Source organism: Rattus rattus, chromosome 14 (genome assembly GCF_011064425.1).
Source record: "Rattus rattus isolate New Zealand chromosome 14, Rrattus_CSIRO_v1, whole genome shotgun sequence".
NCBI lineage: Eukaryota > Metazoa > Chordata > Mammalia > Rodentia > Muridae > Rattus > Rattus rattus.
In genome coordinates this window covers 49,358,827-49,430,915 of record NC_046167.1, presented here as the reverse complement: position 1 = coordinate 49,430,915, position 72,089 = coordinate 49,358,827, and the positions used below count along the sequence as shown (strand labels likewise).

At 42.7% G+C, this 72,089-nt stretch overlaps 1 protein-coding gene across 2 annotated transcripts; it reads right to left on the bottom strand.

Moving 5' to 3' along the window:
- Positions 1 to 13,700: 13,700 nt before the first annotated feature.
- On the bottom strand, positions 13,701 to 59,788 carry LOC116883483 (type-1A angiotensin II receptor). Of its 2 annotated transcripts, XM_032884638.1 has the most exons (3): positions 59,646 to 59,788; positions 50,981 to 51,064; positions 13,701 to 15,675 (listed from the first exon to the last, which is right to left on the bottom strand). In XM_032884638.1, the coding sequence occupies exon 3, from the start codon at positions 15,621 to 15,623 to the stop codon at positions 14,544 to 14,546; it is 1,080 nt and encodes a 359-aa protein (XP_032740529.1). In that variant the 5' UTR covers positions 15,624 to 15,675; positions 50,981 to 51,064; positions 59,646 to 59,788; the 3' UTR covers positions 13,701 to 14,543. The 2 variants fall into 2 exon arrangements, with proteins under 2 accessions (XP_032740529.1, XP_032740530.1); XM_032884639.1 differs by lacking the exon at positions 50,981 to 51,064 and having other exon boundaries at positions 13,959 to 15,675.
- Positions 59,789 to 72,089: the final 12,301 nt, after the last annotated feature.

Here is a 72,089-nt window from a genome sequence, read left to right as displayed (position 1 = left end):
CTGTATGTACAGCTGCATGCTGAAAGAGGGCATCAGAGCTCCTTATAGATGGTTGTGAGCCACCATGTGGTTGCTGGGAATTGAACTCAGGACCTCTGGAAGATCAGACAGTGCTCTTAACCGCTGAGCCATCTCTCCAGTGTGAGAGGTTCTTTTACCCTTGTACTTTTATGTGAGGTGTGTGAATGGATGTGCAAGTAGGGAGGTCAGAGGAAGACTTGGGTGTCCAGCCGTCATTCATCACCCATTCTTATGAGACCGGATCTCTCGCTGTACCTGGTCCTAGGCTGGCAGCCATCTAGCCCCCTCCTATCTCTATCCTTCCTTCCCTGTACTGGGCTGGAATGCAATAAAAAGATAACTGGAAGAAAACTGGTTGGGGAAAGGGATAACAGAGTACTTGGCAAGGAAAGAATGAGGGTGGATTTGATTCAAACACATTAAATGCATGTTTGAATAGTAAATTAAATATTATTGAGCCCAACATGGCAGAGTACTCTGGAGGAAGAGGCAGGTCAGTCTTTGACTTTAAGGTCAGCCTGGTCTACAAAGCGAGTTCTGGGACAGCCAGGGCTACACAGAGAAACCCCGACTTGAAAAAAAATGTAAAAATTAAAATCTTTTACTTTGACATATTAAAAGAAGAATAGTTAGACAACAGCTGTCACATTTATCAGTGATTTAATGATCATATCGTTCTCTGAACAGCCATGGGCTTGGACTGAGGGGATATTCGTGGCCCAGCCAGTGTGGTGTTGTATTTGTTTGCTTGCTGTGCATGCACAAGCACTTCAGAGAAGGTGGAGCAATGGAAGAACAATGGTGCTCTCTCTGCCCATGTGGCATGTCTGAGTTTGGACATGGCTGAAACTATAGACTCTTAGAATTGATGCCGTTTGCATTCTTTTTAACAGTGAAGACATTGCAACTCGTTCCTTAAAGCGCGGCCAGCTTCTGTGGCATGGGCAGAACCATGGATGCTTAGTGACTCAGAAGTCACCTAGATACCCCAACTCAGAGCTGCAGGAACCCTGGACTGCGGTTTGGAAGTGCCTTCTCTGGATGCTTTCAGGGCTCTGAACTTCTGTTATCATTCTCAAGCCGCTTAAATAATATTTTAAAAATTTTAAAAATAGTTATTGTGCCAAAAGTAACAAACTTCCTCCGAGAGGAAGCTCCCCCAGTTGTATATGAGTACAACTCTCTCATAAGCAAATGTGAGAGATTGTCCTCTTCTATGCAGAGAGTGGGAGATTTGAGTCTCCAGCTTTGGCTGAACTCTCATCTGGATCCTCACTACCCAGAGTGTGACCCACCCAGGAGGGCAAAGGCTTCCCTGGGAGATGTTAAGCCACACAGACGCTTAGACCCTCATGCAGCCCCACAGTATTAGAAACCACAGCCTACCATGGCTTCCAGGCCAGGTGATGGACCGCTGTGAAGCTTTGGGGGACCCACCTCTAGCCATGGGTCTCTGAGGCAGGCGCCAGCATTTGAAGGGGTCTCCTAGACCCCTCCCTGCCACAGGTGCTTTGCTGTACGGGGTCTGATCAGTGAGAGGGTGTGAGCCTGGGAAGGAATGACAGACGAGCTGCTCCTGATGAAGACGGGCTTTTTTTTTTTTTTTTTTAAACAGTTTATACATGAACCAAAATTCCAGTCTTCTCTTTCCTAATCCCCGGAAAAGCTGCCAGCCTTTCTTTTCTCCTCTTTTCCAGATCCCCGGGGGCCGATCCTTCATCCCTTCTCATTTCCTTTTCCGGATCTTAGGGCTGACATTTAGTGTGACTTTAAGAAGCCCTGAAACCTCTGTTCCTAAGCTGCATTCCCTCTGGGACTGCACTTCCAACATTTCGTTCCTGTGAGGTTTTGTCCTGTGCTGAAGCACAGAGCCCTCTGTGAAATCAGAATCTGAGAAGTCAGAGTCCAAGAACTTTTCCTTTCCCAAACGCTATAATATAGGAAACTGGTGTGTCAGGGGGAGGGGTGTATGTGTTATAGCATGCTGGCACATGGGCGGGCATTCCTGTGCACATGTGTGTAGAGGCCAGAGAAGGATATCAGGGGCCTTGCTTTGTCGTTCCCCTTTTTATCCTTCGAGACAGACTCTCTTATCGATCTTGGAACTCACTGAGCTCTTGTAAGATTTTTTTGTTTGTTTGGTGCTTTGCTACGCTGACAGACTACTCTGTAATCCCTGGGTCTCTGCTCTCCAGAGCTGGATTACAGGTGTGGGTTGCCTTATCCAGCTTTTATGAGAGATCCCAAGGCAGGCCTTGATGCCGGAAACCCAAGTGCCCATACCTACTACTGAGTCGTGCCCCCAATCCACACAGGACGTTTTATTACTGCCTTTCTGGCAGAAGTGAGGGATGGTTGGATAAAGGAAAGGAAAAAGAGTCATACAAGTAAGTTACATAGAAGATGAGGGATTAGCCAAGGGCTACAATTTTGTTTTGGTGGGTGAAGAGGGTTGGGAATGTCGGCCAGGGGCTGCAGGGAGGAATCTCAGAGAATCCTGCATGTAGACCTGACCGTGACCACACCACCCGCAGCTATAGTGATTTCCCCATTGGATCTGGAGTGGGCTCTGCTCCCAGCATTCTCTCCTTGTCCTTTGCTTCTCTGTATTTTTTTAAGAGTTCATTTGTCATTTTTCTGGCTTCCCAGCAACTGAACTTACATAGATTTTTTTTTTTGCAAACTTGCCAGCGGGTGGGGAGAGGTGGAATTCTTTCTGGGGTTCTCATCCATTCCCCCACCTCCTAGTCTCCACGATGGCAGCAGGGCCAGAGACTGGAGTAGAGACGGAAATACATGTACAGGCACAGGGTTTTTGCAGAGCCGGTGCGTGAGTCCCCGATGATGACAGCAGCGGTGTCCTTAGCACACTCCAATGACGGGGCAGTGTCCTCAAACACTGTTTACTGGGGAGTGGGGAGTCCTCGTTCTCATATCTCTTCTTGTCTGTTTTCAAGGCTGTGTTTGGAGTTGAGCATAAGAGGACATACGCATCTCCAGATTAAAATGTGTGCCCTGCAGGCAGTTAGAATATATAGAATGAAATGATGTTATTTAAATTTAGCAAATAACTGTGAAGCGTGAGCAGTTTTAATAAGCCATGTGATCGATGCACATGAGGGACCTGATAACAAAGTGAAATAAATGTAAGAAAGCAGCCTGTCTTCCACATCTGCCTCCTAAGCCCCTTGAGTGGATGCTCACGCACAACAGAGGATCTTGGACCTATCCAAAGCACTGGGTAGGCTCAGGCAAGAAGGACATAGCTGATTGTTAGGAAGGCGAGAGAATTGGCGGAGAAGACGTTCTGAATAAATCAAACCATGTAGACGCCATTTTCATAAAATGTTTTCGGCTTATCAGTCCTGGGGTCTGCTTTTTAATAGGTGCTGGATTGTCAGCAATGATGTGACTGGTGACTCCAACCCAGTGTGGGACGAATTTCTCTAAGAACAGATCCTGGACAGACTTGTTGGGAACGACAAATTCCTGAAGGAAGGCATGGCTGACATTGAATAAGTAGCTAACGAGATAAACATCTAAATTGTTTTCCTGTGAGAAACTAGATATGGGCTTTGCCTTCCCGAGGGAGATGGTGGGAAAAAGAGAAAGAAAGAAGAAAAGAAAGGGGGGGTGGGAGACAGAAGAGGGAGTGGACAGAAGTCTAAAATTTGGCCCTGGATCTATAGAAGAGAGATACCCTAGTGACCAGAGGGCTTTTTAAACCAAGGGCGTCGTCCTAATGATACTTGATGTTAATGTGGTATGTCTTCTGAGGTCCTCTCCTTAGGCTGGAACTTTTCCATGCCACACCACATGTAGTGAAGCATCTCAAAGCACGTCCGGAATAGTAAAGTGATTGGTAAGTTGGGGTCAGGGAGGAGATACATAATTCAAGTTCAAGAGACCACGGAAATGGTAAACTCCTTAGGATTCTGCGGAAGTTTCCGGAGGTCTCAGACTCTCTCTGGGAAATCTGCTCTGATTTCATCCAAGGTTTTGATGGCCTCAGGGTTGCCCACTGACACCGGAAGGCCCTCATTAGTCTATGCAGCACACCATTAGCTGCGTCCAGGTCATAATTCTCTGTCATCAACACTCATTAAATTGGTATCATGCTCTTGGGATTTTGTTTTGAAGAAATCTTGCTCTCCAGCCCCGGCTGGCCTAGAATGTACTGTGTAGATCAAGCTGGCCCTGAGCTTGCCTCCTGGGTGCTAGAATTGCAAGAATTTATCACTACACCTAGCCCTTGCTCTTGTCCTTCAGAGAAGAACATTATAAAAGAGCCACACTTGAACCAAACAATAAAAATGGAAACATTTCTTTTAACTTTTCCACTGGGCCAGCGAAGAGGATGAATGGGTAAAGACACTTGCAGTCTGACGTAGATAACCTGACCCCACAAGGAAGGGAAGTGCTGATTCCTACAAACTGTCCTCTGGCCTCTGCATGTGCAGCCTGGATGTGGGCATGCACACACACACACACACACACACACACACACACACACACACACACACATGCACAAAAATAAAAAAATAAAGACATGCTTTATATGACTGTCTCATCCACTCATTATCCCCTGTGAATAGTTGCAGTAGGAATTCAATATCAAGGAAATTGCCCCATTTAGGGGCATCATCTACACTTGCATTGAGGAAGGGAGACAGGGATCTAGTGATGCCAAGAAGCTCTGAGCCCAGTGTTTTTCTCAGATAACACCGTCAGTGTTTTTGCTTCTGTCTTTGTGTGGTTCTTTTCTCTGATTTGTTATTATCGTCTTGCTTTAATGTGCTCTTCAGTGGGAACTACTCGATTCCTCTATGAAAGTATTTAGAGTAAAGTAAAATATATTTTGGTTTTGTTCAATGAAAGTTTTCATCAGAATTGCTTCAAATCCTGATGCCAGTGAGTCCCTCAGAGCCACCAGCAACATCTCATGTCATCATTTCTCCACTTAGTGTCTTCTCTGAGGATTAGCTGCTTGGTGGGAAACACATCTCTTATCTCCATGGAAGCAGGAGTTTAACTGTTAGATCCTAGGGAGAAAACATTTTCACAACTGTCTGGTTAAAGCAAGCTGTATTTAGAAGTGCACAGGGGACTGGTCTGGCGACTGCCTCCCCCTAAAGTCAGGGTTTCAGAGAGTAGCCCATCACTGGCCTTTGAGGTCCCTTTTATGTGGAAGGGTTAGGGTTAGCAGAAAACAGCTGTCATGATAATTGGAGGTTAGCACCTGGACAGAAGAGTAGGGGGACTCAGGGCTCAAAGCTGCCTGTGGGGTAGCAACTGTGATCATAGCACCTGGAAAAAAGAGTGGGAATTTCAGGGCTTCAAACCGCTGTGGGATAGATAAGTGCAAGAATACATCATGTGGAAGGGGAGTCATCAAGGTTTCTGGGGAAACACATTTTCATTAGGCAAAAGGACAGTCACATATCCAGGTTCTGGAGTTTTGCCAGGCAAAGGGGTCTGTTACATCATAGCTGCAAGTTCAGCATAGGTTGAAAAATGGTTTGCAGGATGTATTAGGCTTAGGAAACAGCATCTTGTTCTTGTAGGGTACGGATTAGGGTACGGATACTTAGTAACAACGCATTAGCAATGTGCTCTCTTAATAGCAACACGGCTGCTGTTTTGGTTTCACACAGCAATTTAAGTTCACATCACCCCACCCACTGCACCTGCTTTTGCTTCTGGAATGCCTCGGTGACTTTAAAACACATAGATCTAGGTACAATCTTAGCAGATTTGTTCATTTAACTCAAGAAATGGCATTGCTCTTTTCACGCAATTTTTTCCACAAAATTGGTTTTTGTAGCTGAAGTTTACATGCAATGCAATTTGAGACATCGCGTGGGAGAACAGGAAATACAGAGCAAAGAAACCCATTATAACTTGTCAAAATCAGGATAACCACACATTGAAGTGGAAACTTCTACTTTTTCGGAAAGTTAGTAATGTCAAATGATGTTTGCTGGGGCGCACAGGTGAAAGGATGCCTTGCTAAAGCAGACATGGGAAAGAATGTTGTCCTGAAGCAGGCACAGGTGAAAGGAGGTTTCGATAATAGCAAACACGTGAGAGAACACATGATATAAATATGACCCCGCAGACAGTGGGGGATGAGTTTGGTTTGCTCTGCCTCACGATCCTTCACTAACGACACACACGAGTTGGTTCACCTTACATAGCGTTGTTGAACTCCACTAGTGGTGACACCAGAGAGAAACTCATCTAAGAACTGCTCGTGAGGTTCCAGCCTTGGGGTTCTTTCAGGATTGGAACTGCAGCTGCCAGCTCATGGTTATAGTCTCTCCTCAGTATTTCCCAATGAGCATCGTTTTATTGAGTTGTAAAAAGGTACGACTTTGCCATCAAAACTGATCTGAGATTTTGCTCTCCTGCCTCTTTCTTAGCTACAGAAGGGACCAGAGCGTTTTACTGCTGAGGCAGCTAACGGCTGTAGCCTGCTCGTTTGCTGGATGCAAGACAAGCTCAGGCCAGATCAAATTAAAATAAACAAGACGCGACACCTTCCTGTCTAATAGGCCAGTCCTTCCTATTAGTGAGCCCGTTTTTCCAGGGCAAATTCTAAATGAAATGCAGTAAATGTGCTAAGATTAAAAACAAAGTAGTATATTGATTGTGAATAAGTAGTCATGGAAAACTATTTTATTTTATTTTTATTTCATCTTTTTTTACAGTCCAGATTAGATTCAGTGTGTCTGGTTTTATGTTGAGGTCCTTGATCCACTTGGACTTGAGCTTTGTGCAAGGTGACGAATATGAGTCTAGTTTCATTGTTCTACAAACAGACATCCAGTTAGACCAGCACCATTTATTGAAGATGCTTTCTTTTTTCCATTGTATATTTCTGGCTTCTTTGTCAAAGATCAAGTGTGCATAAGTGTGTGGTTTTATTTCTGGGTCTTCAATTCTATTCCATTCATCTACCTGCCTGTCTCTGTACCAATACCGTACAGGTCAGGGATGGTGATTTCCCCAATCGTTCTTTTATTGTTAAAAATTGGGTTTTTTGCTTTTCTAGATGAATTTGAGAATTACTCTTTCCATGTGTTTGAAGAATTGTGTTGGGATTTTGATGGAGACTGCATTGAATCTGTAGATTGCCTTTGGTAAGATCGGCATTTTTACTATGTTAATTCTGCCAATTCATGAGCATGGGAGCTTGCTCCATTTTCTGAGATCTTCTTCAATTTCTTTCTTGATAGACTTGAAGTTATTGCATGGAGAACTATTTTAACAAGTAGCTACATTATTCAGAATCTATGATGCCCCTGGAGGGGTGTGGCATGGGGACAAAGCAGCCTTCGGGAATATTGTTCCATTGTCAGCAGCATCAGCACCATTGCCAGCATCAGCACCATAACCAGCATCAGCATCAGCATTAGCACCATTACCAGCATCAGCACCATTACCATCATCAGTACCAATTTCAGCATCAGTATCATCACTATTGCCAGCATCAGTATCAGCATCAGCACCATGACCAGCATCAGTATCAGCATCAGCACCATTGTCAGCAACAGCACCCATTACCAGTGTCAGCATTGACAAGGAATGCTATAACACTGATTATGTAGACCTCTAAGCTTCTTTGTATCTCATTGTATAATAAGGGAACTGACATGAGGGCTCTGAAGACTGGATAATACTGTGCATATGAGCCGAGCATTTTATATCAGACTCCAGCAAGAACTTCATGATGGTTACATAGAGACTTACGTTTTAGTGTATAATTTTCTCCATCCAGAACCTGTTGGAGAAAAACAAATGAACAAAAACAGATATCTGAAGGGCGGTACTAACTCCTGGAAATTCTCAAATGATGTCCTAAAGATTTTTGTTGGGCCTTTCATTATGTTGCTAATATTCTGATTCTCTCTGTAAAAGTTCCTAGAAATTCCCACGCATCTCTTGATAGGAAAAGCTCTTTGTGTTCATTTAGATTTTATGTAATGGGGAGGAAAAACATTTCTCCTTTGTAGCTTGTTCTGGTAAAATCCTGCAATTTGCTCTGGTTGGGCCCACTGAGATCTAGCAGAGGGCTCTAGCCAGTCTACACTCTATGGGAGATCTAACCGAAAGTCACAGGATATTTCTGGAAGAAGATGGTGTCTTTGGGAGTTCAAGACTATAAAAGTGATATCAGTAGAAGGAAGGGTCTTTTTTTCCCCATCATCCACTTGCTACCTGAGAGCTTGTTTGGAGAGCTGATTATGCATCTTCAGAATAGCCCACTGCTTTGAGAGCAGTGAACACAGCTTGGAGCTGTCCCTGTAGCCTCCATTCAAGAGACGGCCACTGTAAGAAAGGGTCCACACTGGGGCTTCTTGGTCACATACGGTGGGCTGGCTAATGCACAGCACATCTGCCCAGGTATCTCTGTCCTCTCTGATGAATCTTAGAGACTTTCTTGCTTCAGGCAGACACCAGCCTGATTTTAAATCTGCTGCTTTGGAAGTTCGAAGCCTATTTGTTTATTTCTAGAAAACCATTATTTGGTAACTGTGTGTACCCATATGACGTAAGAACACTTCGTTGTACTTGGAAAAGTATTTCTGTGAGCTCTAACCCAATTCACAAGCAGGCTCAGTCAGAATCTCTATTTCCTCATCCTGTTTCGTTGCTTGAAAGGAACTTTATCGACACAGAAAGAATCAAGAACTAGGCCCAGAGGCATATATGAGTCAATGCCATTGGGACTCTTGAAACTAAGTAACTGTAATAAAAAAATAACTTGCTTTAAGTAGTCTCAAAATTCATATAATTTATTGTTTAAATGTACATCTCACCTAATACATAAATAATTTCTTATAAGACTGATAAAGGGTAAGTCTTGGAGATTTTCGACACATAGGAATTTTTCTATCCAAAGCTTTCTTGTGTGTGAATGACAAAATTAAATATTACTGAAGCTACACGAACTCATTCCAAGTTACTAATTCTGGTTCTTTCCGGTCATGGAAATTCACTTCTTAACCTCACTATATGATTTCTTAAGCAGGATGAATTGGTTTGACATTTTCTATTGACTTGGACATGGAGGAATATTGTGTTTGCTTTTTCTGAGACCAAAGGGACTAATAGGCTGCTGGGTCTAGTGGGGATGGCTGGCTGTGTATTTGGACTGTCAGATGGTGTGGGCACTCATTTCCTCCCTTATGACTCCACGCTTCAAATTAGATTTATTATAGTCAATATTTTGCCACTATGCTACCTCAGGGGATATAGATCTCAGCTACAATAATTTAAAATAGCTGGTATTGTCAGACTCCCAGTTTCATTTGGTAGCAGGCCCTTCTATAGCTCTTCCCCTTTGGGACACACACTCTCATGAATATCTAGGTGCTTGTTGGCTCACAAGGCAGCACAGAAAAGAGGTCAGTCCCCATCGCCTTCCTTCATCTGGACCTAAACCAAAGGGCTGCAGAGTTTGATGAGAGGACTCTTATTAGATGGCAATGAATGATGTGCTAGACAATAAGAAGGGTAATTCTTATCAATCACAGTTCCACCTGTAGATCTTAGTCACAGATCTTAGAACCCTAGTCCCTTGGGTATTGGGCTGTTGAGATAGTGCAGTGGGTAAAGGTGTTTGCCAGCAAGCCTAAGGATCTGAGTTCAAAACCCGGAACCTACATAATGGAAGGAGATAACTTATTCTTGCAAGTTATCCTCTGACCTCCACATACACACTGTGGCAAATACATGCATGGATATCCACAGATATTAACACAATAAGTAAATAATGTAATATTGTTTAAAACCATGAATATTGGTTTTATCATTTGCCATACATAAAGACACAGGTGGGTTTCAGACCTAGGTAGATTCAAGGACTCAGGTGTGACCTTAGCTCTCTTGTCATCTCTGTTAATATCATTCTAATGCATGGGAGACGTTGCAGCTAGTAGGTTCCAAAGTTGCATCTCACAAATTCTACATTTTCCTAATGTACAACCTATTCCATTTGGCAATTTGTAAGTTACTTGGAGAGAGAAAAACTTATCTACAAGGAAGTCACACAAAGCAAATGAGTCTTAAATGATCTAATTCCCAGAGTTCTTATAGACACACACACACACACACACACATACATATATACATACATACACACATATATATACATATATACATTCAAACACATACATATATATATATGTATATGTGTGTGTGTGTGTGTGTGTGTGTGTAAGACTCAGACTTCTGTAAGAAACTGATAAAGAGCCAGATTTGAGCTGCTATTCATCCTCAAATATACTTTCATAACTTTAAGCATTTATTAGGAAAGAAATAAAGAAAATATAGCACTTGTGTGGAAACCTTAGTTTGACTGCCTTGCTTAAGGATAAACTTCTTCAGGATCCATAATCTATCATAATTAGCATTAAATGTATATTACATATAATAGATATAGAGAGATTATAGATATAAATAGATAGATAGATAGATAGATAGATAGATAGATAGATATTAACTCCAGTTAACATATTCATGTCCCTAGGAACTATCTGGGAAGCTCACCATATTTACTCTGTAAGCATGGATGTTTACTACAGAACACTTCCTTGGATACCCGTGCAGGTTGCAGAAGGATGCGCTCCCTGTAGTAGCTTTGTCCTCCACTCCCTTCACACCTGTTTTGATTGTCCTTATAAATCTACCAATGGATCACACCAAGCCTGTACCCATTTTGCAGCCTAGGGATAGAGTTGGTAGAAAAATGGCTCATTCTAAAGCAGTCCTGCCTTTAGATGGCATGAAAAAAATGTTCATTCAAGGAAGAAGTGGACAGTGCAAAAGTCTACTGCACAAATAGAAAAAAGTGGATGCACTTCTACATTCTGGTTTTTGCAATCATAAAGGAAGTAGGAGCTCTACGCCTACTAAATAACATCCTACCACTGAGCCAGACCCCAACCAGCAAGTGCATAATGGACATGAAAAAAGTAGAAAAATTAAAAATTTGAAAATCTAACTCTGATCAGTTGGAATATTATTTCCTCATTCATTTACACTTAGACTTCTAATCTCCTTCGTGCCTCTTGAATTAAAGGGATGTTTTCCTATTATACCACCTGTAATATTTAAAATTTGTACAGCTGTGCCATGACCGTACCATTGTTTACACCGTATAGCTCTCCCTGATATTTTGGCTTCCTCTTCTTCCTGTTGGTCTAGGCCTAAATCCAGCATGGCCCTGGGTTCCCAGACATCTGTGTGGTCCTCCTATGAGGTCTGCATCGTGGTCTGAGGCAGTGACTGGCTGTCTCCATCCTCCTATCTCCTCCTCTGACTCTCTTCTCATTTTGTTCTTTGCCTCCAGGATCTTCTCCTCCATGCACATCTGGAATTCCCTAGGCACATTTCTTCCACTTCTCTTGTCGCCTGCTTGATCCTGCTTTCTCTTCTCTTGAGCCTCAGCTTGGTGTTTTATTGGGGGAAATGCAGCAGTATATAAAGTTATGAAACTGAAAATACGTTGTGCAAAAACTCTGAGCTCTTTCACAGCTCGTCAATCAAACTACTCTTACCTTACAAACCATAGAAAGGCCTGTTACACACTAGAAGCTGTGTGTTACACAACTCTCGAGTCCCAACACAGACTAGGTACACATTAGTAATTTACTGGATTGATCAATAAGTGAATTATTAACCAAAAAGATGGATTTGTTCATGGAGAAGTAAGACTTGGGATCTGTAGCTCCTACATTTCATGGAGCATCTTTATGGGGCATCTTTGGGTTTTGTACACTTAGAAGATATTCCAAAGACAAGTAGTGTACTTACTTTAAATACTTCACGAAAGATAAATCATGGCCTCTCATCTAAGATGAAGTAGAATTTAATGTTTGGAGAAACCCGTCTCAGTGACTTTTCTGTTGCTGTGATAAGACACCAGGGCCAAGGCAGCTTACAGAAGAAAAGGCTTATTTGAGGGTTTGGAGTTCTAAAGCGTAAGAGTCCATAACCAACGAGGGACGTGGGGGCAGACAGGAAGGCATGGTTTTGGAGCAGAAGCCGAGAGCTCACATCTCTGTCTATAACTAGGAGGTAGACAGGGCGACTTGAAGTGGCTTGAGTCTACTGAAACCTCAAAGCCCACTCCCATTGGCATAGAGCTTCAGCAAGGCCGCACCTCCTAATCCCTTCCCCCTCCACCCCCAGACAGCCGCCAACTGGGAGCCAAGTATTTCAGTGCCTGAGACCTGTGAGAGATGCCTCTTTCAAAGTACCATACAATCCTTTCAGGGAAAAAAAGAAATAAGTGCCTGCATTGTGTTAATGAAATTTAAAATAAAATAAGAAAAAATTAATATGAAGCACATATAACCACATTTCTTTCCAAGAACACGACTTAAGCTGGTGGAGGTTCTGCTCTGTCCACGATGTCTCTGAATGACCTCTTTGCCCACAGCATCTATTGGCTACTTTACATATGACCCCCGTGCCCACAGCATCTATCAGCTGGTCTCCACACTGCTCGGTCCTTTGCACACAGTTTATTGCAACAGAATGGACGCCTCAGCATCCCTGGGGTGAGACAGTGAAAGCTTTCTGGTGACTAGGCAGCCGCCCCATGGCAATATTCTGGTCTAGTTTGTTTCCTGCTCTAGCCTATGGCACCTGTGTTCTGAGAGGAAGTGAACTCCTCTCCACTGAGCTTGCCATGAACTATAGCTAAACATAGCTGGTAGCATATAGGTTGTGTTACGCTTTCTGGAAAACGTGCTCACACACATTGGGAATATGAAAAACGTTTATAACCATATTCTCAGTCCTGCTTCTTCTTGGAGTTTATCAGATTTGTGTGCTTGAATGATCAGCTCAGGGTGACTTCTGATGCCAAAAGTATTTTTAGAAGAATGGTAAATGCTCCAATTTGGTGATTCCCTAATGTTATCAGGTGTGCTTGTGTTTTTTAACAGTATTGGAATGTTTGTGGAAATACATTGAATGGTATACTAAGTACTTTGCAACGACACTGAGGGACAAGCCTGTATACAGAATCGTATATACATTATGACTCCAACACCATAATTTATGTATGTATGTATGTATTTATGTATGTATGTATGTATAGTGAGTATGAAAACTTGATCCCCAATTGGTGGCTGGGCAGGACTGGGGGATTAGTAAGTCTGACATACCTGGTGAAGCACATGTATCTGTCACTGGGTGGGCTTTGAGGTTGCAGAAGACATGAGGCCTTACAAGTCACCCTCTGCTTCCTACTTATGGGCTAGAATTCTAAAGTGAATGGAATGTTTTTGCACTGAAATATGACTATTGTTTTGTGTTTTCCAGAGCTTCTATATTTCCTGCAATGACCATGCATGTAACTAGATGTAACCAAAACTTATGAGTAAAAAATGTATTAATGTTATAAGCAATGAAAATGTTTTTGCTGTTATATGAATGACTCAAAAAATTAAAAATGTTGTATCTTCCCTACATTGTGGGGTACGAGCTGGTCTTCGTGATTTTTTTCAACAGTGTGATATAAAACCTATATCTAACCATATCAAACTATCAACTGGATTAAACTTGAAGTAAAAATGCATTTTTGTAATTTTGTATTTTTACTTCTATCCATGTCATTGTAAAAATATATAGGCTTCTATTTTAAATAATGAAGATTAGATACATTACAATAAAATTACTTTATTTAGAGGTAAACATACATTGCCAAAATTTCATCAAATGACAGTTTAGAGATATAGATGTTCACGTATGTGGAGAATATATATTTTTAGAGAGCAAGGCAGACTGTATGATATATAGTGTATTCACCACCGACTGTCTACATTTCTCAGATGTGAAATAAAGCGGATGTACCTAGCACGTCACGGTTATTACAAGCAGTGTGACTTTGATGTGTGGACTTGGGTAACACTGCTACACAAATACACCACTGGATAACATTGTTTGGGGACAGTGCATGTTTCTAAGACACTGGCTGAATTTTACAAAGGAGTCCTGAAACTTGAAGACTACAGATTAGCAAATCTTTGCACAATAGGTGTAGTAACAGGGACAAGTGGGTCTCCATTGCTAATGACTAAAGGGACAACAAAGGTTCCTTGCCCTTTGGGAGTAGAGCAGAACAAGTGACCTTGATTTCCATCTCTTGTTTCTTGTCTAAATATTTAGCATGTGCCACATACCTACGTGTGGAAATCAAAAGGAACATAGCAAAGGGAGACTGATGAGACTGCATTTCTGCCAGCGAACTGTTTTCCAGACCCACAAGTCCATCCAGCTCCTGACTCTTCCTTTGGCTAGCCATCGTCTATTAATGCAAGACGGCTTTGCTTGGTTACTCCTTCAAAGTCTTCTCTCATAGCTTTAGTCATTATCTACAGTCTGATGAGTGCATTTTCTGCTTAGATCCTGAGGCAGGGTGAATGGTCCTTTGGTCGTGAGCCATTTAGTCAGAGGCTGCCCTGGCTTCTGTCAGGGCATTACATTGCCAGCGTGCTTTGAACCTGTCACTCCACCTCAAAACAAGACGCAGGCTTTTTGGCCGATGAGCTCATGTTATCCGAAGGGCGGTAAGAAAGCGTGCTCATTTTCGTAGACAGGCTTGAGTGGGACTTGGCCTTTGGGGGAATATATTTCAGGAGCTGGAGGAAATACTTTTTAAATTTCTTCCCCAGAAAGCCGTAAAACAGAGGGTTCAGGCAGTTGTTAAAATACGCTATGCAGATGGTGATGGGCATGGCAGTGTCCACGATGTCAGAAATTTTACAGTCGTGGATGACGCCCAGCTGAATCAGCACATCCAGGAAAGTGAATATTTGGTGGGGGACCCAGGAAAAGAAGAAGAAAAGCACAATCGCCATAATTATCCTAAAGATGTCATCGTTTCTTGGTTTGTTCTTCTGAATTTCATACGCCTTCTTTAGAGCTTTCCAAATAAGGGTATAGCTGGTGAGAATGATAAGGAAAGGGAACAGGAAGCCCAGAATGTTCTTGGTAAGGCCCAACCCTATGGGGAGCGTCGAATTCCGAGACTCATAATGAAACGCGCACACTGTGATATTGGTGTTCTCGATGAAGTATACGTTCCGGTGGATGACGGCTGGCAAACTGGCCAAGCCAGCCATCAGCCAGATGATGATGCAGGTGACTTTGGCCACCAGCATCGTGCGGCGAAGGCGAGACTTCATTGGGTGGACGATGGCCAGGTAGCGGTCGATGCTGAGACACGTGAGAAGGAACACGCTGGCGTAGAGGTTGAAACTCACGCTGGCCGAAGCGATCTTACATAGGTGATTGCCGAAGGGCCAGCGGTATTCCATAGCGGTATAGACTGCCCACAGTGGCAAAGTCAGCAAAAAGCATAAGTCAGCCAAGGCGAGATTGAGAAGAAAGACGCTGGCCACAGTCTTCAGCTTCATGTAAAAGTAAATGACGATCACCACCAAGCTGTTTCCAAATATTCCCACCACAAAGATGATGCTGTAGAGGGTAGGGATCATGACAAATATGTAACTGTGCCTGCCAGCCTTGGGGCAGTCATCTTGGATTCTTTTGATACCATCTTCAGCAGAAGAGTTAAGGGCCATTTTGTTTTTCTGGGTTGAGTTGGTCTCAGACACTATTTGAAATCCACTTGACCTGGAAAAAAACAAAAATCCAAAGAACATTAAAAAGTTAAAAATTATAAGTTCCGATTGTAAATAAGCAAATTTCATTTTCAACCACAAATCTAGTGGTTCTACTTTATGCTTTGGAAAAAACTTCAGACCATATTTTCTGAAGAAACCTCGTGAGCTGATAAAATCTACGGCGGCCCACTTTTCTAGAGCATGTGCCTACGTAGTGTTAAGTGGCCAATCAGACATCAGCAAGGTTGAAGATCCTAGAATGATGGACCCCCTCCTTTAGAATCACAGTCGACCCTGTGATTCTTAGTGCAGGTGGTCAACCTGACCTGATGTAGGTGCACCAAGTAAGTGACTAGCCTCTGGGTACGTCTGAGGGATGGTCTAGACTAAGTTCATTGAGGTAAGGAGATTGTGGTACTGTTGTGGGCTCTGTTCCACGAACTGGTGTCACAGACTGAGAAGAGAAAAGTTTGCTAGCGTCAGCATCCCCCTGATGTGGATACAGTGTAACAGCTCTCTTCCATTCTGTCCCACACAGCCATGCCTGCCTCCTCAGAGCAGCCTGTTCTTCGAACCGGAAGTTCTTTCCTTACCTGCTCTTCTCAGGTCTCATTATAAAGCAACAAGTCTCGCAGCTGATATAGGTCCCTACATACTAATGAGATCGTATCACAAGTGATCCTTCCTGGAATTTGAAGTGCCTGTCAAAGAGGAAAGTCTGTCAAAAAGGGGAAGAGGAGGGAGGACAGGGCAACACAGCTGCCTCACCTGAAGTTTCCAACAGCACATGAGAAGGAAGAAGGTAGAGACACAGGTTCTGTCTGAGCACCATTATGGGAACTCTATTGCTGTCTGAGAAAGCAGAGCTGTTTCATAGTTTTGTTTTGTTTTTTTAGCTTTCTTCCAATCTTTAAAATACCTGGTTTCTTCAATCCAAGGACCAGTAACTGAGACACACAGTCTAAGGAGAGACGTGACTTTCTAAACTGTCCAAAAGACTGTGAACCCACAAAAACATACTGTTGTCTCCTACTGTGAGAGTTAGTCTAAATGGGGTCTGCAGCATAGCTCGGTTGGTAAAGTTTTGCTCTGCAACCAAAAGGATTTGAGTGTGGATCCTCAGAACTGTGCCTTTAATCCCAGTGATGGCAAGATGGGAGGGAAAGACTGGGAGAACCCTGGATGCTCACAAGTCCAGCCGGCCTGGCACACAGCAGAAAAACAACAGAGACCTTGTCTTGAAGCATGGTAGAAGGTGAGGACCAACCACCAAGGTTGCCTTCTATACCCCATACACACACACACACACACACACACACACACACACACACTCACACACAGAGAGAGAGAGAGAGAGAGAGAGAGAGAGAGAGAGAGAGAGAGAGAGAGTATCCAAATGGGCCAGTTGGTCACCTGAATAGGAAACCATCCCTTAAAAATACAATATGCCCCTGAAACTTCAAGAATTATCATATACATATACATATACACCATATACACCATTACACCATATACAGACACACACACACACACACACACACACACACACACAATCAAGGCAGGTTAAGAAGATGGGAGCAACTGCTACCTCATTGAAATATGTCCTTGTGCACCCAAGAAGCCCCTCTTAGATGCAGTCATTTAGGACCCTTACTTGTAAGTCTATTGCTTTCTGAGTTCCAGGTCACAGCATGTTCTCTTCTCTTACCCTTCTTGGATGTTGTCCAGCATCCCAAGGCTGCTGGTCCTGACACTCGGGACATCCTTCCTCTCTGAAGTCCCCTAGGGTATGGGAAGGTCTCCAGATCTTTATTGCTGAACCTGCTGCCTGCTTCTTTGACTCTTAACCTTTAAAACCACCACCTCTCTCTTAGCTACTTCTTCCCCCCAGAAGCTTCTGTGATCTCTGCCAAGCTTCTAGCTCGTCTGTCCAGTTGTTTTTTCTCAAACCATAATAAAACTGTCCTTCTGAGTCCATTTTCAATTTCTCTTATATATGAGAGTAAGAACCCACAAACGAGACCATGTCTGTGTTCCCAGTTACAGTGGCAAGAAATGGAGGCACGGTCCTATTTGAGTGTGTCTAAAGATAAAAAAATAAACAAACAAACAAATAAAAAACAAAAAAGCAATTGAAAATACAAACTAAATTTCAGAAAATACTGCTACAAAGTCAAAAAAATGAAATTAGTTTCTCAGAGTAACTTGAAAGTTGTTTCCAATATGATCTAATTAATTAATCTTTAACCTTACAGGCACGATGCATCTGTATCCTAGATGTTAAACAACTTATTTCACTTCACAATCTTTATTTGAGAATAAAAGATGTAAGGTTAAAGATTATTTGTTTTTGTTTTTACTCTCTTATATTTGGAGTGGGAAATAGAGAGGTAGAGCGGGCTGGGGTAGAGAGAAAAAGGAGAGAGAAGGGGAGAGCAATGGAGGGAGGGGGAGGAGAGGGAGAGAAGGAATGAATAGAAGACAGGGAAAGATTCCTTTTGCTCTGTAGCTTTTTCCTCTAGGCATTAAATAATCATCTCATAAGTCTTGGTGCAGAGAGAACCTTTGCCAAGGCAAAGATCTAAGCAGAACAATTCAGTGATAGCTTTGTCACAGCAACGGTGTTACTACTCCATGACAGAAAAAGAAAAGGATCCTAGAACCCTGATCAGACACTGCTTTCTCCTGCCTGCCACACTGCAAGGCTGTAGGAGACTCTTGAGTATGGAAGTGGTGGTTAATGGAAGGGGGACCTGAAGGTACAGCCCCATGACATCTTCACTCTCCTGGCTGTGGTGTCACGTTGCAGCTGGTTGTCATCGGTGCCGGCCAGTAAGCCATCATCCGCACTCCATGCCCAATTAACACGAGTAGATAATCTTTGCATTTCTCCAGGAAAAAAAAAATCAAAGGCAGATTTTTAGGTGACTTTTTTTAGCCTTCCCTCCGTAGATGACGTTACTGTCCCTAGCTGAGTGGTTGGTTTCTTGCCCCATTATTGTTACAGTAGCCCTGATTAGGGCTCAGTGGGGACAATTAGGAAAAGCTGTTTCCAAGGGGGTGGGGGGAAGGCCTAACATTCCAAGCAATCCCAAAACAAAACAAAACAAAAATGCTAATGCTGTGGGCGGGTCAGTCACCTGGACAAGTCCTGAAAGCAGGACCACCCCCCCCACCTCCCCCAAAGAATGCAGATCTGCTAGAAGCTTAAAGAGACAGGAGTAACATTTATCTCCTGACTGAGAGGAGTGAGTTTTCTTCCGCCTTCTGGCCTTCTGAGGCAGCCCAGGAGAGACTGGGGATCTGTTGGGTCTATCTCTCTGAGTCCTGACTCCAACGGGCATATGCTTACCTTTTGCTCTTCTGCCTTTCTTTTGGGTGCTAGTCAGAACTCACATAGACTTTACTTGTGCCCTGGGCCTCTGCAGTCTCTCAGAAGCCTCCTCCTCCCACTTTTACAATGGCACTTCTTGTCTGTCACTTCAGCTGACCCTCATGCTCACCCAGATAGCATGGCCATCTTCAATTTCTGCTCCTGTAACTGGCCTATCTGGTGGGGGTGAGCATATTCTAAAGAAATACTATACGCTTCTCTCTTTGGCTAGTAGACTATTGCAAGAAAAAAACAGAACTTAAATTACAATTTCCCCCAGGTATGTCCTGCTGTGAGAGGAAGAAGCTGAAGACCACTTGTGACCTGGAGAAAGAATTCCCGAAAAGGAGAGACTTGGGACTGAGACAGCAGTGGGCATGGGACCACACCCTGGGTATACGCATCTCTTGTTTCGTATTAAAGTCTACTCTCAGGTCAGAGCCCTGAAGATGGACTCCAGAAGAGTCACTGGATCTTTGTCCCTGTGGCCTCCTTGAATGAATCCCCTTTTTCTGCTTTAGTTTGGCTCCTTTAATTGACTTACTGAGGATAAATGGCTGAACATGGCTTGTTGGACACAAGCTCTGACCCCCTAAAACCAGTAACCATTGTGAGAAACTGTAGGGTGTTGGTTTTTGTTTCTCTACTAAAGATGGCCAGCCCACCGAGGGCTAATATTCTTTGTTAACCTCTCTCAGCTTGAGGAACTCTTATATATTTGTCTGTTTGCCCAAGTTCTGGATGCCGGGCATTCCTGAGACTTGACTCTATCACACCCTTCTCCTTTGCTCCAATTCTGAATTATCCAATTGTGTCAGTTTATTAGGTCAAGCTCCCACCAAGGAGGTGACACACAGTCACCCCGAGATAGGATAAACACTATATGAACTCCCCCCACCCCTGTGTCCTTGGTTTGGATTGTTAAAACCTTTTTCAAAAGTAAATTGCTTTGCCAAGTTACTTTCTCTTTGTTCCTGTGTCCCTTTGTCCAACAGTAGGAATAGAGGGCTATTCTTTTCCAACCCACCCCCACCTGTGACTCCATAATAAACTCTTCCTGTGTCATCTGGGAACTTCGCTTCTTTCAGTTCTCAGAAGAACCCAGAAGGCACTGACTCAGGGCAGCTTTTGGTGGCCATCAAATTCCCAGGCCACTGGGCTCCAAGAAAGACTCCTTTGTCCTAAAAAGATGCCCCAACATTCCTATTTCATTTCCTCGTCCCTCTCACGCAGCCTATACACCCCGAACCCTTTCCTTCTGTCCCTTGCAGAGGCATTTGTATCCACACACAAACATTGTCCGCTCTGCGTGTCCCATTCTCTGAGAAGTTTTCCCAACCTCTCTACGTAGCTTTGGAACGTTGGCTATAGCTCTTGACACTTAAATCATCTTGACATATTTGTTTTCCCCACTGCTCTGCCAGCTGCTTGAGGAGAGGCCTGTTCTGAATCATCTTGTTTACTACTGTAAGCCCTGTGATAGTCCAGAGGGGGCAGATGATAAACGTCTCTTCAGTGAGAGGGCGTGCTATCAGGGAACACAGAGTCCGCTCTGCAGGGTCGTACACTCAAATGTGAAAACAGACTCAGAAGGAACCTAGAGGGCAATTTTATTAGAGGATGAGAGAAAAACAACCATGCACACACAACCTTGGAAGCTTCTGGGAGACAGAAGCCAGAAACATGAGGATAGAAAGTCATGGGTTTGGGGTTAGAGTCAAACAAGCAGGCGGGGTCGGCAAGGAAACCCACAGAGAGCTTCCTGGGGTAAAGGGCATCAGAGAAATGGCAGGACAAGCATCTTAGGGTCATCACTAGTATCTGAAACAGGACCCAGAAAGAGAAAAATGAAGACCTCGTGTTCAGTGCAAGACCTCCGAGTTTAGGGCAGGTTTAACCCAGAGAGTCTGTACCCACAATGGAGGGGTTTCTGAGCTACATTTCTCATTGTGAGGATAATTTCTCCATTCATCTTACTATGTCTTCAGATTTATTTCTTTGAGATTGTGGAAAGGACAGATTTTTCTTTTATGGTCCAGTCTATTTGGTATTCTGTATGCTTGCTTGCTTGATTGATTGATTGATTGATTGATTGATTGATTTACATCCCAGCATTTGTCCCCCACCCCCAGTCTTCCCTCTCACAATTCCTCATCCCACTCCTCCTCCCCATTGCCTCCAAAAGAGCGCTCCCCTCCCCAACCCCCCACAGGCCTTCCCCTTCCCTGGAGCCTCAAGTCTCTCTAGGATTAGGCTCATCTTCTCCCACTGAGGCCAGATCAGACAGTCCTCTGCTACATACGTGCCAGGGGTCGGGGATGGGGGCCTCAGACCAGCTTGTGTATGCTCCCTGGGGTCCTGGTTAGTTGAAACTGTTGGTCTTCCTATGGGGTTACCCCTTGCTTCAGCTTCTTCAATCCTTCCCCTAATTCAATCATATAATAATTCAGTACAGTCATGCTAATCTGTAAGCACATCATAGCATCAGAAATAGTGTCAGGTCTTGCTGTCCCACCCCGGACCCCCATGAGATGGATCCCAAGTTGAGGTGGTCATTGGACCAACTTTCCTTCTGTCTCTCCTCCATTTTTGTCCCTGCAGTTCTCTTAGACAGGCACAACACTTCTTGTACCTTCACAGACCCCTCCTGTTCTAGGTTAGGGAATTGTTCTTCCTCAATTTTCTTTCTTTCTTTCTGTGATTTTGACCTAGATTTCTTCCCCTTTCCCCATTCCTATTATTCTTAGATTTGCTCTATTTATTGTGTCTTCCCTTTTCTGTTTTGTGCCTGGATTTTTTTCAGCTCTATTTTCCTTGACCAGAGCATCCATGTCTTCTACCGTGTCTTCAATGATGAGATTCTCTCTTCTATATCTTCATGCACACATGACTTCCTCAATTTTTCATTTCCAGTTTTACCTCACTTTGTGTTTTTATTTAGCAATTCTATTTCTACTTTCATGTCTTGAGCTGTTTTCTTCCCTCTATCCCACTGTTTGTGTGTTCATAGACTTCATTAATGGATATGTTCACATCAGCTCTAAGTTCCTTGAACAAACTCATGATGTCTACGTTGAAGTCCTTGCCTTGTGCTTCAGCGCATATTGCATTTCTCAGGGCCAGCTGAGGTAGGATGCTGGCTTCTGCTGGGGACATGTCTTGGGTGCTGGTAAATCTGTTTTTGGGGGGGTTGGTGTCCAGGCCATCTAGAGTAGGGATTATTTGGCTCCTTGGTTTCTGTTGGTCTCTCTGGACCTTAGGAAAGTGCTAACTATGGGTTACCTGGGAAGAAATGCTTCTTGAGTCCCTTGACAGATGTGACCACTGGGAGACCAAGTAGATTGTTTCTAGGTGTTCCAGGGTGACTCAAAGGAATGGGGATGAGCTAAAGGAGGGAACTGAGAGCGTCCATAGGAACAAGGAAAGTTGAGTCCACTGCAAGGTTTGGTGAAGTCGCCAGGAACACTGGCAGAGTGGGAGGACTGGTCCCTGCAGGTAGTCTGCTACAGGGCTGGAGAGGAGACTGGGAAATCTGTGGTGGAGGACAAGAAGAAGAGTGGGGATCATATAACTGATTCTAGACCAGTATGGCTGCTGAGTTTCCAGGTGAACTAGCTATTAGTTGTTGACACACCTCTGTGTGGTATCAGAGGGGCTAGAAGGAGGTGCTGAGAGGGTCCACAGGAGGAAGGAAAGATGAGTCTGCCTGGAGGTTATGGAGGGAGGGAGGGAAGGAGGGAGGGAGGGAGGGAGGGAGAGAGAGAGAGAGAGAAAGAGAGAGAGAGAGAGAGAGACCCACAAGTGGTCTGCTACAGGTTTGGGAATGAGACTTAGGAAATTGCACTAGAGGACAAGAAAGGGAGTGGGAATCACCTTCCTGATTCCCAGGCTGGCACGATCAATGGGTTCCCAAGTACAAAGTACCACCAGGTTTTGATGGCTGGTACTAAGGAATGGAAAGGGGCTAGAAAGGGGTACTGGGAGGGCCCACAGGAAGGACACAGCTGGAATAGCCAGCAGCTGGGCAGAGTCCCCAGGGAGTGAAGTCCTGGAACAGACAGATTTTTGAAGGATGTTTTCCTGTCCAAATAATTAGATAGCCCCCCCTTTTTTTTATTAACTCTTGAGGGAGGACTGGCTATGTCTTTGTAGCATCTTTTTGACAGCTTAGAAAGTCATGTCTCTCCATGAACCTGCTACCTTCCTCCTGTTCATATTCCATTTTAATCTTCGAGACAGGCAGTTGTGCTATCCCCTCCCTGGATGGCATGCCAGATTCTAAGGAGGGTCTGTTGTGATACTGTTCTCTTCACTAAAACCAGTGTGTTACAGAAACATGTAAGATAGGACCAAAGGGGGGTTGTAAAGGAGGTGTCCATCCTCCTCTGTGACTCTAAGTCTGGCAATGCCTCACTAAATACCTAACGAGTGGACAGACTGAGGGTGGGAGGTTGAGTCTAGGCACTGACACTGATTTCTGTCAGGCTTGTGGAGTCCATTCACCCTGCTCCTCTCTCATACAAAACACCCAGGGTCAAACCAGACTTGTGGACAAGAAAACACAGCAGTCAGAAAACCTTTAGAATTGGCCTTAGGGACAGTAGACAGCTAAACGAAGGATTAACTTGTAAAAGCTAAAGCTTGGCTTTGGGGGAGGTCTGTTGCTCTTTTTTCTCAGAAGGACTTCCTTATGTTTTATTGACTTTTCCACTAATCTTATTATGGTTTTTGAACTTATGCCTGAGTAGCATAATTTCTGGATAATTCTTTATAAAAGTTAATTACTGCATAAAATTGTTTTGGCTAGCAGTCATTCATGTCTTAACAAGAATTAATCACTTTATCTCCTTTCTTCTGTTCTTGTACAGAGTTGCAGTATAATCCTAGCACTCAGGAGGCAGAGACAGGAGAATAACAAGTTCAAGGCCTACCTCTGCTGCATCACTGGAGGCCATTGTTGGGGTACATGAGAGTGTCTTACAGAAAAAAAAAGACACAAAAAAACAACAGGAAGGGATTTATTTAATGCATGAAAATCTCCGGGGAGCCCTAGCTGCCAGGGTAAGGAGGAAATGGTCCTCTCCTCCCTCTTTGCTCTCTTGACCCTACTTTGACATCGCACAAATCAGTTGGTTCCATTAATCCTATGTTTGGAGTGTCTAAAATTGTACTGATTCGCCTGAAACCATCAACAGCATTCACATCGAAATGAACCAGGGATGAGCTTGCATTCTAAAGGATCAATTTCCAAGCAGATTTTTCAAATCCAACCTTTTCATAAGTGGAGGTCAGCCTCTCCTTCAGCACTGGTAGTTCTCACTGACTGATATTAAATATGTGAAAGGTTGTTCAGAGCAGTCAAGGGAGCATCCTTGGAAACAATACTGACGCATTTATAAGAGGCTCAAAACAGCGTTGACACAATTAATTAGAAGAATACCGTATAGAAGCATTTGTTCAATGGTTGAGACCAGCCAAAGTCTGAGTGGGGCCCTGATCCAGTATGTCTACAGAAAAGAGTACAAGGTGACAGTGAACCCTTGAACTGGATTTAAAATCGCTCCTCATTGGATGATTGTCCCGTGCCCCCGCAGAAGTTCCATACCCAGTTCCCTTCATAGGGCTGCATTGAAAAGATAACAGAGCCTAAATGAAGGCAAATTCCAAGAAAGCACGCACACATGGAACAGATAACATGTCTAGAGGAGGAGCCATAAAGCATGGTGCAACTCGGTAGGGATTTTTCGCAAGCATTCAAAGGGCTTGAGGAAATTAAGGAAATGCAGCATCCATACAAAGGAAGGTTAAGAAACCAGGACAAGGCAGTTTTCAAAAAGAAACCATCTAACTTCTTCCTTGAAGATAATTTTGTTTACCCTTGCGCTTGCAATTCTTGGGTGAATATTTCCCCTCAGTAAAAAAAACATTTTTTTCTTCAAATATCTGTGCCCATAAATGAAGTATTGAAGATGCGATCTCTGCTGAGCATGCCTGACTGGTGTGTTTAAGTGGTAACAACAGCTCGTAATCCCTTCCCCATTAGAATCATCTGACCTCATGCAAATGATCACACGATAAGCAGCACTTTTAGTCCTGCATATCAGTTATAAGCAACTGTGGTGATGGCGCTGTTATTAGTAACTAGCCTTTGCATTCAAATAACACCAAACCCAAACGAGCATTATGAGAGGACACTCACTCATCTCGACCTAAACGTCACCCCCACACTTCTGTTTCTCAGAAGTTATTCAAGATAAGAACCTACTATTGGTAATCTCTACTTATTAATCATGGCTTCGACAACTCACTTGTGCATGTATATGTGTGTAGTGTGTGCTCATGTGCATGCATCTGCTGGTGAACTTGTCATGTAGGTGTACAGGAGGGACTAGAGGGTGACCCTGGGGTGTTATTTTATGAGACAGGGTCTCTGGGTAAACACAGAAGTCACCATTTTAACTCTGTTGATTGGATATCACTCTCCCCCAGTTCTGCCTGTCTCCTCTCTCCCATGTTGAAGTTTCAGGCATGTGCCCCCATGCTCAGTGTTACGTTGGTTCTGGGTATCCAAACTCAGGTCCTTATGCTTGGACAGCACTTTGACCACTGCACCATTTTCCTAACCCCACAATTCAGTTTTGATAAATGTCTCTAAGCTCCTCCTCTTTACCCTTTATCTCAGACTTGACTGTTTATGTTATTATCTTTTTATTTCAAAGAGTGAAGACAACTTGGGAAAGCAGATATGTTGTCAAGACTAATCCATGCACTAAAAATCTCCCATTGCCATGCTGGTGTTAGTGGGAAATAGTCTTATCATTTTAGATATGAAGAGTCATGAGAATTCCAAACTGGAGGGTGGGGGTGGACATTGACTTGAAAGGAAGCGTGAGTGTGCACACACCCTTCACTCCCAGACTCCTCACTACAGCACCCTGTTCCACCAGGTCAGTGTTACGCAAGACATGGGGAGAGACCGGGAAGAGAACCAAGAACCATGGATCCAGTTTTAGGCATCCAAGCTGGCAACCGTGACTTCATGATGATAATCATTACCAAAAAACACAATCAGGGCCAGTGAGCAGCCATGCTGTCAGTGGTGTTTCATTTGCCCTTTATGAGGCATCCAAAATGGAAGCCAGAGAAACTGCTGAAGCCAGATGGGGAATTGCTTAGGAAATTCTGCCTGTCTTTCCCATATTCAGGACTGGGTGACTCACGGAGCATGGCACCAGCTCGCTCCTAAAGCACTTCCTCCGTCAGCTCACAGGCATCTGATGCCTCAGCCTCTTCTCTTCTGTGGAACTAGCTACCTGCTAGAACAGGTAGTTCCACCCCAAGAACACAGAGAATCTGGTAGGAGAGAGGCTCTTGGTCCGTAGCCTAGGCTAGCCTCAAGTCATTATGTAGCACAGACTGACTCAGCCTCCCTCCTCAGTGCTTGGATTACACATATGATTTGCTCCTCACAGGTTCAGGGGTTGGGATTGTCACCTAATGTGTAACTCACTTTTTTTCTTTTTCCAATTTGGAAACTGACGAGACAATACTGTTTGTGATGGATGATGCTAAAGTGGCCAACATGTGCCCCTCTGACATACAATGCCCGTGGCAAGAGAAAATGAGATGCCAGGAGGCTCTAGCAGGTCTATCCAACCTGTGGCTTGTGGGCTGTGTGAGGAGAGCTATGAAGGTAGTCAAGTACAAAACTGTAAACTAACTTAAGGCATGAGATCATTCTAAGAATTCGATCCTACAGATCGTAAGGAAGAACGTTGATATGTAGTGCTAAGAAGACCAACAGGGATGCCTATCTCCTGACTTTCCTTGGAATTCTTAAATTTAGGCCATGGTGTAAATAACTGATCAGTTTCAGTACAAGCAAACTGCAACAGAGAGATTGGTACACTGAACACAGTACTAGAAACAAAACAAACTAAAGCTAGAACAAGGGGTAGACTTGGGAGCAAGAAACTGAGAGACTGATAAAAGTATCGGGGACTGGACAACGCTAGCAACCTTGATAATTCTCCTTGAATTGTGCATAATTTTAAAATGCAAATATTACACCATTGACTGTAGCGAAAACAATAATATGTTACTCATTCCACCTGCCGTCATCTGCCACTCCCTTTCAGACACCGGGATCCTTGTGCTGTCTAGTAAACAGCCTGTGACAGAGGCACGGAAGCCGGGATAAAAGGCACCCTGCCACTCAAAAACTAAAACGAGCTGTTGCTGGTGGTGATTTTGATGTCCTATGGCAGCTTCATTTGCAATTAATGAGTAACCAGATGTCTCATGTCAACTTGAAATTAAAATACATTCCCAGTATTCATGTACAGTCTGAACAGGAGTCAAAAGGGAACTCTTTCCAAGAGCAAGACACGCACCAATGCATCGTTTTGCCTTCTGATAGTTCGTACCTCTTCTAAATGTGAATAAAACTCCTCACTTGATTTGTGAAGGAGAAAGAGCCTGTCTGTCTAGAAGTGCTGTGCCAGGGAGGTGACAGTACACCAGGGCGGTCAGTGCCATACACAACCATTGCCTTCTCCGCTTTACTCTCCTACTGTGGTTTCTCCCTTTCTCAGCCCTGCATCCAACTAGTGATTCTGCTTTAACCAACAACGCTGTTCAACGTAGTCTCTCCCAGTGCCTATGCTGCCCAAACTCCACTGAGGCAGCAAGCTTGTGGGCCTGCCCTGTCTCCATGACGTGGTGAGAGCCCCCTTGCTCTTCCAGATAGCCCGACCTACTCTCTGAATTGACGTCTCCTCCCCAAAACAACTGTGCTTATGGGAGAGCCCAACAGAAGAAACGGAATAGCACGATTTCAGATTCATCTTGAGTCAGAAGAAACCAGTAAGCTGGTTTGATAGAAATACCTAAAACTTTCTAGTTTTTAAATTTTTTAATTAATTTTTTTTCAGGGACATGCCTGCAACAGAATACACGTGGAAGCCAGAGAACAATTTATAGGGAATCTGTTCTCCCCCACCCCCACCATGTGGACCCCAGGAAACACACTTCAGGTCACCAGGCTTGATAGCAAATGTCATTCCCCAACGAACCACTTCACCAGCTCCACTTTCTAATTTTTACAAACAAAATGTTTTTGGCTAGTCTATATGATTTAGTTTCTTCACAGGGATCAGTTCCAGCTGAGTGTCCCAGCTATTTGGGATCATTTGTTTATTTTTCTCCTCCCCAATTAATTTTGGTGCTTATCTCCTATATACTGAGTGAAACTTCGAACTCAAATTAAGAGAACCAGAGTGGATCGTCATGTCCAAGCCTCCTCTTCTAGCACTGTAGACACTGAACTTAATCTGCAAGGAAAGCCTGCCAAACATTTAAGTTTACTTCGGGAACATGGAGTACTCTCTGGACGCTAAGGAAGCATCCTTTGACCTTCCAGTCTTTTGAACTTAAGTAGAGGAAGACTTAGCTGCTGTGAGGTGATTGCAGTGTTAATGTGGGAAACCGCAAGTTAATCTTGTCAGCTACGTAAGTGTCCAATTAAGCTTATTTAATGTACAGTGACTTGCTTGAGTCTGCACTTCTGGAACGGTATCTGATTCACAGAAAGGACTTAGATTGTGGCTAATCAGACTGACATTTATCGATTATGAGGTACTACATGCTGAGTGCTGTGCTACCTGCTTGAATCTCCACAAGAGTCGGTTGAGAGGAAGCACAAGTACTTTTACTTTTATCAGATAAGGACACAAGCTTAGAGAGCATCCGTACGCTGGTGACTCTAAAACGTGCAGCTCTGGAGGGCTGTTTACAGTTCCTGATAAAGACCTGTGTTTATGCCACAGTCCAGTGCTTGCTAATCAGGGCCACTGTGCCCTTTAAGGATACACTGTGTGGACATATTTCACTTTTAAGACAGTGGGAGGAAGGCTAGTGGGTCTAGTGCATTGAGACCACTGAGGGTGCTAATTAATTTACAGTGCAAGGGATGGGCCTCAATATCCAACTACCTGGGCCAGAAGTCAGCCATGCTGCAACTGGCAAGTACTGGTCTGCCTCTTTTCTCCCCTCCGAAAATTCCTGTCCTTTCCTTGGGTTTCACTTCCTTTTCTTTTCATTAAATTTGATAGTTTAAAGCTTTTACCTTTAAAGCAGTAAGTTAATTATATGATGCCCTTATATATTCATAGATTTTGCAAAAAGACACAATTATGTTGAGTAACCCTTTGAAAGACTAAACTGGTGTTTATTGGGTGAAAGCTGGCTCTGAACTTAACCTAAACATCTGATCATGAGATCGTTCTAGAGCATAGTCTCTCCAAGCATTTTCTAGGCCTCAAGGATTTTGCACAAGAGGTAGTCAAGGAGTCAATGACAACTGAGGCCTGTCCAAGTGGCCACCAGATCTCGACTAGAGGCCACAAGCCACCTGCTCTGGAAATCAAAGTCTGCCCTCTGGTGGCATCACATCCATAGACACTGGGTGGGCTTGAGGGCCACTGGATACAAACTGAATTAGCAAACATTTGCATAATAAATTCAGCTCTGGGTTCATTCTAACTTCCCCTCTGTGGGACAGCACATTAAATAGAGAAGCAAGGAAGCACTCAAAAGAATAAACCAACCAGAGAAGTCAGGAGAGGAGATGTACACAGCTAGGGGCACTATATACTGACACATGGCGTTATATGGGGACTGCACAGCAAGCGTGTGACCACTTAGCTCGATTTCCTGTTATTTGCATCCTGTGTGAGTTGTTTTTCTAGCCATCAGGACATAGAGTTCTCACAGCTAAGAAATATTTCTGAGGGGGAAAAACTCTCTGAATACCAGTTATCAATAGACTTCTATAAACACAATTTTGTGGCCTTATTTTACTAGTTCATTGCCCTCAAACATTTGCTTCAAGCTTCTTTTAGACTAGTTCAAGAAGAAAAGCACCAGGAAGTTTGAAATACCAGTTACCTCAGAGGAAGTTTCCCCCGATCTACCCTATTAAGAACTCTGTTCTCTCTATATGGAAACATCAAGAAGTGCCTGCCATGTTGTCTCTCTGTATGGTGAAGCTGAATAGGTAACATAAAATATCAAAACAGCCTTCCTTGGACAATTAGGGTGAAACAAAACTAGGGGCCCATAAAGAATAGAAAAAAGCAGGCAATCAGATGGATACAACCAGAATTAGGAATAAAAAAGTATGATGGCTATTTCTGAGTAAAAGAGCATCATAATTCAAGAGATGGAAGAGGGTGTCGGCTGTAGGTTATCAGGAATGAAACGGCAGAAGAAACACTGGCCAAGACTTGGGGGTAGGGTGTCAGGGATAAAACAGAAATGGAGGTAAATAGACTAGATCAAAATAAAAACAAGGTTAGAACTTAGCTGGAATGGAAAACCAGTCTGTAGTCTAAGCTCTATGTCCAGCATGTAGAAATATTGATTTGGTTGACGGTTAGAGTCTATTGACTAGAAACAAACCAACCCAGGAGTTTTGATCAGGGTGAGACTTCCCACTACATCTCTGAGTAACCATATAATTGGGTCATTTACTCATCCTCTCTGCGATTCAGTAGCCTTATGTTTTATATGAAGTTAAAATCAACTTATACTCTTAACATGAAGGTTAAGTCAAATGAAAGGGGGAATGGTTGTAATATTACCCACTCAACAAATGCTATCCATTTTTTAAAGGTTTACTTATTTTTATGCTTCTGAGTGTTATGCCTCTAAGTGTGTCTGTCCACCACATGAATGTCTGTTGCCTGCAATTGACAGAAGAGGGCATCAGAGCTCTTGGAGCTGGAGTTACAGGTAATTGTGAGCCACCAACCAGGTGCTGGGAACCAAACTCAGGTCTTCTGCAAGGGCAACCAGTGCTCTATCTCTTCTCCAACCACCACCAAATACTATCTATTGGTACTATCATTACACACACACACACACACACACACACACACACACACACACACATATGGTGTGTGTGCGTGCGTGTGTGTATGTATATGTATGATATAATGGAAATACATATGTGTGTATTCATTATATCATTTCTATATATGTTTCTATGTTCTTACACCTATACTAAATTAGTTAATGAAATTTTACATTTCATACTCATTTTGTCACATTCTTACATAGAAGACAAGAAAGAAATTTAAATGATGCTAGAAGCCTTTTTTAATCTAACATTATATGGTTGTATAATGTTACTGACCCAATAAAGTCAAGTTAAAGACTCAATTACAAGAATAAAATTAACAGTGAATGTTTGAAGTGCAGTTGATTACAAGATTACACTGAGGGAACAAGACATCTCACTAAACAGCATATTCAGTTTTGATTGGCACATTATACCTGGACTAATCAAATAACAAAATGTCCTTTAACGTCTGCACAGGTTCAAGCCCAAGTGGGTCCTGGTGCTGAGCGGGGAGAGCAGACTTGAGCTCACACCACTAACCAAGAAGCTACCTGTAGTTTGTACCTACTTCTGAAGGAAAAATCCATTCTTGCCTATGAAGTGTCACTGGGTACACTAACCACACTTCAGCGTAGGCACCAATACCCAAAAGTAGCTGGCCAACACAAATGAGCTCAGAGGTGATTTTGTAGACTTTCATCTCATATTGCTTTGTTTGGACCTTTTGTTTGTTTGTTTGTATTGTTTTATTGATCTCTGCACATTTTGCTTTCTGATTTCATGTTTTTATGGGTCTTTGTGTTTCTTATTTTTGTTTGTTGTTGTGTTGGGTTTTGTTTTGTTTTGTTTTGTTTTGTTTTTTTGAGAGGTGTTTGGCTGTTTAGAGATAAAGGCATGGAATTTGGTGGGTAGGGAAGTGGGGAGGAGCTGGGAGGAGACGGAGGAGAAAGCATGATCAGAATACATCATAAGAAAAATATTTTTAAAGACCTTAAAAATACAGCATTTTGAGCCCAAAACTTTATTTGCTTACAGTTCTTCGTATATTCATGTGATTCTTTCTCGGGTTATCTGGCTTAGCATTTGCGATTGCTGTCCTTTGGCATGGTTCCATTACTTTATTACTACATAAAATAGCGGAAAGACCAGTAACCCTGGATCTTCTCTTTTGCTCACCAGAGAGCAGACAGATTTGTGAAGTTTATTAGACTTTTGTAAGAATGGCACAATTACTGATGACTTTGGGATATATAAGAGCTTCCAATTTACAAAACTATATGTGAGAAGCCAGCCTATTCCAATAGCCTCAGTTGTACCCACAGGGCAACATTCAACTTTCACCCCACTCTAGGTCAATAGTCTGGCTTTGTGTTGTACCCAAACCAAAGGTGTTCTGTTTACATGTGCAACTAGGGCACTGTTGATCAAGGCTAGGAAGGAACGAAGCTTTCTTTCGATGTGGCTCTAAAAGGTTCATGAGTCAAGCTTACTGCTTTCTTACTCAGAGAATATATATGTTTCATAATATTGTTTTCGTCTACAAAGACAAAAGCATGATAATTCTCAGAGGTGATCTAATTGTTGTGTTATCCAAATAAAACTTGTATTTTGAGCCTTTAGTGTATTTGAACAATTCTTTAGAGTCTTTCATTTCCCTTGAAACAACTTAAATCAGAGATTCATGCCATTTTATTTCCGGAATGATTCCTTGAATTGTGAGCTCCAGGGTTCCTGTACTCACATATTTCAGCAAGCAAGGGGGATGGGGTGGGGGTTGAGCAGATGGAAAATGAAGGCTTACCTTTGTCTTGGAAGAAGACAGGGAATTTATTTTTCAGCCAACTGAGGCAATTGGGAATGGGTGGGGGGTTTAGAGATAAGCTGGGAATTTCAATTTTTATGTGAAATGTCTTATTTGGAAATACTTTCACTAGAGCAAATAAAAAAAAAAACCACCGTGGAACTGAGCAGAACTCTTTTACAGACTAGATCTGGTCTCACAGCTGCCAATTGACTATGCCAAACACCTAATTTCACAACTGAGAAAACAGCCTTGAAACCCTGGCAGGATGTTACAGACACCAATCCAATGTTTCTACATGATGTTGAATTCTTGAAGCAAAAATGCCTATGGTTGCTAGGCAGCCCTCATTCATTTCTGTATTCAACAAAAATCCACAGCCCAGACACTGGAGGCTGCTGAAGGCACGCGGGGATGTGGTGGGACAGAGGACGGACCCTGTGGCTCTCAGACAGCCAGGCTGCCCTGTCTGCATATGTCCAACACCAGCCTGAGGACCCTAGATGCTAGCCTGTGCCTCACTCTGCTGTTCCACATGTGTAGAGCACGTGACTGTGCCACCAGAGAATTGGCATGAGACGGTGAGGCTGAGCATATCGAAACTCTGTAAATCTCAAAAAATTGGGATTAGAGTCTCATCCTGAGACTGGCAGGTGTAGGGCTAACTCCTCCCCTGTTTCCATGCCTGCCTCAGAACAGGTAACCAAGTGACCCCTAACGGGATGGTCACAGGCAGTCAGTCAGGTACTCAGCACCTAGACCGACTCTCCGTGTTAACGAGGTATCTCAGAACCTTAGTTTTCAGCCAATGATGTTTTTCCTACCCAGGAGATTCTCACCCCCAAAACTATATAGCCATTGGTTCACCCCAAGTAAAGTGTATGCATTCCAACCCATCCCCTATAAAGAAATGTGAACAAACTAGGATCTTCTCCAAGGGCTGCTTCACTAAAGATCATTGGAGAAGGCCTTCGTCTGAAAGGGCTGTGACACCAAGTCCTCGGAGAAGGCCTTCTCTTCCTCCTCCCTGCCTGCCACTCACCCCCACCTCCTACCCCCCACTCCCTATGCCCCCCACCATGGGGATGGTGGGAATCTGCGAAGTGCTGACTCCTAGATAAATTTTATTCTATATAAAGAGCAGGTGTTTATTCTCTATCCAGGCAGACTTTTCATAGTAAAATTGTCAACTTAGGTGAAAAATGGTAGTCTGGGGTTGTGAGCTTTCTTGCAGCTGAGTCAGAAGGTGCCATGTTGAGACCGTTGGTGCTACATTGTTGAAGAGGGTCAATCAGGTGTGAAGGAACGCCCAGCCCTTCGGAAGGCATCGGAAGCTGCTCTGGGAGCCAGGACAAGTCAGCAGGGTCAGGAGGGTCAGTGTACGCTATATACTGTATGTATTGTATATGTACACACACATATGAAATTTGGTTTAAAAGTTCTAATTGTAAGCAAATATGTATCGGGCTGCTGGCACCACACAGCGTCTAGAAGAGACTACTGTAAAATATTGTGAAGAGAGTGTGAGAATTATAATCTAAGCATCAAAAGTCCCACTTAGCATTTTGATTTCAGACATGGCGTTTTTTGTCTTCAGAAGCATAATGTCACTCATTTCTGTATTCTGAGTCTCTGTTTAACATGTCCGGGCTTTCCTCTAGGTTCTTGAATGTGCAGAATATAGTTATAATAACTATTTAAAGCTGTTGTACGGTAATCCTATTACATGTGTCAATGATGGGTCTGTTTTTGTTGATTGTTTTTCTTTTTGTTGATTCCCCTTTCCTACTCCTTTGAATGCCTGGCAGCTTTCTGATTAGCGCTTAGCGTTATAAATTGACTTTGTTGGGTCTTTAACTCTTTGAGGCCTGGTTTTTGTTTTTTAATTTCGTCAGGTGTAATCAGGGCAGTAGTTAGTACTGGAGTGACCGCCTACAGACAACAGCTGCTGTTCACACCAGCCAGAGAGAGACACCTCACTGTTCACAGGCATCCGTGACACATTCAAAAAGAAAACGAAAGCATCTCTGGGTCTTGTTTCTTCAAACCATTTTATGAGCTTACTCATTTGCACACAATGAGACACAAGATGTCCTTTTGATCTCAAGGCCTGTTCTCTGTACAGCCACTGCACTCGCACTCTGAGATTATCTTGTGGTCTTAAGTCCTCTTAGCTTTTCTTAACTCAAGTTCTTTAATTTAGAAAGACATCCAGGCTCTGCCTAAATGTGCCTTCCCGGTTTATCCTTGAAAATACTATACAGAGAGAAAACTGGATTAATCATAGACTCTTTATTTGCTTCTCAGGGACCACTTGGGATCACAATTCTCTGTCACCCAAGGATCACTGTCTTGAAAACAGTGTGTCCAGTTTTTACCCTGTTTCTGGTGTAGCCCTAACTCTCTGGACACTGTTGCTCCTCTCTGTCTGATGTCTAAGAGTGAGTCCTAACCCTGCTTCTTTTTCTTTTTTTAATCTTGAAGCACCTCTAAGCCTTGTACTTACTTCCCACCTTCGAAGTAAGGTAATATTGCAATGATTAAGCATTGAAAGTCTACATGGGAAATATTTCATATTAGGGTATATGATTTTACAAATGAATTCATAGTGAGTCTTCTTCAGAAAGGACTATGGCTGAGAAGATGGCTTGTTTAATATAGAGACCACTCTTTGTAGTGAGTTAAGTGAGAAAAAGTCCAAATAGACTCATAGACTTGAACACTTAGCTGCCAGTCAGTAGCACTGTTTGAGGGGGTTTAGGTGGTAGAGCTTCCTGGAGGAAGATCACCACAGGGAGAGAGCTATGAGGTTTAAAAAGCCTCCCTACTTCCAGGATGCTTTCTCTACCCTGTGCTTGCATTAGAGGTGCAAGCTCTCGGCTTCCTGTTCCTATCACCATGCCTGCCGATTACTGCTGTGCCTTGCCACCATGTGGCTCTTGACTCTGTAGAACCGTAAGCCAAAATAAACTCTCTCCACCTAAAGTTGCCATTGGTCGTGGTGTTTTACTATAACAACAGAAAAGGAACTAATCATGCATCAGCACATGAGTCTGGATGCTTAGCACCATGTAGAACTTTTGGGCTTCTGTACACCCCCCACCACACACACACACACACACACACACACACACACACACACACACACACACAGAGGAATGATGGTGACAGGCAGCCCTCACAGGCCATCCAGTCTAGCCAAATTGCTGATCTCCAGGCCCTGTGAAAGACCCCGTCTCAAAACCTAAGGTGGGGAGCTACTGAGAGATTTCTGACCTGTACCTGCGCATGCACGCACAATATTGTACACACCTGCATCTGCACACAAAGGGCTGCATTCAGAGAAATCTTTTTTTTTCCTCCTCGGCAGGGTCACATGAGGCCTTTTCTCTTGTCCAATCAGAGTAGCTTGCTTGGGTTTCCCCCTCTTACCTTGTTCTTCATCATGGAACCTGCTGCCATGGGGCTTACAAGCCAATGAACAGCTTGCCTTCACTCAGAACTCACAGGGCATTACATTTATGTGAAATATCTCAAGAGAGGGTACACAACACAGGATACAGCACAAACCAGAGTCTATGTAGTTTTGCAGTAATAATTTTTTTTCTCATCACACCTCAAGTAGCTAATTACTTTCAGTAATCTATAAAGTATAAATATGCACAGAACTATTAACTGAGAATATATGCCACCAACACATGGAACTTACGCACCATAGATGAGTACATTAATTGAAAATAAAATGATATTTGGTTAAATGAAAGTTCCTTTATTCTGTACATTAATATTTCACCTTACTAATATAGTAATGGGAGTGAAAAAATAATAAAACCCTGTGTGTTTTAATTGCATGCTTATTCATTCTGAGTATTTATTTACTTTGGGGCATCGGATTTACTTTCATATTGCTACTGTAAGTATTGAGCCTGGCTAATTATTTCACCAGATGGACTCTGACTGAAACCCATAGATTCCTATTCATCCAGAGCTGTGATGAGAATGTAAGCTCCCTTCATGCTGCTGTCTGTCAGCAGGTCAACTGCTAAATGTTTGGGAGCTTTATTAAGACAATCCCATGACATGAGTTCCAGAACTACTGACGTCAGAATTAAGGTTGACAGCATGCTGTGAAGCGAGTCTGATAAGAGAATTCTAATGGACCTGGCCCTCGTGAACCATTCTATATTTTATGCTGATCTGTTGAACTCCTAAAGCCATAAGGATCAGCTTATGCTTTTAAATGTCAAGTTTCATGATGTGGATGCTCTAAGAGGCCTTATTAAGTGTTCTAGACATATGTGACATGAATGAAACCTGTTCTTTCCACTCCTCCAGCTGATCTTATTTAAAAATGCCCAATAAGTCACCAACCTAGACAGATGACAGCAGGTCCATGCAAAATATAAGACCAGAATTTCAACTCTTCAACAACAGAAGTCTGCACATAAGTCCAGCGAGAGATGGTAAGTAATGTTGTACAAGTTCAAACATTATAGATTCCCCAGGAGACCCGGCACCCACTAAAGTTTGAGAGGAAGATTTAGCAATGCGTATGTTTTTGGATGAATCAAAGCATTTCCCAATCAGGTGGCTCTAAGAACCCACCCTACCTACTAGCCCACTCTATTGGGACATGGCCACCCGAGACTAAGACCAGCAAGTTCAGGCTGAAGGAAGTTCTGTTTTAAGGGAAAAATTGGAATATAAAGAGGAAAATCCCAAATCCCAAACCGGGTAAAGAAAAACAAAATATACACTACATAGTACCACTCTGTTTACCCAATTCCCCCCATTTATATAATCTTTTAGAGATGAAATCCAGACAGACTTCCTTATTGGACTTTTGGTGAGCCCTTGGTTTGGGGGTTTTTGCTTTGTCGTCGCTGCCTTCGGCTTCGCCTTCGCTTCTTCTTCTTCTTCTTCTTCTTCTTCTTCTTCTTCTTCTTCTTCTTCTTCTTCTTCTTCTTCTTCTTCTTCTTCTTCTCCTTCTCCTTCCTCCTCCTCCCTCCTCTCCTTCCCCCTCTCCCTCTTCCTCCTCCTCCTCCTCCTCCTTCTTCTTCTCCTTCTCCTCCTCCTTCTCCTCCTTCTCCTTCTCCTTCTCCTTCTCCTTCTCCTTCTCCTCCTCCTCCTCCTCCTCTTCTTCTTCTTCTTCTCCTTCTCCTCCTCCCTCCCTCCTCCCTCCTCCCTCCTCTTCTTCCTTGTTTTTTTTTCCTTTGTGAATAAGCATTTATTTTAAAGGACTGGGCTTATTATACCTATTTCCTTATTTATTTTTATGTTTATCTTCTTGAAGACTTCCTCTGTCCAAAAGGTTTAGAAAACCGTCCAATCACTAGAGGTCTGTACCATCTGTCTGTGGCTTTATTAAAGTATAATTTGCAAGTAGTATGTTGCAGATCAGCTGGGTTCATTTCAAGGGATACTATTAAATAGGAAGGGAAACAAACCATCCCTTTCATTTAAAAAAGCGTTTTCTGTGAGGTTGGAAGGATGATTCAGCAATTGAGGAGAACCTGAGTTTGGTTTCAGCACCCATGAAGGCTGGCAAACAACTGCCTGCAACTTCAACTCTAGGGTGTCTGTCTCCCTCTTCTGGTCTCCAAAAACACGCGTGTGTGCATGCGTGCGTGCGTGTGCGCACACACACATGTTATTTAAAATAAAATATTTAAAGGTCTTTAAATTGTCTTATATATTATCAGACAAATTGCCTTCTTCTAATGTAGAATTGCAACAATAATCTTAATAATTTCTGCACACCCAAACGACCAACTCCATAGCCAAAGGAAACCAATTCACAGTGAAATAATTTGTCCTACAAAATACATTAGTTGTTTCTTGGTACTCTTTTTCATTTGGGCCTGTGGTTGGTGGCATGTAAGTTAATACTTTTCTTCACTGAAATATGATTCAGTGCCTATTTACATGACTCTGCACACATCTTCTAGAGCCTCTGACTGTATCGTTCAAATAATGTTAGCATACAGTTGGACATAGTATCTTTAGAAAGTGTAATTAGATATTAGCACAATGTTCACTTACATGAAAAAATGCTGCTAACCGTCACAGTTTGTCTTGTGTGCTGTGCATTCAGATGCTGAATTCTGTGCTCCAAGATCAGGTTGCAGTCTGGACATGGGCAATGTGTTGACCAATGCACTGTAAAGAATGTTCCCCGCTAATCTCGGATTGGGGAATAAAAAGGTAGAGCCCGTGACTGGGCAGGGGAGAGAGGAAAGTGGGACTTTAGGTTGGGTAAGAGGTCTCAGTAGGGACCACGAGAAGAAGCACAAAGGAAGGAGAAGAAGGTTGCCAGAAGGCAGGATGGGCCATGAGCACATAGCCAAGAGACGCTCGCTTCTCACATGCACCACAGCAAGACTCAGCTGGCAAGTAACTGGGCATTTATTTTTCTGGTTATTCATAGACTAGTCGAGTTAGAGTAGCACAGAACAGCTCGGTTTAGGCTTGCAGCTCATTAATAAAAAATACCAGGTTTTTGCATCTTTTATTTGGGAGCTGATCAGAATAGAATGAGACAGGAACCCCCAACAACATGACAAGTACAGTTCACAGTAAAACGGTAACAGCCCGATCTCAGGGGCTGCGTATTTGGTGGATGGCTGCTTGGGAGAGATGTGGTTGGAAGCAAGCTACTGGAGCAAGTCCCAGATTTAGATCCTGGCTCCAATACTGTTTAACAACGTGTACAGCCCACACTGTGGCTGTCAAAACGTAGGCACAGGAAGAGAAATTAGCCTATACGTTCTTAAAACTGTTGCTAGATTTAAAAACAATAAAGATAAAGCGAAGTGACGGGCTCTTTTGCCCTGCATCAGGGAGTGTCCACTTAAGACGTCCACTATTGTTTTATCATTTTTTCTGTTTTCATTCTTCCTGTTTTCATCCATGACGTGGCAATATAATATACGTCACGGATATGGTGACCTCCGAGCATAGTGAGGAACAGGTGAGATCACTCCTCAAGACCAGCTGCTCTCCCAGCCCGGCTACCACTACCCTCACATTTGAAACAAGTTGAGAGAATATTAAAGATGAACCATTCCTGGACTGACAATATTTTAATCTTTAGTTTTGATGTTTAAGTGAGAACACTATGACATTTAAATTCTTTTAAATACCACTTTCCCCCCTAAATTGGATGATGACTTACACCTGTGACTCTACCAGACAAAACAGTGGATAGAGATAAGGACTTGCTGGAGAGATGGGTCATTAGTAAAGAACACTGGCTACTCTTCCGGAGGACCCAGGTTCAATCCCCAGTATCCACGTGGCAGCTCACATCTGTGACTCTAGTTCCTTGGAATCTGACTCCCTCACACAGACATACATGCAGGCAAAACATCAGTGCACATAAAATAAAAATAAACAGATCATTTTATTAAAAGAGAAGATTTTTTTTTAAAAAAAGAGGAGAAAATCAAATAGACACAAACCATTTCTGGAACAGTTGGCAAGAGTGAAGAGTAAGGTTAAAAATCTGTTCAAATCCAATCGACTCAAGAAAACCATCTATTAGAACTCTCAGGCTGGAGAGATGGCTCAGTGGTTAAGAGCACCGACTGTTCTTCCAAAGGTCCTAAGTTCAAATCCCAGCAACCACATGGTGGCTTACAACCATCTGTAATAAGATCTGACGCCCTCTTCTGGTATGTCTGAAGATAGCTACAATGTATATAATAAATAAATAAACCTTAAAAAAGAGGTGTGATTCCACAATTCCACCAGCTCTCACTGAGAGATTATAATTCTCTCAAAGACTGTTGCTGTTTCTGGGTGGGTAGGTGTGGTGTGGGGGGGGGGGGGGGGGGGGTGTTAGTTTGCTTGCTTTTCCTGACCAGAAACCCATTGGGATGGAATTCGAAGCCTCTTATTTTGGAAGGGACGCTGATTAAATTGCAGGCATTCTCTTAGTTTAGCTGTTAGAACTCACAATTAGAGCTGCCTCGTTTTGCAGGGAGCATGGAAGGGAACTGTGACCAGATGCTGATATAAAGCTAAAAGGTCTGATTCAGGGAAGAAGGGCTAGACTTTGGCAATTTGGCCTTTATATACAGCAATTTCAAAGGACTCGCTGGAGTTATAAAAGAGGCGCATGCCCCCCGAAGTCAGCAGCAGAGGCACTGAGGCCCTGGCAAAGAAGTTTCGATCTATCTTAATATCAAAGTCTTTCATGTCTTTGTTTGAGAAAGAAGAACTCATGTGAGGCTCTGTATCGTGTACTCTCCAGCAGGCTGCTTGTGAAGAGGGCTGCCTTTTGCATTCTCACTCACAGGAGTGATACTGGGAAACAAATCTGCACCTAGTTATCAATGACTGTCTGCGGTTTGAGTACACACTAGCCTGGCATTTAACCGCAAATATTCTTTGGGGCTCATATTTCAGTTTAGAAGCCACACCTACAGGGCAGACCTGATTCCCAGATTTTTTTGTCGGTTTAGCAGAACCTCATCTTTAGAGCAACCTGATGATGGGTGAAGCCTGATTCCCTTGGGAGATTAAGGGAGAAGGTAGAGGGAACTGAATGCCTCTGGAGAGGGGAACCAGAGTTCAGGGCAGAAAGCTGTGAAAAGGTGGCAGGGACCATGCTGAAGGCCATTCTAGCCTTTCCCCAGCTGGTTCTTCAGGCACAAATTGGTTCAACCTACTGGAACTGTATTTTTATGTGATATAACCTTTGCTGTACAGTGATTACATGTACATGGTGACCCAGTTTTTAAGAAGTTGGGCTCCGGGAATGTGTTATATACCTGTAATCCCAGTAGGAGGGCAGAGAGTTCTAAGTCAGCCTAAGCTATAAAGCAAGGCTCTGTCTCAAAAAAATAAAAATAAATAAAAAGTTACGAATATGTCGATATTAGTTGTTTGAACATTGTCCAAATAACACTTTCCAAGGCTCAGAGATGTACACAAACCAAATTGAACAAGTTTTCAACCAACAAAAGCAGTTTCTTATTACTAAATACCTTTTATGTAGGTATATAATATGGAAAAGGCTTCATTTGGCATAATTTCCTATTAAGCCTTTTATCAATAATCCTATTTCATTACTGAGTTATTAAGGTTTAGACTATTTGAAAGGTGCATTAAGAAAATTTTTCTTTGGAAAGTAATAATAATGGCATTGGTTTTCTCTTTTTAATCGGAAATCACATTACTTTAAAAGTCTCTTAGACTCTAGAACACCCTAACCCCTGAGCTATTATAATTTCCTTCAATGAAGGGAGTTTTCCTTTTTTTTAATCATTTTTTTCTATTGAGGAATTCTCTAAGTCAAGCCTCTGTGGCAGCAGGCCCTCTTGGGAGAGGCATGACATCAGAGATGTCTTTTCTCCTTGGGGCCATTAGCTGAAAATAGTAACAAAGACCTTTACTTAAGCTGTAGAAAATCTAATTAACAAGAATGATACTGTTAATCTCCATGTTCTTGCTTCCATCCCACAAACAGACTGCTAAATGCATTTGCTCCCTGATCCTCATTAGAAGTCTTGAATGATGGCAGAGCAACAGAAGACTCGAAGATTATGAAAAACAGCACCAGTCAAAATTAAACACTCAAATAAACATTACAGACAACACCAGATAAAAAATAAACAACATCAGGATGGTTTATCCTCACTCAAATCATCTGTATATCTCAGAGTGAGTATGTTTGAATTTTTCCTAGTAAATGATTTTATTCCTTCTTATATGAGGATGGATGGGCAAATAAATATAATACCAAGTACATATACATCATATACATCATACACATATATGTCATATGCATATATATCATATGCATATATATCATATGCATATACCACATATGCCTATATATCATACACATATATGTCATATGCATATATATCATATGCATATACATCATATGCATATACATCATATATATACTATATGCATATACATCATACATATACATCATATGCATATATATCATACGCATATACATCATACACATATACATCATATGCATACACGTCATATGCATACACATCATATGCATATACATCATATGCATATACATCATACATATATACATCATACGCATATACATCATACACATATGCATCATATGCCTATACATCATACACCCATATATCATACATCTATACATCATACACATATACATCATACACATACATCATATGCATATACATCATACATATATACATCATAAGCATATACATCATACATATATACATCATACACATGTACATATATATATATATATATATATTAGGGTTTCTTACTGACCTTGAAGATAAAATAATTTAAATGGAACAAACAGTCCATGAGAATATTTTGAAGTTGATAATATCCCAGGACTTAAGTACGTTGTGTCTGAGGATGCAGATACATCAGTAAACCTGAGCTATGGACAATGCGGTAAGGCTGTAAGTCTCTAGTGTTCACAGACTTGTAGTTTTAGCCCCAGAGACAGGATTAAGGATCACAACTGTAAGCAAAGTGTATCTGAAGTATATAAAGCACCAAACCCAGAAGTTAGGGGTCCCAGGGAACAGATCATATCCATCAGGTGGGCTCTAATAGTTCTAGTCACTATCACAGGCTAAGTTGGTCAGGACAGTTGTGGACCTGGTTTCTACTTAAAATTCTTAACTGGGGGGGGGTTGGGGATTTAGCTCAGTGGTAGCGCTGCCCCCTAGCAAAGCGCAAGGCCCTGGGGTTGGTCCTCAGCTCTGAAAAAAAATCTTAACTGGAATAATTCATTGTATACCAAAATATTTCAAGTTTTACAACCACTTGAGCTTTAAAGTTCTATTAGTTGCCTTTCTTAGTTCCATTCTAAATGTGCCTCTAATGTGAAGAAAGAGGAACATGCCTCCATTGTTGGTGGGATTGTAGACTGGTACAACCATTCTGGAAATCAGTCTGGAGGTTCCTCAGAAAATTGGACATTGAACTACCTGAGGACCCAGCTATACCTCTCTTAGGCATATACCCAAAAGATGCCCCAACATATAACAAAGACACATGCTCCACTATGTTCATAGCAGCCTTATTTATAATAGCCAGAAGCTGGAAAGAACCCAGATGCCCTTCAACAGAGGAATGGATACAGAAAAATGTGGTACATCTACACAATGGAATACTACTCAGCTATCAAAAACAATGACTTCATGAAATTCATAGGCAAATAGATGGATCTGGAAAATATCATCCTGAGTGAGGTAACCCAATCACAGAAAAACACACATGGTATGCACTCATTGATAAGTGGCTATTAACCCAAATGCTTGAATTGCTGTAGATGCACAGAACACATGAAACTCAAGAGGGATGACCAAAATGCGAATGCTTCACTCCTTCTTTAGAAGGGGGACAAGAATACCCTTGGCAGGGAATAGGGAGGCAAAGATTAAAACAGAGGCAGAAGGAACACCCATTCAGAGCCTGTCCCACATGTGGCCCATACATATACAGCCACCCAATTAGACAAGATGGATGAAGCAAAGAAGTGCAGGCTGACAGGAGCTGGATGTAGATCTCTCCTGAGAGACACACTCAGAATACAGCAAATACAGAGGCGAATGCCAGCAGCAAACCATTGAACTGAGAACAGGACCTCCGTTGAAGGAATCAGAGAAAGAACTGGAAGAGCTTGAAGGGGCTCGAGACCCCATATGTACAACAATGCCAAGCAACCAGAGCTTCCAGGGACTAAGCCACTACCTAAAGACTATACATGGACTGACCCTGGACTCTGACCTCATAGGTAGCAATGAATATCCTAGTAAGAGCACCAGTGGAAGGGGAAGCCCTTTCCTGCCAAGACTGAACCCCCAGTGAACGGATTGTTTCGGGAGGGTGGTAATGGAGGAGGATAGGGAGGGGAAGTAGAGAAGGGGGGTCTAGGGGGATGTTGGCCTGAAACTGGGAAGGGAAGAACAATCAAAATGTAAATAAGAAATACTCAAGTTAATAAAAAAAATCCAATTACAAAATAAATAAATAAATAAATGTGCCTCTAGTTTCTGTCAATTGGCGTCTTTTGGTGTTCCATGTCACTTGTCATACCCTCTGCCTCTGACATTTCTAAGGTGGTAATGTTCCCTCAGAGCCTCTTCCTGGAGCAATCTTCCTTCACATGTCCACATAGCTCTTTTCTGAGCAAAGGTTTCTCTGTAACACCACTTTAAACCTGCATCAACCTCTGCTCGCACGCACTCACTGCTGTCTGCTCGCACTCACTGCTCACTGCTCACACTCACTGCTCACACTCACTGCTCTCTGCTCACACTTACTGCTCACACTCACTGCTCACTGCTCACACTCACTGCTCTCTGTTCACACACTGCTCTCTGCTCACACTCACTACTCATTGCTCGCACTCACTGCTCTCTGCTCACACCTACTGCTCTCTGCTCGCACTCACTGCTCACTGCTTGCACTCACTGCCTCTGCCCGTGACTCACCACTCACTGCTTGCACCATTGCCTCTGCTCACACTTACTGCTCTGCTCACACTCACTGCCTCTGCTCCACCTCACTGCTCACTGCTCACACCTCACTGCCTCACTGCCTCACACTGCCTGCCTCACTGCTCACACCTCACTGCTCCTGTCCACACTGCTCTCTGCTCACACTCACCACTCACTGACTCACTGCCTCTGCTCACACCTACTGCCTCTGCTCACACTCACCACTCATTGCTGACTCACTGCTCCCTGCTCACACCTACTGCTCTCTGCTCGCACTCACTGCTCACTGCTCACACCTACTGCTCTCTGCTCGCACTCACTGCTCACTGCTCACACTCACTGCCTCTGTTCACACTGCTCTGCTCACACCTCACCACTCATTGCTTGCACTCACTGCCTCTGCTCACACCCATTGCCTCTGCTCTCACCACTGCTCACACTCACTGCCTCTGCTCACACCCATTGCCTCTGCTCGTGACTCACTGCTCATTGCTCGCACTCACTGCTCTCTGCTCACACCTACTGCTCTCTGCTCACACTCACTGCTCACTGTTCACACTCACTGCTCTCTGCTCACGTTCACTGCTCATTTTCATTGCTCACACTTACTGTTCACTACTTCCCTGAAAGGATTCTCATTCTTTATGCCTTTCAACATTTTATACATTTTACTCAGTTGAGTTTTCTCTCCATCCACTATAACTTGTATGAAGCCTGGAACATGTTTAAAGTGTGTGTGTGTGTGTGTGTGTGTGTGTGTGTGTAGTATAGTGTTAGATATGTGTGCATGTGTGTGTAGGTATAATCACCTGTGTGTGTGCATGTAGTGTAGGTATATGCATATATGTGCATGTAGTTTAAGTGTATATATGCATGTGTGTTTGGGCACATTTACCTTTGTGTGTGTGAGATGTAGGTATATGTATATATGTATGTGTAGTGTAGGTATGTGTATGCATGTGTGTGTTAGGTAAACTCATTTTTGTGTGTATTTATGTTTGTAGGTATGTACATGTAATGTAAGTGTATGTATGCACATGTGTATAGGTATACTCACCTTTGTGTGTGTACATGTGTATGTGTGTGTGTGCATGTGTGTGTGTGGTATGTTGTATGGTATGTGTGTGTGGTGTGGTGTGTGTGTGTGTGTGTTTGTGTGTGTGTGTGTAGGTCGGAGTTTGACTTTGGGTGTCTTCCCTTCATTCTCCATACTATTGTTTGAAATGGGATGTCTCACTAAAGCTCACTATTTTGGTTGGGCTGACAGGCACATAAACTCTGCCAATCCTGCTGTCCTTCCCACCACTATACCCATTTTTTCTATGGGTTCTGGGGATCCAAACACAGGTCCTTATTCTTACACAAAAGGTACTTTACCAAGTGAAACATCATCCCGAACCCTTGCCTGGAACTTTCATCTCCATTCACACCTTTGGGCTCTGTGCTAATTAGCACGCAGGTTTTCAAAAGTACCCACTCGGTCAATGGCAGACTCTAGTGCAAAGTGCACTGCTGAATAAGGGCACCGTGTGTATCATCTTCACTAAGAGTTCATTATACCGTGACATTTACTTGATATTCCAGCCTTGTAGTTAGAGGAAAGAGCCCTTAGTTACCTCACAGTTGCTCAGTGACTCTCTCCTATACTAATAGTTGAAAACTGGACTATCACAGGAATTTAGACAGTCAAGTAAATGTGTGGAGCATGGGCACCAAGAGCAGTGGGGTCAGTGACAAGGTGGTGAATTAACAGACTATCCCACTGTAAAAGAATTCAGTTTTGACTAAAGAATTTATAGCAGCTCTCTCTAAATGAAGTTTGTCTGTCTTCAAAGGCTCTCTTTAGCCATCAGTAGTCAATAGCCCAAGACAACATTTGTAAAACCACACTAATTTTCTTATCTCTTCTCAGTATATAGTCCAGCCTAAGTATATGCCTGACTCTATGTCAAGACAAGAATAGTCACCTGCTCAAATCTGATCACGTTCGCTTCGGAACTAAATGGTACCTTATTGTAAGAGATACAGCCCCTCTTCTGTCTCCAGCATCAGATTACTGTAAACCTAACCAATTTGCAACTCTCACTAATAAAGTTAAGGAAAATTAATTGCACATATTGAATAAAAGTTCTCCATGAAACTTTTTAACTTAGAAATTTTCACTGTTACAATGAATTACTTAGAAAGACTGCAGAATTACTTTCTCTTGGGGGATATATATTGATGGTCATAGAACCAGAAAAAAAAACACTTATGAAATATAAAAATGTGTGATGCTGTAGCATCTTCTAACTAATGTGGCTCTGGCTACCCATGCTAGTTAGCAAAGGAATCCAGTTACCACTGATGATCTGTGATTATTAGGCAATTTGCCATATGAATCAAATTACATTTTAGTTTCCTTAAAGCACACACACACACACACACACACACACACACACAATTGCTAAATTCCACCCCACCCCCGCTGGAAGCATTCGGAGTTGTATTTTTAAAATCTTAGTTGACTCCAGGCTTCTATTGCTTCTGCTGTGGTGAAAAGTGACTAGTAAGGGTGTGACAAGAAAACCAGCAGCTGTGACATCCCTTTCTCAAAAGGAGGCTGACAGCTGACTTCCAATCCTGAGCTTCAACAGTGAAGGCAATCTCGTGTTTAATATTCAGTCTTGTGCAATTGTGTCGTTCCAGGAAATAAACAAAGCTGCCTTGCGAGGGATAATGACTAGAATGTATCCGAGACTGACATTTTGTTAATGGAACGTTTGGAAACAGGATGAACAAGAACGTTAAGAACATATTACAGTTCATTGTATTCATTAAAAAACAAAATCAAATTGCTACACTATTATCTGTAGTGTGTATAAGTCAAATAAAACTAGAGATGTCCAAAAGACAAGTGCTCAGTAACTGGTTTTGTTTAGCTCACCAAATTCTTTATTCAAAAAATCCACACATTCAACCAGTTGTATTTAAGTTAGACAGATGAGACACGGCTCTTACTAAGAGAACATTGAGACCTTACAGAAAGGGACAACAGTGACACTGTGGGTAAATAAGCCAACTGTCACATCCACAGGTTTGTCCTTAGCTCAAAGTGATACAGGTCCCTGTGCACATCTTTGAAAGAAGTTAAGAGTGTGAAACCAGACTAATAAATGAAATATTTAAGTGTACAAACTAATGTAAAAGGCATGAAGGGGTCTGTGACAGCTGTATTCCTAAGGCACTAAGAGACTTTGAGTCTCAAACTGCTCTAAAACCTCCAAGTTAAAAACAATATAGGACTTTCCTTTACCTGGCAACAAATGACTACTGCGTTCTTTAAAACTGTGTTTATTGCCGCCTGTCAAACGGAGCTGCCGTGAGAACAGGAACTTTCACATCTGTGCCATCCACCAACTACATGTCTACCAAACACTTGAGATGCCGAGTTTCTATTTTCTGTAGTCAGAATTATTTTTTATTTCTGTTTCTGTACCCACATGCAGTCAATGGCCACAATACTGGACAATGAGCGACCACAGACTTTGTGTCCATGACCCAGTTTTCCATTCTTTTAAATGTACTCTTCAGGTTTCCCTGCTTGTAAAAGTTGGTTTTAACATAAACACTTTGGACCTGTAAAACAAACTCTAAAATGCTGTTTACACATTTCAATCAATGAGAGATCAGAGTTCCTTGGTTGTAAGCTGGTAAAAGTTTTAAAGGGATATTACCGAATTCACAAGGTCCTTCTGCAAACAGGCATCTTCTGTATTTCAGGATAGCAGCTACAGCTGGGAACGGGGACTTTGGGACTAGTTAAAAGGAAACCAGGGCATGGTTCCTAGTTAGAAGGATTTGTAGAGCATCAGTTCCTTAGCAACAGCAAAAAAAATGGCTCCTTAGAATAAAGAATGTTAGTTTTATTAGCCTTAAACTGAAATGTTTGAAAAAGACATGTATAATAATATGTCTTCTGGGTTTGCTATTCTTAAGCAAGGTGTCATAGTTATTTGGGAAGTTTTCCTGCAAGTGTAAGTGTCAGGAACGAAGTCTTTGGACACATAGGGAAGAGAGGCAGGTCCAGGACTAAAGCCCCATAACCCCTCCTAGAAGGAGCACTCTGACTGGTTGCCTGGTTTCCTCCACCTGAGGCTGATGGGAAATGACAGAATGAGTTCCATCCTCCTCAGCGCTGTCTTAGTCACGGTTTCTATCACTATGCCAGCACACTATGCTCAAAGGCAACGTGAGGAGGAAGGGTTTCATTTCATCTTTACAGTTCGTGGTCAGTCCATCATCCTGGGGATTCAAGGTAGGGATCAAGGCAGAACCTTGGAGGCCGGAGCTGATGCAGAGGCCGTTGGAGGAATGCTGCTTACTAACTTGCTCCTCATGTTTTACTCAGCCTGCTTTCTTATAAACCCCAGGTCTACCAGCCCAGGGACAGCACCACCCACAGTGACTGAGCCATCCCACATCAATAACTAATTAAGAAAATACCCTACAGATTTGCATACAGGCCACCATTATAGAGAGGTTTGCTTAATTAAAAGCCCTTCCTCCTAGGTTTAAGACAAGTGGACAAAAACAAACCAGCACAAGAACTATTAAAATACATCATGTCAGCTGGAAATGGGGCTTGTGGTGTTACAAGCCTCAGTACTTGGGAGAGAGGCCAACACAGGAAAATCACAAATGCAAGGATGACTTAGTAATACTAGGTCTCAACATAAAAGTTAAAAGAAAAAAGAAGGCCGTGGATGTGACTCAAAAGTACATCGTTTATAAGGTCCTGGGGTCAATCCCCAGTAGCACACGCGCGCGTGCACACACACACACACACGGACACACATGCATACTCACACCAAACCAAAACCAAACTCCAAAGATACGCAGTGACAACTCTGTAGAATGTGACTATTTTTACCTTCAAGATTAAAGTAGTCCTAAATAGTTTCCTCACACCACCACCCTGGGTACAGTCCAGAGTTCCTACATGCCACTGAGGAAAATACAAGCAAAGTCACTGGTGACAGTTTTGTACCCAACTAGCACCCAGCTAGTTTCTGCTTCAGTGAAGTGGAATCAGGCATTCTGGAGTGCACACACTGCCTTTAAATCTTTCTGAGTAGAACGGAGAGCTGCAGGCTTGTTCTCTGAAGTTGTCTTTCTCTACTAGTTGAGTAAATGAAGGACCCCCTTAGTGAAAAATAGTAAGTAAGGTCCACTACAGAAGAGCTGGCTCTCCAAAAAGTCTCGGAGCACTGTGTTACTCTCCAAGGGATCAGTGTCCTACTCTGTGACCCCATCTCTCCCTCAGGCTTATCTCAGAACTTACAGGACCTCCCTCTCTGGCTAATATTACCCCATGTTATCACTAGCATAGGGGAGAGGTTTGCAAGGGGAGACTGGGAGACACACCAGCTTTCTGAAAGTGAGCAGGTTAGTTTTAAGGCTTTGGTCTTTAGATCCCCGACAGTGAGTGATGAAACCACAGCCATTGCCTAGCGAGTCTCTTCACCCTTTGTGCAGAAAGAATGCAGCACAGGCGACCACCAAGGGCTCTTGGACAAAGGTTTGCAGATCTGACATGTGATTCTTCTATCAATCCACAAATGAATGGTAACTATGCTAGTGATTGCACTCAAAGTTGTAGATAACACATTCATAAGTCATGTATCAAGAAAGTAAATTTAAACTGGAATTTTACTCTTCCCTGTCTGGCCCACCATAGACTATTACGGAACACTACTCGCAGATATAATGTTGTAGGTATGATACCCTTACCTGGTGATCACTTTCTGGGAGGGTTGCTGTGATTTATCCAGACAAAATGCCAGCCATTTTATACCAATCTCTCATACGTTAACTCTGGAAGAGAAGAAATATTAAAGTGATTCACGACAGTGATCAGATTTTAATTTCTTGGCTAAGTAATTGTTCATCCTGCACATTAAGACTGTGTGAGGAGAAAATGAAGTCACTTGTTCCACACTGACAACATATTTTCCCTAATACGGAGTTAAACTATCTCAGACCCTGTCTTCCTGATGATGGTCAGCATCCTTTCTCATGTTTCACAGACACTCGACAAGGGGGACAGGACGGGAGAAACAAACTCTGAAGTCAGGCTGCTGGATGCCGACTCTAACAGATTGAGTTCTTACTGAGGAATCTGCAGTTAAACCTTGCTAAATGCTCTGTTTTTATTATGAGGTTTGTACAAGTGTTACTGTGCTGTGTTTTGAAATTTCCTTTATAAAAGGCTCTTTTTTTTTTTTTTGGTTTTTCTTTTTCATACAAGACCCACATGTTACATAAGTATTGCTCCTTAATAATATGAATATCTTACTCTAATCTTGTCTCTGTGTTTACCTCCCAGAGCTACCTTTCTGGTTTATTCCCCCAGCACTCAAAGTGCATGTACATGCGCTCTGGGTGGGTTACGTCTCTGCTCGCTGCTGCCTTAATCTGTTCATTTTACTTAGCTTTGCAGTTTCACAGAACCTCCTCTGTCAGCACCCTTAAAGCAGGGTTATTTGTTGGTCATTTCTCTAGCCAGCCTGCTCTTGGGCCTTAAGTCTCTCTCTTTTCAGCTTCCCTTTCAGCTACAGTAAAATGTTTCAATGCTCACGTCCACGCGTAGGTACTTTTATACCTACATGAACGTCAATAGCACAAGTCCAAAATGGAATTGTTGACTAAACTGTTTGCATAGTCATTAATGTTGCAGTGGATATTCATAAAATATCACCCATAAAGTTTGCAATAAAAGTCTGATGCCAAAAGTCTAGGTTTTTGCAAAACCTTCTTTATGTGTTGTTTGGACTGGCATTTCCGTCCAATGAAGCAGTCTCTCAACTCCTAATGCTTTTCAGGGGGTTTTCTACTCATATTTACTTAGCAATTACCTTTGCTTATTTTTTTCTCAGTCGGGCAATTCATAATCTCTCATATTAAAGAGTACGTGCTATTTATAGAAGCTAATGTTATACATGCTATTTATAGAAGCTAATGTTACACATGTAACGTGCAGCAAACAGCTTTCACCAGTTGGCAGTGTATCTCTGGGATTTACTTATTGGGCTGCTTATCAGTCTTCTGTAGCTAAGCTCAGCAGCAGCGTCTGTGATGAGTTCAGAAGATTCTAGAAAGGATATGTAAGCTGCAGAGTTATTGAAAAGGACTGCATCGCGGTAACAGAGAAAACCCCGTATGAAGATCATCTTGGATACCGTATCGAAACAGCAGGGCTTTGGCACTGTCTTCCTTATCAAAAGGTGTTTTCATGAGAAGATTTTCATTTAAAATGCTAAGATGATGTAAAAGCCGTGGGCTCTCTCTAAGATTGCACTTTAGGGAGAGAATTCAGGAACGCATTGGTTAGAATTCTATTCTTCAGTGTGTTACAATGACGGGCTAAGGAGAGAAGCGCAGAGAGACAAGGACATTGACTGACAGTCTAAAGCAAACACAACGTGGGGATATGAAATGGATAGAGACTCACTGAAGAAAACTTGGAACAAAAATAATCTTGAGTTAACGACCTAAAGCTTCTTAGACCTGTTGCTTATTTCCCTTCTGCTTTTTTGTTGTTGCTGAGGCGGCTCTGCTTTACAAATTTCCAGGCATTAATGAAAACAAAAGAAAGCATTCTACTTACAAGTCAGTGATAACGAAACTAGATTGCTTTCACTAGGGTGCCAAGAACCTAAGTCTGACTTCAATAGTATTTTGACAAGATGTGCACACAGATGGTGCTTATGATTTAAGTCTTATGGATACATTGTCATTAAATGTTACTAAAATATAAGATACATATACTACGACTTTATACCTCTTTATCATAGTGCTTAACATTGTGGCAGCTTGGTCCTGTTAGCAAATCTCTTTTCTCAGCAGGTCAAGTTTCAGGAAGTATTTAAGAAGTCATTATGTAGGAAAGACTTCCCGTTCTCTTCCATTGCAGAGAAAGTGGCAGCAGGGAGCTGTGCGCACTGAATGGCTGGGAAGCATCATGGTACAGTGTGTTTTACTCACGGTACAACGTGTGACATCATCTGAACGGGAAGACGGTTATTAAACCCAGCTTAACAGAACATTCTCACTCAAGAAGAATTACGCATAGAATCCTGAATGGAATTGAGCTGACAAACCATGAAAAATTTGGGTCAAAGAGTAGAGAAAATTTTGATGATAAAATTGTAAGCATATGACATTCGTTGGAAGAAGTACAAGGAGATGTTTTAATATGTGTGGAAGGAAAAAAAAGTAAACTGTCTCACTCACAAGCCAGTGAGGGTGGTCACTGATCCTCTGTCGCTTGTTAGCACTGAGAAGCTCTGCCTGCTGGTGTTTTACCTGTTTTGTGTATGTATGGCTTCCTCTCTCACTCACACTGCATGGCTGGTGTCTGAGTGGAATTCTGCTCCACGTTTTCCCATAAATGTTAAATTCTGTATTATTAAATCTGCCTGCAGGCTTCAGTCCTAGATCCAAGCAGCGGGTAAAATTCATCACTGAGAAAACTGTGACAATATCCTGATGGAGAGGACATAATTCTCAGACATGTTTCTAGAGAATCTAGGTTCGGCTAAGTCTGATAGCCAACATCGATGATGCTCTGTCAAAACAAAAAGTGTTTGGCTGGGTCTGTCTAACGGCTGCCAGAAATCTACATACATTGGGAGGGATCCTTCAGGAACCAAAACACTTGAAGATTCACTGGCTTAAAAGAAATCCCCACATGCTTGGAGCCTAACCACTTTTTATCTAGAACCTACGACAGCGTTTATAAACCATGCATTTGGTAAGCAAGAGCCTGCACTGAAAGCCGAGAGTAAGATGTGGCTGAGTCAGTATCTACACACGAACCAGTTCATGTTGTTCTGGGGAAGAACTGTAGGTGCTAGGCAAAGACGCTCCCAACCGAGCTACACTCCCAGCCCCGACGCCCCAATTTTAAAGCCCATCACCTGTTTTTAACCTTTTATAAACCATCTTTGGATATCTTGCAGGTTGCCCTTGAACTCCTGATTGAGTGGGGCCTCCTGCCTCAGTTTCCCAAGCAGTATTGACTACAGACTGTACTGTGTCCAGCTACATTTTTAGAAAGCTTGATTGAGATGCCACTGCTGTCCGGGCTCCTCTGCTCACGTGCACATTAAATGATACTGACATAGTTTCAGTAGTTCCTCCAACTGATAGCTGAAATTTCTAGATTTCTTATTAGTGTTCTTATGAATAAAATATTGCGAATAAAACAATCATTCTTAATGTTCTTCCTTTAGAGAAATAGGTCTTGATTCCAAATGATAACTTTAAATACATTCTTAAACCATTAGCTTTCATCAGAAAGTAGGTTGCCTAATGTAGGACAGACAATGAGGCAAAGAACACGACTCTGGACTGTGGATACCGTGTTTAAATCTTAAGCGTCAATTACCATATTTGGGTCCTCTCTTCATCTCCACTATTTCTTAGTATTGCAACTGACAGCATGAAGATAGTAGAGACCATCTCATAGAGATTAGTGAAGCTTAAATAAGGACACTTGCAGAACGAACACTCTGTGGCATGTGATAGGTGATGAAAAAAGTTTAGCTTTATTAAAATGTCATTTTGTATTTGGGGGAAAGGGGAGTTCTCTGCATAGCCCTGGCTATTCCAAAACTGGATTTTTAGAACTCAGAGATCTGCCTGCCTCTGCCTCTGCCTCTGCCTCTGCCTCTGCCTCTGCCTCTGCCTCTGCCCTGCCTCCTGCCTCTGCCTCTGCCTCTGCCTCTGCCTCTGCCTCTGCCTCTGCCTCTGCCCTGCCTCTGCCTCTGCCTCTGCCTCTGCCTCTGCCTCTGCCTCTGCCTCTGCCTCTGCCTGTATGCACCACCACTGCCCAATTTTAAAGCATTGTCTTATACAAAGGCCAAGAAAATAACATCTAAGGTAATCATTTTAGGTGAGGGATAGGTAGTACCAGAGTGCTTTTCTGTCTATAACATGACTCACCTGGGAGTCTTGTGAAAATGCAGATTCTTATTCGAGGAGTCTGAGACTTTACATTTTCATAAATTCTCAGGAGCCTGGGCTATGGACTATGATAGGACCTGAGGTGACTAGGTAGTTGCTTCTAATTTGAAATGTGGCAAGCCTGAACAGAAGAAAACAGATGCCTGACTCCCTTTGACACATTTAAAAGCACTGATTTGAGCCTCTGGCCTTTCACTGTTTTTGATTAATCTTTTCATTATCTTTACTTTTTCCCCAGCCAATATTTCTTTAGATTGAAAATGACATTAATGTCTATGTCTCAATGAGATTGACTTTAAGCCTTTGTGTGTTTGTATATGTGGGGGTGGGGTGGGGTTAAGAAAGAGAGAGGAGATGGGGAGGGGAAGGTGAGGGGGAGGAGCGGGAGAGAGAGAGGCAGGATGAAACATCCCATTGGAAAGGTAGTTCCACTGTCACGCCTTTCCTCTGGCATGAGGAATTTGCTCAGTGCTTTGTACGAAGCTATGAAGGTGCACAGTATTGGTCCATAATATTAAGGGAATTCTTGAGAGGAACAGAAGACGCTCCCATTACAGGGGAACCAAACGATTCAGTCACACAAGACATCTATCTCATGAACACTAGAACTGGAGGCCGAGTGGTTTTTAATCTTCTCTTTCTCAATATGCATGCAGCCTGACCAACAACTGCAGGCCAAAGACCATTTTCATGCTTTGAAGTGTCCTCAAGGGTGGAACATCATTCTGCTCCATATAATTCACTTTGCAAGAGCCTGCTGCTGCTGACGCCGATTTCACAGACAAGTCTTCATTTCTTAAAGCAGAGTATGATCTTTGATTCATAGAAAAGGAGTGAAGTGAATAGCTTAGCAACCCAGAGAGTTAATTAGCAAGCAGAGAGTCTCTTTATAAGCAAGCACATAGCCACATGTATGCGTTTTCAATGTTCTTGCCCTGCAGTTAACTCAGACAAATAGTTAAACTCATTGACCTAAAGTAAGACTTTTATCTCTTGGTGAAGACCAAGGTGTCTTCTATATATACAAAATGAGTAAGAAATCAGTCGATCTAAACCAAAGGATGGTTGATCGTGTGGTTTAAAATGGGGAACACATCCAGAATTAGGAAAGACTCTCTGCCATCGAAGCAATGGGGTCTCATTGCTCATCTGCTTCCCAAGCTTTTAAATCTTACAAATGCAACAGAACATAAGAGCCTCAAAACACTCGAAGACGGTCTCGGGCACAAGAGTTACAGCAGCAGCAGCCGGTTCTAGACGGCCGCATGTCTACTGAAGACCGTCAGAGGAAGCACGCATAGAGGTGCCCAGGGAAAATGCAAACCTTAAAGTAAGTGCTGCTAAATTGACCTATGAGAGTAAAGTAAACAAAGCAATCACACAGCCTTCAAACCGCATGGCAAACTCTTGTTATATAAAAAAAAATTGAAACACAATTTCATTTTTCACATGCAAAGGAATTTTTCTTTTCTGAATATCCGCTATGAAAAGAATTAAGGGGTTGGGGATTTAGCTCAGTGGTAGAGCGCTTGCCTAGGAAGCGCAAGGCCCTGGGTTCGGTCCCCAGCTCCGAAAAAAAGAACCAAAAAAGAAAAGAATTAAAAAGTCAGCAAATATTTCATGGTAATGCAATAGTATTCATTTGTTATTTCTGTGAATGCTCTAAACATAGACTTTGTTTTGCATTTCCATTTGTCAGATTTGGTGTTAAAGTAATAACCCTAATGAAACTTCTGGTAAATTTATGCCACTTTGGATACCTTTTCTGGAAAGGAAACACCATATTTTAGAGCCTTTGATGGTTTAATAGTACTCAATTGACTATTACCTTCTGCCACTTAGGTAATACTGGTTAAAAGCAATTGTAGGTATCAAGTCATTAAGAAGTGACTTTTTAGAACCTAAAATTCAGGGGGAAAGACCAGGTACAGGGATAAATAAAAGACCAAAGGAGGACAACAGCCTACGCTGGGCAGCCCAAACTCACAAGGGGGACAGGAGCTCCATCTCTGTCCCCAGAACAGATTTGAAAGCAAAACGTAGCAGTTCTCAACTATCTGCTGGGAAGAGCACCCTGGGAGCACAGAGAAGCCACACACCTGTGGTTCACACTATGCTTCAAAGTCCTCGGTGGCGAAGTACTTACTCCGCGTTGGAATAGGTATAACATTAAACTTTTCTTTTCTCGGCACAAGCAAAATTAGTTGTTAGTGTTAATTAGTAACGCAGGATCCGCGCAGTCATAGGTAGCAGCAGTCGAAGGCAGCAAAAATAGGCTCTGAAGGTAACAAGGACAATTCTTCCTCCAGACCAGACAGGAGACAAGAAAAGCTAGAAAGCTGAAAGGTCTATGACGTGCCCTTCTTACGCTGACTACAGTAAGACACGACGGACCGAAGCCCAGTAAACACGCCTCAGACATTGATGGGCAAACATTCCGTAAGCCTCCGATGACAGGTTTTCAAGTGAGAGAAAGCCCACTCTCTTCTAAGGTGGTGGATGCTGAGTTAGTTAGTTAGTTAGTTAGTTAGTTAGTTAGTTAGTTAGTTAGCTAGTTAGTTAGTCAGTCAGTTAGATGTTCAGTGAGTGCCAAGGAAGAACAGAATTAGAAATCAAAACCTTGTGAAGGGGAAAATAAACCTATATCGACAACAAAAAAACCACAATAAACCAAAAACAAGGAATCCAGGAAGAGAAGGGCTCAGAAAAGTTAGTTAATTTTAACACCTTGCAGCTTGAGGCCACTCCCTAAAGCTCAAGCATTATGTATTATATGTTATAGGAATCGTCACCTGTGATCTGAGGATGGACCTGTGGAACTTCCCTAAGAAACATTCGACCAGAGATGATCAAAAGAAAGACGATTTTGAACAGTTTTGAAGACTCTTATCATGGGATAGTAAGGTCACTGTTTAGACTTTTATTTTGTCAGCAATAACCAAGAAAAAGAAAGTACCAAGGGTTTTTAATGACTGTAAGAGATCTTCTGGGTAGTGACCAGAGACTCGGAATTGTTAGACAAATAAAAACACTCTTAATATCACACAGCTAATTCAGGGTAAGAACGAGGATTTCTGGGCAGTAGCAGGAAATTGATCCTGTGGATGGAGAAGTGACTTTCCCAGTGGATCCTTAATGGCTCCGGGGCGCCTCAGGAGACAGGCAAACTAGACAGGTAGTGTTCGATTGCGGTTAAACCAAGGAAATGAAACACTGAAACAAGTTCTTGGGGGTCCTTATATTTGTAAAGAGGGTTAAGTCTTTCGTTAGGGGCAATACAGGGACTTCAATCAAGAAAATCATTTTAGGAACGAAAGTACCTTGAAAAGGGAAATAAGAATTACTGACTGAAGAGAGCAGGCTGTGAGGCTGCTCTCTCTCGCTCTCTCTCTCTCTCTCTCTCTCTCTCTCTCTCTCTCTCTCTCTCTCTCTCCTGGAATGACACAGGAAATTAATGTTGCCAACTTCCAAATGAGACCTCAGGGCACAGAGTGCCAAACTTCCCTGAAAAAGCAAGCAAACAAACAAACAAAAACCATCTCCCCAGAGTTAAGAAAGACAACAGGGCAAACGGGGACACCGGTAGACTATTCTCCTATGCTTGACCAAACACGGGGGCAGGTGAAGCCTTGGGTAGGATTGGCTCACATTTTCTGGAGACCACAGCTTTCTGAGATTGCAGAGACACTGGGCTAAACGTTTCTAAGGAATGGGAAATGAGATAGAAGAGTGGCGAGCCCTCCGCTAGCTCGGTTGTTCAGTACTGAAATGGGACCACTGAAATCCACTGGGGACTACAGTTAAAGTCAGACCGCTGAGGAGCAGCCACCAGCTTCTCCCCACCTCTGACTGAGGAATCAGAATGGCTGCGAACACCTGTGGTGATGGAGTGTGGCCCACCTACTGACTGACAGTCTGATGCGACGACCTGCTGCTAGTAGAACCTGGGGGAGAGGAAGGAGAGAAGGCAGTGGGGGCGGGGTGGGGGTCATTGGCAAACAAAGAGATGAGGCTGGGGACACTCTTAACTTAAGCTCAAAGTAGCACAACTTCAAATAGTTGGCTCCGCGGTCACACAGGCCACGGTTAAATTCAGGTCACAGCTAAAATACAAGTTATTTAAAAGCACGGAGGAAAATTGGCTTGCTTGCCTCCCCATTTCTGTAGAGTTCTACCCTGTACTCGAAAGAGTTTGATCAAAACATTAGTACGCCTTTGGACCACCCTGCAAACCAGCGCACTTCACTCCCACCTGATCCGGAGAAGGGCAGCCCGCTCCAGGCTCATTCCCCTGACCAGGAATGAGCTCGTTCCCCCGGGTCCCCCAAGTCCTCCGTGCCCAGTACTCTGGATTCAGATGTGGTGACAAGGAACCGACCACTCCGGACTCTGATCACCACGCTGGCGGGACGCCTGGGCTGGGACTCACCAGGGAATGTGGCAGAGCTGAGAGAGCCGCAGCGCTGGTACCGGCCTCGGCCACCCCGGTGATCGGTGATCGGTGGAACAGGACTCAAGCCACGAATCCTCTCCAGCCGGACAGCATCATCCAGTCCCTCCCAACTGCCTGGAGGTCAGCAGCTAGGCACTTCCATATTTATAGCCTAGGGGGCGTCGCTGCTCTGCACGTTCCAACCCTCAGGCTCGGCTTTGCACTCCTCCCCCGCCCCGCCCTGAGACCCTCTGTCCAACCCGCTCCCTCTCCAGTTTCTGACGGCGCCTGCCCTGCTGCCAGTCACCCAGTGTCGCCTTCCAGATCCAAGCTCAGCTGGTCCTGACTCCCTCATCCCAGCCTGAAGTGTTGAAGATGGAGGGAGGTGGGCATAAGGCCACATGAACTGACTCCAAGATAAATGCTCCACTTAGAAAGGAAAAGAAAAAAAAAGCTTGGAAAACTTTTAAGGGTGAATTAGGGAACTCCCTTGTCTTTTCTGTGGCTGACTCAAAATGTGACGCCTTTGTTGTGGATTACAGATGGCATGGTTTAATTTCAGAGTTGTAAAATAAAAGATTATCAGTTCCTTCTAGTTTACACGTGGCTCAAGCTGCATTTATTTAAAAATAAAAACAGATTGCCAAAACAAAATGGCACAAAATATTTGAGGACAATTCTAGATTTAATAAAAGGAAAGGAAAGGAAGGAAGGAAAGGAAAGGAAAGGAAGGAAGGAAGGAAGGAAGGAAGGAAGGAGGGAAGGAAGGAAAGGAAGGAAAGAAACGAAAAAGGAAAATACGTTCCCCACTGCATCAGGAGCCAGAATCACTCTGATACCCAACTCAGGCGACAGTGTACAAGCTTACTTCAGACTAACAGCTTCTATGCATGGAGATGAGAGTCCTCACTAGCAATTCAAATCCAGTGGAAAAATAAAGATATTGAAATCAGGATGTGCCCTGCTCTGAGTTACTCCACACTGCGCAATACAATGGCTTTCGAGCTGCCAAGATTGTATTTTACAAGCAGCATTGGTTCCATTTAAAGTGAAAATGCAGAAGTAGAATTCACACCGTGATGGGCACATAAACACCATCTGCCTAGCACCACCCACAAGGCACAGACAGATTAACAACTTACTCTTAAAGCAGAAAGGGCCCTTACTATTTAAAATAAAAAAGCAAACTAAACGGGGCGGGGGCACTATAGCCACACACACACCAATGTTAATATCAAACCAGGAGTGACAACACACTAGACTAACAAGACTGGGAGAGGATGCAGCTCTCTCCCTGAGCCCACTGAAGAGGAGAAGCCCTTATCTTGCCACCCTGTGTGTAGCAGAGAAAGCCCAACCTTCCCAGGGGCTTCAACTTAGCTGCCCATCTGTCTGTCTCTACTTGCCATGGAACTGCCTTCTGGACTGAGTCCTGCACTTGGCATCTAAAGCCTCTGCCCATGGCTTAGCTCAAACCTTGACTCTTAGCAGCAGACCTCCAGTAGCGGTTATCTTATTACCCTTTTGACCCCTTTAGCTACCGTGCCTGCTTCCCAAGCGTCTTTGCAATTCCCTGAGCCCTATTAATACTCTTCAATCCCATGTAGCCAGTCTGTAAAGTACATATATGTATATGCATATGTATATGATATATATGTACATATACATGTATATGATTGATGTATATGTACATGTATGTGAATATGAATGTGTATGTGTATATAATGTATGTGTATGTTGTATTATATGATGTATGTGTACATGTAAGTATATGTATATATATTGTGTGTGTGATATATGGTGCATAATCTGAAAGTTAATGTTCATAGGTAAGATTGGAATCAGAGTCTGTTTCTGCGTTTGCCTTGTCAAGCTATCAAGGAATTAGAGACTACAGATTGGTTCTTACAAAGTCAACATTCCTTGTGAATTTGTTGTTATCCAATAAATGCTGATGTTGTGAAAAGTCACGGGCATGTTAATTAAATCTTTGCAAAGATATAAACTCAGGCGGTCTTCTAGTATGAAACTCTGCTGGAAGAGAACAAAAGCAGTGACCTACAAGAGACAAGTTCAGGAAAGGGCTTCCTGAATTCTGTTCCCTCCAGAATAAAGGCCAACAACTGATAAATGAGACCCCATAAAGGTCTTCTGCACAGGGAGGGAAACAGAAACAGCCAACTGAGTGAGGTAGAAGCCCACAGAAGAGGAGAGAAATTTTTTCCAGCTATACATAATTTCCAAAACATATACATTATTTAATTATATATAATATGTGATATACAGAAAAATTATATAACATGACATTTGACATATAACGTGTGAAATGTAACATACAACATATAATCTATGACATTTGACATATGATGTATGGCATAACATATAGTATTAACATATAACATGTAATATATAAATTATTAAATTATAAGATTAATTTCCAAAACATATAAATAACTTGGAAAAAACAGTCAAGAAAACACAGTTTGTTTGGTTTTTTGGATATATTTCTTTATTTACATTTCAAATGTTATTCCCTTTCCCAGTTTCCTGTCCATAAGCCCCCTATCCCCTCCCCTCCCCATAAGGGTGTTCCCCCCCCATATGCCCCTCCTTATCCCACCTCAACAGTCCCCTGCACTGGGGGCCCAACCTTGGCAGAACCAAGGGCTTCCTCTTCCACTGGTGCCCCAAAAAGGCTGTTCTCTGCTACATATGCAGTTGGAGCCCTGGGTCAGTCCAGGGTAGTGGTTTAGTCCCTGGAAGCTCTGGTTGGTTGGCATTGTTGTTGTTATGGGGTTGCAAGCTCCTTCAGCTCTTTCAATCCTTCCTCTAATTCCCCTCAAGGGAGTCCTGTTCTCAGTTCAGTGGTTTGCTGCTAGCTTTGACCTCTGTATTTGACATGCTCTGGATGTGTCTCTCAGGAGAGATCCAGTCCCTTTCAGCATGCATTTTTTATCTTCATCCATCTTATCTAGTTTTGGTGGCTGTATATACATGGGCCACATGTGGGGCAGGCTCTGAGTGGCCATTCCTTCAGTCTCTGCTCTAAACTTCACCTCCATGATCCCTCTTATAGATATTTTTGTTCCCCCCCTTTAAGAAGGAGTGGAAGCATCCACACTTTGGTCATCCTTCTTCTTGAGCTTCCTGTGGTCTGTGGATTGCATCTTGGGTAATTCGAGCTTTTGGGCTAATATCCACTTATCAATGAGTGCATACCATGTGTGTAAGAAAACGCAGTTTAAAAACGGCCTCTGGATATGAACGAGTCCGCTAAAGAAGAAATAACAATGGCTAAGAAATATATTATAAAATGTTCAACAGACTTAGCACTCATAGAAACGAAAATCAAACTAGTCTAAGACTCCATGTTGCCCCAGTTAGAACAGTGAAGATGAAGAAAGCAGCCGGCAGCAAATGTCATTGAGGACACAGGGAAAGGGGACCTTCATTCGCTTTCAGTCAGACTGCAAACTGATGCAGCCAATATAGAAATCAGTGTGGAAAATTCTCAAAACTCAAAGCCCATCTGCCATATGACCCAGCTACACCGCTCTTGTCACAATCCCGAGGGACCTAACATCTACTCCACTGCACTTGATCATCCACGTTCATAGCCACGCTATCCATCATAGCCAAGAAGTGGAAACAACCTAAATGTCCTTCGACTAATGAATAGATGATGGGAGTGTGGTTCAGAGACACATGGAACACGACACAACTCTTAAAAAGGAAAATAAAACCATGAAATTTGTAGGTAAATGAATGAAACTGGAAAAGTATTCCACTGAGTAAGGCAACCCAGATGTAGTCTGAAGCATCCTAAGAAACCAGGAAAACAGAAGGAGAGCCTGGGCAGAAGGGAGGAGAAACCCTAGAGAGGGGTTAGCAGGAGACCTGTGCTACAAAATGGAGAAATGAAGGAGGCCAATACTGGAAAGTGAGAAGGAAGAGTAACACATAGGGAGAGAAGGCCATAAAGCAACGTATCATTTTATGAACTTTAATATGTGCTTGTGTGTGTGTGTGTGTGTGTGTGTGTTGTACATTTTTTTTCTTTTTTTTCGGAGCTGGGGACCGAACCCAGGGCCTTGCGCTTCCTAGGCAAGCGCTCTACCACTGAGCTAAATCCCCAACTCCGTGTGTTGTACATTTAAAAGAGTCATGCCACACGAGGTGATAATGATTTTCACAAGAGTCACACACTACCTTTCCGTAACTCCAGGGTTAACCATGGGAAATCTTTTAAGCTGTTGGGTCAAGAGGTTTCCAAAACAATATGGGCAATGCCCTTAGTTGCCCTCCAGAATAAACCACACAAGTTGGACACGGGAGTTGGAAGAATTGAGTTGGAACTGACTTTCGAGCCTAAGGGCTTGCTCACATAATATCATAAGGTGATAGGTGGGCTGCCAAGCCTGTGCCCCACAATGGCTGCTCTGCCAGATGTCCCCAATAGTGTAACAGTGGCACTTTTATCTTGGGGTAACCAACACCTACCTAATTCAAGTAAGGACCCGTGCAACAGGAAGAAACGCATCCTTGGTACTGTGCCTAGCCAATCACTGGTGGCTGGAGAAGTTACAGACCCAAGAGGAGAACCTACTAATGACATCTGTCTAAATCAATATAGTTCCTAAGTGTATTATAAATATATAACCTTATCCTACAGATAAGTGTAGCTCTCACTTCTCATCAAAGAAGCTGTGTTTTCAGCAGATGGAGATTACCACAGAGATGCAGTATGGTCCTAAACAGGACCTTCATAATGACAAACCGAATTAACATGCCAACATAAATAGGGAGATCCCAGAAGTTCCCACCTCCAATGATGAGCTCGATGGCTATGGAGGAAGAAAATTGGTTTTCTCCAGGGATGAGCTCCCTGATAGGTCGGCCCTGTGCACACATACATACCAGCAATGCTATATGGACTCAGTGGGTCACACATGTGCACACACATGCACATGCACACACATATATAAGGTGGGGAAAGGGGACATGAGAGGAGTTGGAGATGGGAAAGAGAGAGGAATATTGGAGGTGAGAGAGAAAGGGGAAAACACGTATGAAATTCCTAAACAAAAAAATTTAAGTTAAAAAAGATGACAGAAGCTGGAGAGATGGTTCAGCTGTTCAGAATGGGTACTTTTCTTGCACAAGACCCTAGTTCATTTCCCGGAACTCAGGTCAGCAAGCTTGCTAACACTTGCCACTCCAGCTGATGGAAGATGGCTCCTCTGAAGTCCCCAGGCATGTGCATGCATGGACAATACATAATACAAACACATAAAAAATTTAAAGTCATAAAAACACATGAATAGTATTTTATCACTTAGGAACATACCAAGTGAAACACCTAGATGTCTTAAAAATGTTATTTATTTACTTTTAAATTTTCATTCATTATTTTTAAGATGTGTTTGTTTATTTATTTATTATGTATACAGTGTTCTGCCTGGGCATATGTCTGCAGGCCAAAAGAGGGCATCAGATCCCATTACAGACAGTTGTGAGCCACAATGTGGTTTCTGGGAATTGAACTCAGGACCTCTGGAAGAGCAGACGGTGCTCTTAACCTCTGAGCCATCTCTCCAGCCCCCCAATTATTATTATTATGAGGGGTTGTGCTCCATAGTAGAGGACAATTTTGTGGCATCTGCCTTCTTCCACCTTCACATGTGTTCTAGGGATCGTAACCAAGTTGTCAGGTTTCCATGTCAAGTAAGTTCGTCTGCTGAGCCAGCTCACTGGCCTTTCAACATTTAGCACTAAAGATAAAATCATTTCAGCTGGCAAGATGGCTCGGCGAGTGAGGGCGCTTAACGCCACACCTGACGATCTGAGTTCTATTCCCTCGATCTTCAAATTGGAAGGAGAAAGTTGATTGCTGCAGATTCTTCTGCAAGTGCACACACACACCACACCATACAACACACACATGTACTCTCTGTCTGTCTGTCTGTCTCTCTCTCTCTCTCTCACGCACACACACACACACACACACAAACATACCTAATTACACACATATACACAGAATCAACACAATAATAATTTAAACACAAGAGTTAAGAAACATGTGGAAGTGAGGGGAATTTCTAACCCCTTGTGATATTCAATTCTCAGCGCAGCTGAAGGGGTTAACTCCCAGCACTTCTGAAGTCTATGTGATCACAGAAGAAGTTGGAGCAAGTTTGATGTGAGAAATAGACATTCAAGAGTTAATGTCCTGAAGGTTTGCGGCATGGGAGCTGGTCAGAAGTGCTTGGCAGAACATCAAACTAAATGGAGAGAAACTTGAAGCAATCCCACTAAAATCAGGGACTAGACAAGGCTGCCACTCTCTCCCTACTTATTCAATATAGTTCTTGAAGTTCTAGCCAGAGCAATCAGACAACAAAAAAAAAGGAGGTCAAGGGGATACAGATCGGAAAAGAAGAAGTCAAAATATCACTATTTGCAGATGATATGATAGTATATTTAAGTGATCCCAAAAGTTCCACCAGAGAGCTACTACACCTGAAAAACACCTTCAGCAAAGTGGCTGACTACAAAATTAACTCAAATAAATCAGTAGCCTTCCTCTACACAAAAGAGAAACAGGCCGAGAAAGAAATTAGGGAAATGACACCCTTCATAATAGTCCCAAATAATATAAAATACCTTGGTGTGACTTTAACCAAGCAAATAAAAGATCTGTACAATAAGAACTTCAAGACTCTGAAGAAAGAAATTGAAGAAGACCTCAGAAGATGGAAAGATCTCCCATGCTCATGGATTGGCAGGATTAATATAGTAAAAATGGCCATTTTACCAAAAACGATCTACAGATTCAATGCAATCCCCATCAAAATACCAATCCAATTCTTCAGAGAGTTAGACAGAACAATTTCCCAATTCATCTGGAATAACAAAAAACCCAGGATAGCTAAAACTATCCTCAACAATAAAAGGACTTCTGGGGGAATCACTATCCCTGAACTCAAGCAGTATTACAGAGCAATAGTGATAAAAACTGCATGGTATTGGTACAGAGACAGACAGATAGACCAGTGGAATAGAATTGAAGACCCAGAAATGAACCCACACACCTATGGGCAATTGATTTTTGACAAAGGAGCCAAAACCATCCAATGGAAAAAAGATAGCATTTTCAGCAAATGGTGCTGATTGAACTGGAGGTCAACATGTAGAAGAATGCAGACCAATCCATGCTTATTACCCTGTACAAAGCTTAAGTCCAAGTGGATCAAAATCTCCACATCAAACCAGATACACTCAAACTAATAGAAGAAAAAGTGGGGAAGCATCCTGAACACATGGACACTGGAAAAAATTTCCTGAACAAAACACCAATGGCTTATGCTCTAAGATCAAGTATCGATAAATGGGATCTCATAAAACTACAAAGCTTCTGTAAGGCAAAGGACACTGTGGTTAGGACAAAATGGCAACCAACAGATTGGGAAAAGATCTTTACCAATCCTACAACAGATAGAGGGCTTATATCCAAAATATACAAAGAACTCAAGAAGTTAGACCTCAGGGAGACAAATAACCCTATTAAAAAATGGGGTTCAGAGCTAAACAAAGAATTCACAGCTGAGGAATGCCGAATGACTGAGAAACACCTAAAGAAATGATCAACATCTTTAGTCATAAGGGAAATGCAAATCAAAACAACCCTGAGATTTCACCTCACACCAGTGAGAATGGCTAAGATCAAAAACTCAAGTGACAGCAAATGCTGGCGAGGATGTGGAGAAAGAGGAACACTCCTCCATTGTTGGTGGGATTGCAGACTGGTACAACCATTCTGAAAATCAGTCTGGCGGTTCCTCAGAAAATTGGACATTGAACTACGTGAGGACCCAGCTATACCTCTCTTGGGCATATACCCAAAAGATGCCCCAACATGTAACAAAGACACAAGGTCCACTATTTTCATAGCAGTCTTATTTATAATAGCCAGAAGCTGGGAAGAACCCAGATGCCCTTCAACAGGGGAATGGATACAGAAAATGTGGTACATCTACACAATGGAATATTACTCAGCTATCAAAAACAATGACTTTATGAAATTCATAGGCAAATGGATGGAACTGGAAAATATCGTCCTGAGTGAGGTAACCCAATCACAGAAAAACACACATGGTATGCACTCATTGATAAGTGCCTATTAGCCCAAATGCTTGAATTGCCGTAGATGCACAGAACACATGAAACTCAAGAGGGATGACCAAAATGCGAATGTTTCACTCCTTCTTTAAAACGGGAACAAGAATACGCTTGGGAGGGAATAGGGAGGCAAAGTTTAGAACAGAGGCAGAAGGAACACCCATTCAGTGTCTACCCCACATGTGGCCCATACATATACAGCCACCCAATTAGATAAGGTGGATGAAGCAAAGAAGTGCAGGCCGACAGGAACTGGATGTAGATCTCTCCTGAGAGACACAGCCAGAATATGGCAAATACATACCAGACGAATACCAGCAGCAAACCACTGAACTGAGAACGGGACCCCCATTGAAGGAATCTTAGAAAGGACTGAAAGAGCTTGAAGGGGCTTGAGACCCCATATGAACAACAATGCCAACCAACCAGAGCTTCCAGGGACTAAGCCACTACCCAAAGACTATACATGGACTGACCCTGGGCTCCAACTGCATATGTAGCAATGAATAGCCTAGTAAGATCACCAGTGGAAGGGGAAGCCCTTGTTCCTGCCAAGACTGAACCCCCAGTGAACGTGATTGTTGGCGGGAGGGTGGTAATGGGGGGAGGATGGGGTGGGGAACACCCATGGAGAAGGGAAGGGGGAGGGGTTAAGGGGATATTGGCCCAGAAATCGGGAAGGGGAATAACAATTGAAATGTAAATAAGAAATACTCAAGTTAATAAAGATGAAAAAAGAGAGAGAGAGAGAGAGAGAGAGAGAGAGAAAGGAAGGAAGGAAGGAAGAGAGAAAGATGATGGTGTTTCTAAAAAGTGTGGATCTTAGATAAAGCCAAAGGTTTAGTTAATTTTGAAAAGTTATTAGTGTTATCTAATAACTCAAATGTTATTAGTAGGTTTGAATTTCACCATTAAGATAAATCTTCTGTTGTTGTGGAGTTCATCAGGAATGCCCCAAATATAAGTGTATTTTAACAGAATTTTTCCTACTGTGTAGGCCACCCAGCAAGTGGGTATTTGACCTAAAAGGAAAACATGCCTAGTGGGTAGAGAGAGAGAGAGCTTTAAATGCCTCATTGAGCAAAAGGATGAAAGAAAATTCTTGTTTTCTACACCAGATTCTGGTGTAGCAATCCTTAGAACAGATCATCATAGAGGAAAACCTTCTTGTTGTGAATGCAGAACTGAACTTCAGTTTCAGCTCTGCGTATGTAACTTTGACCTTAACATTTTTGTTTGTTGGTTTGTCTTTTGCTTTTTCAAGACAGGATTTCTCTGTGTAGCTCTGGCTGTCCTGGAACTCACTATGTAGACCACGCTGGCCTTGAACCCTGAGATCCGTTCCTCTGCCTCCCAAGGGCTGAGATCAAAGGCATGTGCCACCACCGCCCGGTGGCCTTAACATTTTAATGACTTTTATATTACAGCTAACTTAGCTATAACCATGTCTTCTTTCTGTAAGTTTGGCACTCCCAACCATCAGCTTTGTTCACTTTCATCTATCTTAAAATAATCATCTACTTCATGGCAAAACCCTCTGTACAAAAAACATTCCCATAAGAACATTTTCTTTTAACACTTTATCAAAATTTTACTTTATATCTATAAACTTTACATGTTTTTATTTATATAATGGTTCACTCCTGCATCATTATTACTATTCTTGTTATAAAATTTATAAATGTTTTGAAACCTTTTATAGGATAAATTTTTTTTTCTGAATAAGCTAATTATCTGTAAATGAAAGCCAGGAAAGTGTATCTAAAACAGAGACAAAGTCATCAATCAATGGCCTTGGAAACTTTTGTGGGACGTTTAAGTTCTATGTAACAGGCACATAGAAAAGCAGTTTTGTTCAACAGTTTTTACTTTTTATTTGGACTCCTAAGGCACTTGAGGCAAGATAAGGTTTTGGTGTCTGTAGTTTTATTCCCTGTCTATCTCATTTCCATTGAGGTAACCGTACCTCTACAGATAAGCTTGTTAATCATTTAGCAGTATCTTACCTAAATTATTTTCTCTTTCTTTAAAGCTAAAAGCATAGAGATGAGTTATCATGCCAGGTACTTTGCAAAATGGAAAATATAATTATCATGAATGGAACAATAATTATCATTATTAAACCTCAAAATGCATCTGTAAGCCTCTAAGTAGGTTTTAGATTATTTTTTTAAGGCCCAAATTCACCAAGTCATGTCTTACCTCTGCTTGGCTGAGATAAGAACTCTTTTTCAAAAGTCATACAGGAATATATTATCTTTCAAAGTGAATTTATTTTTCTTAATTTCATGCGTGTACATAATGAGTGCTGGTCATGCTTGTGCATCCCTACCACTTGGCTTGTCACCCTTGTCCCCCACAGGTCTTCCTCCTACCACCAAGGTGCCATCCCTGATTCCTGACCTTTTCTTTTGCCAGTTTGTTTGCTTTGCTTTGTCTTGCTCTGTGACCCACTGGTATAAGCAGGACCGCTGTGTGGGTTTAAGTGTGAAGCTATTTGCTGGAGCACAAGGAACTCACCAGTAACTACATCCCTGAAGGCAATGACTTCATCTTCCTCATAGCCCTTGGCTCCCATTGGCTCTATGGGGCAGGGCGGGGCCCTATTATCCCCTCCCTAATCATGACTAAACATTTCTGGGCTCAGTCTGGTGATGGCCCTATCCAGGCAACCACGGCATTCCACAAAAACCTTATTTCACAGCCCTCCTCTCCACGGTCAGCTCTTGTGTTATTTTGGACCTGTCTTCCATAATGTCCTCTAAGGCTTGAAGGGAGTTTTGTGGGTGTCCCCATTTAAGGCCGAGCATTCAAATATCACTTGTTTTCAACCTGTCAACCACAATATCTGAATTAACAGCCATTTGTTACAAAGAGAAGCTACTTTGATCAAGGCTGAGAACATCACTAGTCTATGTTGTACAAACATAAATATTTATGAGGCAGTTTGACATGTCACTTTAGTAAAACAAAAGTAATAGACTCATTTTAATGTCTCCCCATTCATGGGTCTTAACTTTCTTGTATGGAGTAAGCCTCAGAGCCAACCAGAAATCAATTGGTTACCTGTGTAACAGCAATGCCACTATTCCACCAGTGAACTCTCTTGCCTAGCCAGTTGCTATTGCAGCATGCCAGGTCAAATGCTAAGAAAGAGCACTGCTGACTCTCAACCCTCAAAGGCCTCCTTTTACTTCATTTTCTCTTACCCTTTCCTGTCTTTACACATTCTCCCAATTTTCTACTTTAATCTTTATCCTCTACGACCCATTGTTTAGACTTCCCTTCTAACCTTTGCTATTTGAAAGCTTACCTATCCTCAAAAATTGAGGTCAAAGACTAGTTTTCTTAATTTTATTTTCATATCCACCTGTCCTACTACTTTTTCCTTTGAACTTTATGCCTCTTTTTGAAGATCAAAAGATAGCATAATTTTGTTGACAAGGTGTTAACTAAGAGTCCAGAGATCTAAAGTCCAGAGACCTCACTTAAAGAGGCACTAATGGAGCTTGGATAAGCCAGTTGACAGCAGATGTTTCCTGGCACTTAGCTTAAGAGAGCCTTTCCCTAGAGAGACATGAGCAAATGTCTACCCCACATAGGGAGCCAATGATGGATCAAAGTATGTATACCACCAAACTCCAGCTCAGTGATGAGTTTTACTGGGATTACTTATAGATGATATAAGTGAGAGGATACAACACAAGCAAAAAGCACTCAAAGACAGCTGTATCATGAAAGCCCACCCTAGCTTCAGTGACAGTTCACCTGTGAGCACACTACAGAGCCTCAAAAGGTTGTAGAGTGCCCTTTCCAGATGGAGCAGGTGGTCTGAGTCTCTTTCAGGCAGCTCGACTGGTCTCTCCTCCTCCTCCTCCCCCTCTTCTTCTTCTTCTTCCTCCTCCTCCTCCCCCTCCTCTTCTTCTTCCTTCTCTTCCTCCTCCTCCTTCTCCTCCTTCTTCTCCTCCTCCTCCCCCTCGTCCTCCTCCTCTTTCTTCTCCTTGTCCTTCTCCTTGTCCTTCTCCTCCTCCTCCTTCTTCTCTTTCTTCTTACTGCTTTCAGGATACTTGGGCTGGTATCTACTTCCAGGAAGCTGGGTTTGTGTCAAAGTCACAGCTTCTCTAGTCTAAGAGTGGTATGCAGTCTTAGGGAGGAAGGGAGCGGCTTAGTAAATGTGATCAGTTTCAGAAACTTCCCCAAACTCTTTTGAGCTGTTTACTTTCTGTTCCCTCAACACCACCCTCTACAACAGTGGTTTACAAC

What these genes read in the sequence shown, in the direction of transcription:
- LOC116883483 (XM_032884638.1), bottom strand. Translation starts at nt 15,623, where the DNA reads ATGGCCCTTAACTCTTCTGCTGAAGATGGTATCAAAAGAATCCAAGAT.